The 60,948-nt window shown below is 47.0% G+C and overlaps 2 protein-coding genes and 1 pseudogene across 3 annotated transcripts; 1 reads left to right on the plus strand and 2 right to left on the minus strand.

Moving 5' to 3' along the window:
- Positions 1–21,305: 21,305 nt before the first annotated feature.
- Positions 21,306–24,260, plus strand: POM121L2 (POM121 transmembrane nucleoporin like 2; the record flags this gene model as incomplete). The annotated part of the gene is made up of 1 exon (XM_081296448.1): positions 21,306–24,260. One exon carries the CDS (start codon positions 21,306–21,308, stop codon positions 24,258–24,260), a length of 2,955 nt encoding a protein of 984 aa, XP_081152574.1.
- Positions 24,261–46,410: 22,150 nt separating this feature from the next.
- On the minus strand, positions 46,411–46,832 carry LOC308650222 (Golgi apparatus membrane protein TVP23 homolog B-like; annotated as a pseudogene). The gene has a single exon. The product of its transcript is annotated as a Golgi apparatus membrane protein TVP23 homolog B-like (transcript).
- A 5,925-nt stretch (positions 46,833–52,757) lies between these two features.
- PRSS16 (serine protease 16) lies at positions 52,758–60,466 on the minus strand (the record flags this gene model as incomplete). The annotated part of the gene is made up of 12 exons (XM_081296449.1): positions 52,758–52,826; positions 52,939–53,084; positions 53,163–53,342; positions 55,503–55,644; positions 56,330–56,617; positions 57,018–57,065; positions 57,159–57,236; positions 57,415–57,538; positions 59,015–59,144; positions 59,280–59,379; positions 60,167–60,327; positions 60,397–60,466. The coding sequence occupies 12 exons, from the start codon at positions 60,464–60,466 to the stop codon at positions 52,758–52,760; spliced, it is 1,536 nt and encodes a 511-aa protein (XP_081152575.1).
- Between the last annotated feature and the right edge of the window lie 482 nt (positions 60,467–60,948).

Consider the following 60,948-nt stretch of genomic DNA (forward strand, 5'->3'; position numbering starts at 1 on the left):
CTGGCTTCAAGGGTATGGTGGAGGAAAGCAACTCAGCACATGGTAACAAAGAAGCATAGAGCTCCACTTACCAGGGACAAAATATAAACTCCAGGGTCCCACCCCCAGTTACCCACCTTCTCCAGCCACATCCTACCTGCCCACAGTCACCACCCACTTAATCCATTCAAGTGGATTAATGCACAGATGAGGTTAAGACTTTCATAATGCAATCATTGCACTTCTATACTTTCTTGCATTGTATTACACATGAGCTTTGAAAGGACAGCTAATATCTAAATTGTAACAGAAAAGTTTCTGGATGTTAAACCACCATGCAAAGAAATGACCATCGACTCAAATTTAAATCCAGTTAAAGCAAGCTTGTAATTCTGGCCAGCCGGGCCTGTCTCTCCCCAAATCCATGGGAATAGAAGACAGCACTCCATCTTTCTAGGAGCACAGCTTTATAGCACAAAAAGTTGCAAAAGGGTCTTGAGAACTTACAGATAACAGGATTTTGACAAACATAATACAAAGGCAGGTAGTAGGTTAATGGTCTAAATGGTTCAGCACTTAGGGAGTAAATTTAGATTCCAACATTAGAATTTTTAAAGTGCCACTAAGGATTCAGAGAGAGTTGTTACCTGGTCAGGGAAAAACCAGAATTTATGAGGCGTCACTAGAGTTTCAGAGAGGGTTGCTATCTGGTCAGGGAAAGCCAGGCATGGGTGAGATCAAGGCACTGGCAGGCATTCCAAGCAAGTTTAGAAATCGCAGTAATTTATAGTAAAGCAGAAATTAACTTTTCATGCCTTTTGACAAGATGGCTATCTGGTCAGGGAAAGCCAGGCATGGGTGAGATCAAGGCACTGGCAGGCATTCCAAGCAAGTTTAGAAATCGCAGTAATTTATAGTAAAGCAGAAATTAACTTTTCATGCCTTTTGACAAGATGGCTACATAGAGGTGTCTTTGTGGCCTCACAGTAGAGACAAACAATTGAAAAGAAATCACTAACGGTTAAATTGGGCTACACTAAAATGAAGATGAGAAACTAATGTGACTCCATTTTTGAAAATAAATAAATAACAGCAGCTTCTACCTCAAGGCCTGTCCTAAGGAAGGGGGCATGACCCTTATCCTTGGAAAAACCCACTCCCAGGCACATACCCACCCTGCTGAGTTGTTTGTCTGTAAATAACAGGAGAGATCTGCTGCGCCAGGTGTCCCTGACTCAGGCTAGGTGAGGATCCATAGCAACCCCCCTAGCAACCACCAATCAGCATGAGACAGGGAAAATACCTGGGATGCCAGATGACCCCCCAGTAGTTTATGGTGTTGGGAAACCATGTAGTTCAGCACGTACTCTTCTCATGGCCTAAACCAATCAGTTCAAAGGAACCCCTTCTTGTACTAACCAATCACCCCTACCCAACTTGTTCCCGCCATTGAATGTGCTAATCAATGTTAAGAGTTGTTGTTCGACTTTCCCGCGGTGTGGAATGATTTGCTGTGTGATGTTGTGACGCATAGAGTATCCCCCCAAAACCTATAAAATCTCACTGGACAAAGGAGCAGGACTGGGCCCGTGTCGGAAACAGTTGTGAGTCCAGGCTGGAGCTTGCACAGTGCTTGTGCATAGTTGCTTTTCCTTTAGCATTTGTTTCCAGTCATTTCCAAAGTCTATTAAATCACCTTTATTCCTTAGCTGTGTCACCGATGTCATGCCATAGGTTTGTAATACAGGATGCTTCTTCTTTCACAGCCTATGTTTTATCCTAGGATAACCCCAATCTCCTGGCTGAGTTTCTAAAATTTGAGTTTATTAAGATTTAATTTTTCTTTCTAAAGTGGTTAATTTTGAAAACTGCACAGTGTTGACTGCCCTACCACAGTATGATACAGATGATTTCCTGCCGGGGTCCAGCCCTGGCAGGGGGAGTGAGGGTCCAGGGAGTCACGAAGGATGAGTGGCATCTGTGAAAGAAGATGACAGGTTGCAAGTTATGAGCAACCTCCAGAAGTCATCTCTCTGCCCCTGGAGAAACCTTTATTTTTATACCTTTTTCACAGGTGTTTTTTCAGGTAGTGAATGGATAGCTTCAAAGCCCGAAACCTTTTTGATTTACATAATTTTCAAGAATTACAATCTTTTCTGACATACATTGATTACCAAAGATATTGATTTCATTGTTCAAAATATTTTTCTGTAACCTTAGACAATCATGATTAAGCTTTTACATTTTCTTGCCAGTCACTAGGTGCTAGGAGACGCAACTAGACTACATGACTCCTGACCTATTACTCACTTCTAACTTTAAAGCATACCTATAATTATTTCATTAATCTTTAACTTTAAAGCATACTTATGATTATTGGTAAGCTTTCTTACTTCTAAACTAAAGTCTCAGTAAAACACACTTAAAGTAGTGAAAGTCTATTATTTAAAAGCCTGCTACTCTGAACTGCCTCTAAAACATATCTATGCTAATTTTACATAATTCTATTTTAATTTCCAAGGTAATTCCCTTTTTTCATATGACCTATTCAACTGCTTTCTTAAAGAACTTCCTTGATCCTTGGTCAAAGCACACCAATTCTTATGTCTTTGTAATCTTGAACTAAAGGGCAGGCTTTGCACCTCAACCCATTTGTCAAGGGATCTCTGTTGTGTGGATGTGCCATTTTCATCATAAGTTTCTGCATAAAGCAAAGGAGAGTCTTTTGGTTGGGGAATGCATTTTTTTAAAAATATTTATTACTTTTTAGTTCTCGGCGGACACAACATCTTTGTTGGTATGTGGTGCTGAGGCTCAAACCCGGGCCACACGCATGCCAGGTGAGCGCACTACCACTTGAGCCACATCCCCAGCCCGGGAATGTATTTTTATTAGCCTCTTGTCCTCGAGGGGATACCATAAGCTACAGACGGTGGTCCTTGTACTGTGGCACAGCAATTGTTTTTCTGTAGCTAGGCTATTGTACAGGTTGTGGCTTTAGTATGGGGTTGGGGGGGGGGGCTAGTATAAATTGTTAACCATGGAATAAATATTTCTTGTTTAAGCTTGAGGAATAACACCACTATTTGTATCCTGAGAGACATTGAAACGCACCTCATGGCATGTCTCATTCTGGAAGTTTCCAGCACTCTCAGGTGATCCGGACTTTTATTATTGATGACATAGGCCCTGTTATCCATATCATGAGTATCATAAGCAAAACAGTTAACAGTCCTCATGGCTCCAGTTTCCAGATGGTGCCACGCTGTGACCCTGTCAAACAGCGGGTGCAGGACCGCCTTCACCAATTTCCATCACCCTAAAAAATGCCCGTGCTTCTTCTATTATAAGCTCCCCTCACAAACTACTTTCAAGATTCCTAAAGCTTTGCCCTTTCAGTGTTTCATATAAATGGAATCTTGCAACAGGCTGCCTTTGGGGTCTGCTTCTTTCACTTAGCAAAACGTGTTTAAGATTCATCCATGGGGCTGGGGATGCGGCTCAAGCGGTAGCGCGCTCGCCTGGCACCTCAGCACCACATACAAACAAAGATGTTGTGTCGGCTGAGAACTAAAAAAAATAAATAAATATTAAAAAAATAAATATTTTAAAAAAAAGATTCATCCATGCTGCTGGGTGAGTCAGGGCTTTTTATTGTCAAGGGATCTCTGTTGTGTGGATGTGCCTATCCATTTACCTGCTGAAGGGTGTTGTGGCTGCTTGGAGTTTTGGACATTATGCTAAAGCACCAATAAACATTTGCACAGGATTTGGGGAATAAATCTCTCCTAGGTGCACACCTAGCAGGGTTCAGTATATTCACAGTGTTGGAGAGCAATCACTGCTGTCTAATTTCAGAACATTTTCTTCACCCCAAAGAGCCCCTATGCCCCGGAGCAGTCGCCCTGTTCTTCCCTTTCCCCACCTCAGGAAGCACTTATCTATTTTGTCTTCATGTATTGGCCTCTTCTGAACATCTCATTTAAATAAAGTCATACATGTGGCCTCTTGTGTTGGCTTCTTTCACTTAGCATGATGTTTTCAAGATTCACACACAATACAGCATTTATTCCCATTTGCGATTCAGTTATATTCTACATGTTGTTTATCCATTAATTCCCCTGACAGAGTTCTATGTGCTTACTAGCCATTTGCATTTTTTTTTTTTTTGGTGAGAAATGCCTCTTTAGGTTATTTGCATATTTTTAATTTTTGCTGTTGTTCCTGAGTTATAACAGTTCTTAATTTGGGATTTTTTTTTTTTTTAAGTGCAGGGGATTGAACCCAGGGCCTTGGGCATGCTAGTAGAGCATTCTACCTCTGAGCTGTATGCCCAGCCCCTTCTGGATAGATTTTCATCAGACATAGTATTTAAAAATATTTTCACACATTCTGTTGGTGGTTGTTAAACTTTTTTTTTTTTAAGTTTAAAACCAAACACATTTCCATTTAGTGCCAGGAATTCAAGTAGGGATCTGAAGTGGAACTGGCCAGTAATGAACAGAAAGCAGAGCAGTGATCTTGGCTTCAGATGTCGGGTTCAGTGTTCTGTTGGAATGTTATACACAAAATAAGCCATACTTCAAACAGTCGTTTTATGGCTGTGGCCACTGGCTGTGGCTTCTCGCCTAGTAGAACACACTGCAAATGGAGGAAGAGAGCACTGCTTCTCACCATGTTTTCCCTCCTGCTAACAGATTCCCTCTGCTCCCAGGAGTGCAGCAGGGACTAAGCCATCAACTGGTTCAAGACAGACCGTCAGGAAGGCGCCACCGCTGTTCAACTGCAGCCAGGCGCCCCTCCACAGCAGTACTTGGGTCCCCTCCACAGCAGTACTTGGGGCTTTAGCCTGGACTTGGGCAAAGGCATCCAGCCCTGGCCGGCAGCTGGGGAGGTACAAGGACCTCCTGCTGATTGAAGGAAGTGGGGTGAATGGATGGGTGGGCTTCAGGGCCACTCGGGATCAGGAGCAGTAAGGAAAGAACTCACTCAGGCAGCCGCCTCTGACCTGCAGCCGCGACACCTGCTTGCTGCATGAGGGGTAAGCCATCTCCCATGGAGGTCGGTGGGCAGGAGGCCATATTGTCTCTACTGAGTCGGCCAGGAGCTCCTGGCCGCTCACCGCTCACCTCCTTCCTCTCTTCATCCATCCTTGAGCTCCTCCTGGGCTGCTGCTGTGTGGCCTTTCTGCCTTGTGATGAGGGCCTCGCTCTCTGTGTCACTCAGGCTGAGCTGGCCTCAGATGACTTCCTGTCTCTTTTTCTTCTTTTCCTTCATTCCTTTTCAGGAAGAATTTCTCATGGTTGAAGCTTCTTAGATTCTGCGACTGTCCCTTCTTTCTTGTCTTCCTCATCGGGTATCAGAATGGTCCCACCTAGTGGCATGAAACAACCTTTTGCAAAGTGGCCTTTACAGCTGCACTCCTTGCAGGTAGTGTTCAGAGCAGCCTCGGGGGAATCTTCGCCCAGCATGATCCTGGGAGGACTGTCTCTGCACCTCTTCTTGCTTAGCGATAAGGTCGATAAGGTCGTTGGGATCAAGGTCTTTTCCAGGCCTTTGTTGACAACTTTCATGGAGGAGGATGTTTTCAGCATCTTCTGAACATTTCATTTAAATAAAATCGTATATGTGGCCTTTTGGCTCTAACATCTGCTGTCTCAGAGGGCTTATCCATCTGACAGGAGGATTGTGAGCTGGGTGAACTAGACCTCTCCTTGGAAAACAGTGTGAGAGCAGGCAAGTTTTTCATGGTCTCAGGTCTTCCTGAATTCATCCTTTTTTTTAAAGTTGATTTTATTTTTTTAATTAGTTATACATGACAGTAGAATGCATTTATGTACTTTGATATATCATACATAGATGGGATATAATTTCTCATTTTCTGAGTTGCATGTTGCAGAATCATATTGGTCATGCAGTCACGTATATACATGCAGTAATAATGTCTGTTTCATTCTACTGTCTTTCCTATCCCACATCCCCTCCCTCCCCTCCCCTCCCATCACTTCCCTCTACCTAATCTAAGGTAATGCTATTCTTCTTTAGTGTCACCCCCCCCACACTTATTGTGAATTAGCATCCACATATTAGAGAAAACATTTGGACTTTGTTTTTGTGGGATTGTCTTATTTCGCTTAGCACGATATTCTCCAATTCCAATCATTTACTGGCAAATGCCATAATTTCACTCTTCTTTAAAGCTGAGTAATATTCCATTGAGTATGTATACCACATTTTCTTTATCTATTCATCTATTGAGGGACACCTAGGTTGGTTCCATAGTCTAGCTATTGTGAATTGAGCTGCTATAAACATTGATGTGGCTGCATCACTGCTAGGAGCCACAAGCATATATACGATGTATGGCACCTTTGGTTGTAAAGTGACGCCAGCTAGCCACTGAGATGATTATGTTAAAATTTACATTCATATGCAAACTGGACTCCCGCTGTTCACCTTGGCCTGCTACCGGACTCAAGTTACGGGACTTTACGGGACTGCTGGAGAGTTCCCATTGGTTGGGGAAGGATAGTAGGAGGGAATTCCGGAGGAGGTCGGAGGAGAACAGCGGGAGTCCAGTTTGCATATGAATGTAAATTTTAACATAATCATCTCAGTGGCTAGCTGGCGTCACTTTACAACCAAAGGTGCCATACATCGTATATATGCTTGTGGCTCCTAGCATCTGCCCCCTTCTGTTTAATTAATTCTCCTCCGACCTCCTCCGGAATTCCCTCCTACTATCCTTCCCCAACCAATGGGAACTCTCCAGCAGTCCCGTAAAGTCCCGTAACTTGAGTCCGGTAGCAGGCCAAGGTGAACAGCGGGAGTCCAGTTTGCATATGAATGTAAATTTTAACATAATCATCTCAGTGGCTAGCTGGCGTCACTTTACAACCAAAGGTGCCATACATCGTATATATGCTTGTGGCTCCTAGCATCTGCCCCCTTCTGTTTAATTAAGCAACAAGCAATGTGGCTAGGGACCGTGCCTGGTAGGTTGTCCAATTTAACATATGGTTCTTACCCGTCATGGGAGAACTGACCTTTAGGCGTCAGCTTCCTGTCTTAGGTTGAATCCACTGTAATCAGAGCAACCCGTCGCTGACTACCGGTCCAGCATTCAGCCATGCTTGTGGATAGGCCTATGCACCAGTGGGGGGGTGAGGTTCTTGCCTCACCTCTGTTGGCCCCCAAATTTTAGACCATCACTAGTAGAAGGGAGGAGGATACAGAAATGCCACGACACCAAGCCAATTGATGGCTCCTTGGAAAAATTGCGTCACTGGTGACACCATCAGCAAAGATATGCCAGTATTACCACAATAAACATGGGGTGAGCTGGCAAGGAAATTGCATCACTGGTGACACCATCAGCAAAGATATGCCAGCAGTACCACAATTCGGTGCACCAGATGATATTTTACAATGTATGCAACTGATATATAGTCCAGGCAAGTTCTGCAAGCAGTTCAAATTGGAGGACATCACTATAGTATGCTGATTTTAAGTCCTCTGTGTATAAACCAAGGAGTGGAATAGCTGGGTCAAATGGCGGTTCCATTCCCAGTTTTCTGAGGAACCTCCACACTGCTTTCCATAGTGGTTGCACCAATTTGCAGTCCCACCAGCCATGTATAAGTGTGCCTTTTTCACTATATCTTCACCAACATGTATCGTTGCCTGTATTCTTGATGATTACCATTCTGACATGAGTGAGTTGAAATCTTAGAGTAGTTTTGATTTGCATTTCTCTAATTGCTAGAGATGTTGAACACTTTTTCATATATTTGTTGATCACTTGTATTTCTCTGAATTCATCCTTAATGTTCTATGGCTGCCGCAGTCTGGCTGGGCACAAATCACAAGCCACTGAAGCAGGAACAAACTTTATTTTTGAACTCCACCAGCAACTCCTCCTCAATGCCACGCGGCTCCTCCAGGAACCAGCCACTGGAAATATCTCCTCCGGAAATCCCTCCTCCTGCACTTCCCCAACCAATGGGAACTCTCAGGGAATCCCCAGGAATCCCCACCAGAACCGCAAAGTAGCGGCAGAGACGGATAGTAATGCCTCCCCTGTCAACCAATACTGTTGGCAAAATGCCCGGGGCCATACCAACTCGGCTGTGGCTCTCAGCATATAGCTCCTCCATTTCTCTCTGCTTGAGCTATTTGAGGGAGCCTCAGCTCCTGGTCTTGCAGCCTGAAATGCCAAACCCACTCAGAGTCTGTTGTCAGTCAGCTCTTGGTGGTAATCCTTTGATCCAATAAACTTTTTAATTTTGTTGAAATCCAATTTGTCTTTGTTGTTGTTGTTGTTGTTGTTATTTGTGCTTTGGTGCCATATTTATGATGCTGTTGCCTAATCCTTGATCCACAAAATTTATACTTAATTTCCTCATCAGAGTTTTATAGTTGTATCTCTTACATTTAAATCTTTGATCCACTTTGAGTTTTGTGGGTGGTGTGTGTAGGAGACCAAGTTCATTCTTTTTGCGTGTAGGCATCCAGTCACCATCATCATATCTTCCCCCTGAGTGGTCTTGCTGCCCTGTCCAAAGGCAGTCAACAGTGTACACGGGGGTTATTTCTAGATTTTTTTGTTCCCTTGTCCACCTGTGTGTCGTTACACTCATATCACACTGTTTTGATCTTTAGCTTTCTCGTAAGTTTCAAAATGGAAGAAATGTCTTACTTTGTTCATTTTCAAGATGGTTTTCACTACTTGGTGTTCCTTGCAATTCCTTATGAATTTAAGGACAGGTTGTGCATTCTATAAATAAAGGGAGCTAAGATTTTGATAGGGATGGCAGCAAATCTTTAGGTCGCTTTGGGGACTATTGCTGTTCTAACAATATTAAATATTCCAGTCCCTAAACACTGTCTTTCTACTTACTTGGCTCTCTTTAATTATTTTTATCAGGGTTTTGTAGCTTTCATTGTATAATTCTTGCACTTTCTTGGTTAAACAGTTGTTTTCATGATATCATTTTGGGTCATTCATTGGTTTATATAGAAATACAAGTGATTTTTTCATATTGAACTTGTATCCGATAATTTTGCTGAACCAACGTGATAGCTTAGAAAGCTTTTTGGGGGAGTGTATTCTTTGGTGTTTTCTAGATATAAAATGATTCTATCTGTGAAATGAGACAGTCTTACTTGTTCCTTCTGATATGGATGGCTTTTTTCTTTTTTCCTCTGAATTTCTTGGCTAGAGCTGCCATTACAGTGTTGAACAGAATTAGTGAGATGGATCTGGGTGTGGAGCCCAGTCTGTAATCCCAGGGAGGTTGAAGCAGGAGGATCACAAGCTGAAAGCCAGTCTCAGCAATTTAGCAAGACTCTCAGAAACTCAGGGAGACCCTGACTCAAAATAAAATATTAAAAAGGACTGGGGATGTGGTTCAGTGGTAAAGTATCCCTGGCTTGATCCCCAATACCAGATTTTTTTTTTAAGAAGTGGTTAAAATGGACATCCAGGGGAGAACACTTCTAGTTTCTGTGAAGTATAATGTTAGCTGTAGTTTTCTCCGTTGATGCCCTTCATCCGGCTGGTTTGTTGAGTGTGTATGTGTGTGTATTTACTTATTATGAAAGGGTGTTGGATTTTGCAAAATGCTCGATCTGTTGAGATGATTAGTGGGTTTTTTCCCCTTCATTGTTAATAAGGTACATTACATTGATTTTGTAATGCTGAATTTCTCCACATTCCTGGGATAAACCCCACTTGGCCATAGTGTATAAAAACATACACTTAAGGTACTGCTGCATTCAGTTGCCAGTGTTTGGCTAAAATCATTAACATCTGGGTATAGTAACATTCAGTGGTAGAGCACTTCCCAGCCTATGAGAGGCCCTGGATTCCTCTCTTGGCACCACAAAGAAAAACTAAAATCGATTCCCAAGGGATATTTCTAGATGGTTGTCATTTTTGTGGTATTTTTAATCTGGCTGTAGTATGAGGGGAATATCGACCTCATAAAATTACTTAGGAAGAGTTTACCTTTTTTTTTTTTTTTTTGAGTGATTCCTCCCTTAGGCCACTATACAGATGAAAGCCAGCCACAGCCCCTGGTGGACGAGGTGGTTCTGCCCTGGCAGAACTGGTACTTCTACCACCGATGGGGTATTATCTTCCACACCACTGAGAACTGGGAACCCAGGGTGGACCAGGAAGAGGGAAATGCCACAGAGTTGCTGTTCTTATGAAGATGCGGATAGCATTTCTGGATTAAACATTGACTGGTTGCTGGCAACTTTGGTTAACTTCCAGTTTAAAAAAAAAAAAAGGCAATTCTGACTGTTGTTGGCAGAATTGTTCGTTTGGCTTTTGCGGAGGGACAGTTTTGGAGTTCCGTACTCCACCACTGTAAGGAGGTAAGGAGGGAGGGAGGGAAGGGAAGGGAAGGAAGGGGGACCCAGGCAGGATAGATCTCCATCAGCCTTGCCCCTCTGTTGAACGTCTGAAGAGTGAATGCTCACGTCCTCTTCAAAGAACTCTTGAGTCATGTGTGCGATGGTGTTTCTCGCCACAGGTCCCCAGAGGGCAAGCCCAGCACGGGTTCCAGGGATGGAGGTCAGCCTCCAAGGAAGCCCTGCCCCTGGAGAGCCTGCAGCTTGCCCTCCACAGGGAAGCTTGAGCTCCCGTCCTCTTTCAGACCCTTCAACAGCTGTGAGGGACGCCAGCCTGGGATCAGCCAGCAGACAGGACTGCCCGAGGACTTCTGAGCATCTGTGTACGACATCAGAGAAGGGGTGGGATCTCGTGTGCTGAAGCCCTTTCAGATGTTCATGAACAGAGTCTAAAATCTGTCTATGTCTCTGGAGGATTTAACCCAAAAGAGCAGGGAGGCGACTGCAGGAGGAGTGCCTGATGGCCCAGGCTGAGAAGGAGAGAGCCCGGAGGCAAATGTAGGAGCACAGGTGTCCTTTGACTTTACTGACACAGGGTCCCTCCTGGTAATATTAATTCCCCGTATGACCCAACAAAGAAGCAGGGATGGGAAGGGCAGAAGTCAGCCAGTCTCAGTTCGGTGATACATTAAGAACATTTAAAGGTTTCTTCCTGTTCTTGCCTGGAGAAATCTTTCCCTCGGTTGAAACTGAGGTGTGTGCGTCACTGTTCAGCCATCCCGCCCTGAGCATCTGACTGCTGGCTGTGCGGTCCCCATGGTCCCTCAGGTCTAACTGCAGGTGTACAGTCAGTGTTCCTGGTCATCCTGCCCTGAGAATCTGATGTGCTGCCTCAACATGACCTGAGCGTCCTCTGTGCTGTTGCTGTGCACAACCCGTGAGGTGGCCTTTGTCAGCTGTGTCACCTCTCATGTGACATGGATGTCCTTTGTGTTTTTTCATACATGACTCTGGAGATTGAAAGCCTGGCTTTGTATCAGGTGAGGAAAAACCTCATTTCCAGAGAGTTCTGCCCAGGTGCACCTGAGTTCTGGGATCTTGCCTGTTTAAGGGTCACAAAAGCTCCCCGCTTTGGGGTGTCTTGAGTTTTGTCTTATCGACATTATTTTGGGCCTGCATTTCTTTGAGAAATGTGACATAGCCTGTCCACTTAAACCAGGTAGGGCAGCTGATAAATAGCTTTTTAAAAGTGAAAGCATGTGGGGGTCAGCACAGTGGGCCCAGTTCATAGAAGTAGCGCCTTGACCTTGTGTCCCCACCACTTGTGTGTTGTCTGTCCCTGTGAGGTCCACCTGTTGGATCACTTTTCACAACTGTAGGTGGATACAGAAGGGCTCTTGTGCTTACACCCTTGCATTGCTCCGACACGGGCCAAGCTGGTTTCTTAGACTTAATGCAAAGAGCAAGCGACAGCTCATCCGTGACTGCCAAGAGGTGCTCAATGAATTGTCCTGGGGAATTTCACCACCCCTGCGGCTATCTTTCCTGAGTCTAGGAATGCCTTTGCAGTACTAGAGAGCAATGTGCTGTCTGCTAAACCCCTTCTGGGTATGAGCGATCTCTTCTAGGCCTGTGTGAGCTGTTCTGTGAGCACCAGGCTGACGGCAAGATTCAGGGGTTCAGATTCCTGACCAGGCCTAGTGGTTTCTTTTCTCCCTTGTGGGACAAGCTTTAAGAGAGGGTTTTAGGGTCTCAAGCACACACAAACGTGATTTAAATGGCAACTTCTAGAGCTGTTAGGTCCTTTTTGCATGTGTGTTCTGCCTGTGTAAGAGACACAGATATGGGAGGCAGCCTCTGAAGTGGCCTCCAGCCACTGCTATCTCCTGATCCTGGTGCCCTGTGTGGTTCCCTAGCTCATCCATGAGGGCAGGGCTTTGGGGGATACCTGTGATGGATCCTCTGGGCAGCCAGCTGCTGTGTCATAAGCTGCCTGGCAGGGTGGCCCATCAGGAGGGAGTGAGCCCACCTGCCAACACCTAATGGGGAGTTTGGAGGGGACCCTTGACCCCGGTCAGGCCTTATGATGACCAGAGCCCTACCTGGCACCTTGACTGCACTGGAGCAAGACACTGAGCTAAAGCTACCAGTAAGGACTTGTGAGTTTCCAACCAACAGGCACTGTGAGGTTGGTTTGTTGTATTAAATCACCAATTTGGAGTTATTTGTTATGGCAATAGGAAAGTAATACAGATCCTGAACTAAGTGTGTGACTGAAGGCTCTAGGCACCTCCAGGACAGGTCCACTTGGGGCTTGGATGTGGCTGGGTGGGGATATTTCCACTTCCTTTACTCCACAGCTCAGAGGAACCAGGAGACTGTCCCTGCAGTTCACTGGGGTGATGGCTGCGGTTTCTCTGTGGCATTGCTCATCTGAAGGTACACTGTTGCAGACACGTGCTAATACAGAGTGATCCTCTGCTTCCCGCAGGTCCAGGGACTTCAGTCTGCTTCATTTTAAAAGCTGTCAAAACCTAAGCCCTCTGAAGCCCCCATGAGCGAGAGGAATCGCTCTAAAAGCAAAAGCAATCAGCATCATGGTGCTTGGTTTATTGTATTTTCATTTCCTTTTAGATTTTTTCCATGTCCCTGAGATTTCTCTAATGTTTTAATACTCTTTTGTTTTCTAAAATGACCTTTAAAGAACTCATTTAGGACACATTTTAATAAAAGCACGAAGTATGCGGATATAAAGAAGTGGATTTTCACACGGTAAACACCCTCCAGCTGGTTCCAGAGGTCAAACCTGGCCCCCCAGGCCCTCCCTGGGGCATCGCCCTCCCGCCCCCTGCGGCCTCCGCTTCGCTTGTTAGGCCTTAGGTCTTAAAGGCCTTTGAGTCGCAAAGAAGCTGCACAGAAGGGGCGACTCCGCTGGCTGCCCTTTCTGCCTGGCTGCCTTGGCTCTATAAATCCATCCCGACCAGTAAGTGCGGCCGCAGTCCTTCCTCTCACTGCGACGGGCTGCTCCCACGTTCACCGCAAGCTCAAGCTCGCCCCGTCGGTGGGCAGCGGTTCCTCCCACCTGGGGGCAGCAGGAACCTGACCTGGCGCCTGCGTTTTGGCTGGCCGTGTGCACAGAGGTGAAATGTTGGCTGATGACGTGCACAGGTCCTAACACGAGGAGGCCGAGGACTGCAGCCCCGTGTGGAGTTCTCTGAGTCCTAAGAAGCTGCTCGTGTTCTCGTGCTTATGGACCATTTGGGTTGGATTTTATGTTAAAAAAAAAAAAAAGACTCTAAAATCTCCTTGCTTTTCCTGTAGTGTGGTCTCTGCTTTGTTATGACTTGAGGTGCAATTCAATGTTATCAATCAGAGACTATCAGTTACATCTATTGGAAATATCCTTTCCCCTTCTTTGATTCAACTTTTAACTCTAATATCTTTTGTTAAATAGAGTTCTTAATTCCAAGGTAACTGCTGCTGTGAGCTGAGAGTACCTTTCCCCCATCACACCCTTCTCCTGTAATGTTCTGTCTCACTCAGGCCCAGGGCAATGGAGCCAGCTGACATTGGACTGAATTCCTAAGCCCAAAATAACTTTTCCTCCTCTAAATTGTTGTGCTAAACAAAACAAGACCAAAAAAAAAAAAAAAAAAAAAAAAAAGACAATAAAAAAGAAACAAAGAACAAAGCAAAATGTGCCAACTAAGAATTTCATATCCACCAAACTATCTTTCAAAAATGAAGAGAACTAAAGAGATTTACAAATAAAAAACTGAAGAAATTGCTCTCATTGAGAATGCATATGGTATCCTGCAGGTTGAGATGGCAGAACACAAAGCATTCACTCGAATACTGTGAAAAAATAAATAACTCTGGTAACAGTAACCACACTTGTGACTATAAACACCAGTATTGTTGTGTTTAGGGTTTGTACCACTTCTCTTTGTTTCCCATTTTTGAAGGACAAATTCATAAAATGTAATTGTAAGTATACATTAAAAGGTAATGTGTGCCAGTAATAACACAGAGGGATGCAGCTCTGCGGGAGCAGGTGGAGTTCACAGAAGTCTGTGGCATTTCTGCATCAGGCCATTGGAAAGCAGAAGGTGGAGAACAGAAGTCAGACCGCCAGGGGAAGGCTGCCCAATAGGGGGGCGGCAGAGACAGATTGACACCGGGTGTTTAAACTGCAGCCAAAGGCATTAAGTTTAGAGGAGAAAGAACGAAAGAATAAAAATACTAGGGAGATGGAATAAATGGATTTAGCTAAAGAGAAGTTATTAATACCAAAATAGCATATAATGGCACACAGCATAAAATTCCAATGGCAAAAGCCTTAAACCAAGCACAGGGGCCCTTGAATATTTTGGGCCCTGAGTAACTCCATGGGTTGCACACCTGAAAGCTGTCCCTAAGTAGAAAGAAGAAAAGCTTTCAGGAGCTTTAAGCCTCCCTCTGATTCTCAGAGCAGGTGGTTTTGAAGAATTCTTAGCAAAGGTGTGGGCTGGCAGGTACAGGAAGATGTGTGGAGGCCAAGACAGAGCCGGCTCACTGGCAATGTCAGCAGCCCACATCAGTCTGTACCTGGCTCTGCCAGTCCAGAGGGGCGGAAGATGACCTCCCAGATGCCAGAGTCCTGACGAGTTGAGTAGAATTATTAACTGGAAGTTCAAAGCCACCACCTGTACACAGGTTTTCCACCTCGCAATTCAGTGGCTCTAGTCAAGGTGGGGGACCACCTGGCCGAGTCTTGGCTCTGCTAAGGCCTTGCTGCAGCTTCCCAGAGAATGTTTGTTCCCATAAGATGCCCTGTGGGTTGTTTTTTTCACTTAAAGTGGGTTTATATTTATGAAGTTTCCTTCAAGAGCAATCAATGCTGTAAGTTTTGCTCAGTGAATTATTAAATGAATCTTCAGTACCTACATTATCAGAGTGATTAATCTAAGATTAAATTTTTTACTGTTTTTATTTTAATTTCTCAACAACATAAGTTTTGAATATTATCCAGTATATTATGCTGTGAAATTTTGAGTACGTAAAACAATGTGCAAACACAAATGCAATGTATGAAAGTAAAATGAATCCTTTTTTTGTGGCCACAAATTCACACAAAACTTGAGAAACAGCACCCTCTATTGCCAACAGCTTTGCAGCCCTGAGCTGCCCTCCCTGTCTCATCATCCTCTTTCCTTATAGATCTGCCACACTGCCAGGCATCAGGAGAGAATGTCTGTGTTTCTGGACTTCATATTGATGTCATATTGATGGTGCCAGCTTCTCCACACTCAATTCGGTGGAGCTGGGCTGGCCCTCTGCAAGCCTGGCTTGCCTTTTGGTTCTGCCAGAAGATATCCAAGGGAAAGCTGAGGAATTGGAAGGGCTGAGGGACACACCCTAGATTCTGCCGGTACCTCACTTCACTTCCTGGCAGCAGCATTACTTGAAGTAGCACATGGTCCTCGTTCCTGGGATGCTTTCTACACCCCAGACCCAGTTTCGGCAGATGCCTTAGAGATCACAGCCCCAGCCGGTCAATGACAGGCTCTTTCTCCAAATTCCCAGCTTCTCATAGCCCCACCTCTTCAGACGTAGTCTGGACTCCCAGGGTGGCAGCTGCTTCCATCAGTTTCTAGGTTCCTTTCTGCCCACAGCCTTCTATTGCTCATTGACCACACCTGTCCCATGCATCCAGGTAAAATAAGCAGTGTGAGGGGTTTCCTTCCTTGGTTCTGACACACCTAATGTACTTGGCTCTAGAGATGACTTTACTTTCAAGTTTGTGAATGTTAAACAATCTTTTCTCCAGGTCTACCTGCTTTCACTCAGCTCGAGGTTTGCAGTCCTCACTCCCATTGTTGCATGACCTGTAGATGATTGATTTCCATGTCTGTCCGTGAATGGACGTGTCACAATCAGTTCATCCACTTTCTGGTGTTCTTATTCTCTTGTAAGGAACACTAGTATGAACATTTCTGTGGGCCTCCCAGGACAAATCGATCCTCAGCACCACATAAAAATAAAATAAAGACATTATACCCACCTAAAACTAAAACATAAGTATTAAAAAAGTTTTAGTATTTAAAAATAAATATAAAGAAAGGAATTTTATCCACTACAACTAAAAAATAAATATTAAAAAAATATTGAGGGTTGGAAAGAATTATTGAGGATTTATGTGGGCCATAACTATCACTGTCTACTGTATTAACATTTTAAATTTAGGGGTTGGGGTTGTGGCTCAGTGGTACAGTGCTTGCCTAGCATGCATGAGGGACTGGGTTCGATCCTCAGCACCAAAAATAAATAAATAAATAAATAAAGATATTGTGTCCCCCTAAAACTAAAAAATAAATACTAAAAAAATTTAAATTTAGAAGTGAAAACAATATTCATTTGGATAAAAAACCCTATCATGTTAATATAAATAGCATGTTGCATAAAAACAACCTATTGTTAACATAAAATACATTCAAGGGAAAAGTTGCTGAGAGCCATAGCCAAGTAGGAATGATGCATGGCATTTTTGGTTGAAAGGTGACGCCAACAAGACATTGAGATGATATGATTATGTTAAGATCTGTATTCAAATGGATGTTAGACCCCTGCTGTCCTCCTCGGCCTGCTACTTTGGAGCTCTAGCGGGACTCCCGGAGAGTTCCCATTGATTGGGGAAGTGAGGTAGGAGGGATTTCCAGAGGAGGGATTTGTCTGTTGGTGTAGTATGGCCCGGGAGAACGCTGCATGTGTAGTTCGGCATATTTCCCTGGAGAGTGCTTGGCATTGGCTGGAGTTTCAGAAATAAAGTTTGTTCCTGCTTGAGTGGCTCGTGATCTTGTGCCCAGCCAAGACTGTGGCATGGCTGGGCACAAAATCACGAGCCACTCACAGCTTTATAGATTCAAACAGCAATTCTTTATTCCCGAACTCACACCGGCCTCTACATACACGTTCTGGGGAAATCCCAGTTCTGCCGCCCAATTCACTTACTCCACGAGGCTTTTTTCCAATATCCCATTTGAATCTCACGAGAACTCAACGGGAACAAGCAGCAGGAACACCCTAATCCTGGCAGCAATAATCTTCAACCTCCAACTTCCCTAAAACCCCTATTGTCTTAAACCGGGAACGCCCTAAACCCAAGGACCGGGATACTTCCTCAAACCTGATCAGCTCTAAACCCGGATCCGCCTTGGTCCTTGAGCAAGGTCACCTTACATGCAATGTCAACAGCGAAATTCTAAGGCAAGTCCATATAACATGGGGTACGCTGGCAAGGAAATTTCGATGCGTCATTCCTACTTGGCAATGGCCCTCAGCACAGCCAGACTGCGGCAAAAAGTGGCATTGATTTCTGAGTTTACAGGTCTCTTTAATATCCGAGTGCACAAAGCAAGGTGGACTGGCGTTATTGGAAGTAGAATACTGAGACCCGGGTCCATTTTGAGTCGCCAGGGCTCTCTCCATTTCTGGAAGTTTCTTCTTCCTCCTGTTGTCACGCTCCTAGATGAGATGTCAGTGACCCCCAGTTGCTTGACCTTGATGGACAGACCTTTCCAACCCTATTTTTTACAGTGACATTACTTGCTTCCAGGTCCACTTTTTCTATTAGGACAGCCATTACTGCTCTTCTGGATGCAGTTTGCATGACCTATCTTTCAGTTGTCTTGTATCTTGATATCGGAAGCATCTTCTTTTGTAGCATCCAGTTGAATATTGACTTCATCCCCTCCCCTGACAACCTCTGCCTTTTGACAGGATTCTTCATGGCTTCACATCTGACAGGATTGTTGATGTATTTGGATGTACACATTTTAGCTTCTGTTGTCTCATGTCTTCTTGGCTCTTTCATTCATGATGTATTCCTTTTTTGAATTAAGCAAACACTTTACAATGCAGCATTTAATTTCTGTGATCATTCTCCCGCCATTTATTTTGAGTTTTCTTTAGAAGTTGCTCTGGGATTTGTCATATATTTATGAGAACAGTCAGAAATTTGTACTACCTTAATTCCAATGAGATATAATAAAAATCTCACTCCTACATAGCTCCATTCCTCCCCCTCTGTCATATCATTGTTAGATGATGTTACATTTATAAATATTTAAAAACCTGACAAACATTGTTCTAATTAATACTTCATAGAGCTTAATGCATTTTATATATTTTTATCTTTCTTTTTTTTTTGGTGCCAGGGATGCTTAAACTACCGAGCCACATCCCCCACCCTTTTTATTCTTTTATCTTGAGACAGGGTCTCTCTGAGTTATGTAGGGCCTTGTTAACTTGCAATCCTCCTGCCTAAGCCTCCTGAGCCACTGGGATTACAGGCATAGGCTACTGCCCCTAGCAGCTTAATGTATTTTAAAGAAGCTTAGAGAAGAAAGGTAAGAGGTGTGTATTAACTTATTTGTATTCACCTTCTTGCTTATCCATTCTAGTTTTCGTGATTTGTTCTTGTGGGTTTCAGTTACCACCAGGAGTCCTTTCTTTTGCCCATGACAGCTTTCTTCTTGCCTACTCCTTTGTGCCACGGTTAGCACATATGTTACGTTTACATATGCTGTAGGTCCACATATAAAAACACACATTGTTTTGATGATCAATTTCTAAATCAGCTAAAAGAAGACATGTGTGTTTATGCTGTCTTTATCCTAATTACACAATTACTTCACAGATGCTCTTTTTTTTAAAAACATATGTGCAACTGAGACACCATACAGTGTCACTTCCAGTGTGGAGAACTCCTGCAGCCACTCTTGTTTGGCACATCTCTTGTGCAAGTGGCAAGTTCTTTCAGCTTGTGTTTATGTCATACTCTCTTTTTATCCCTTTCATTTTGAAGGATAGCTTTGCTAGATAGAGAATTCCTAGCTGAGGACATCTTTCTCCAAGCACCTCCAGATCTTCTCCCATTGCCTGCTGGTCTCTGCTACTTCCAATGAGAAATTGGCTGCTACTCTTCTTGGGGTCCCCCTGTAATTAAGAAGCTATCCTTCCTGCTGCCGTCAAGACGGTCTCTTTCTCTTTAGTTTTTTTTTTTTTTTTTTTTTGGCATACTTACTGTGCCACATCCATTTGTGGAACTCAGTATATTTCTACCTAGCATCCATGGGGCCTCCTGCATGTGCACATGAATGCTGTTCCTTAGAATGGAAATCTTCCACTACTGTCTCTGAAGATTTTAACTCCTTCTCTCTCTTCTCCTGGTGCTTCCATTTTATGTATGCTGTCCATGCTTAGTGGTGTCCTACACCTTTCCACTCACCCTCTCTAACCTCTTTTTACTGTCTTCATTGTGTTGCCTTTTCCAGATTGCATATATTTGTGTGTGTGTGTGTGTGTGTGTGTGTGTGTGTGTTTCTCAGACTGGTTCTGTTCACTTAGTAATATGGATTTAACGTTCCCTCCGTGCCTTTTTGTGGTTTGATAGCACATTTTTTTTAGTGATGAATAATATTCTATCATGGTTAGAGAATATACTTCATGTTATTTCTTTTTGAATTTATTTGGGTTTGTTTGATGGCCTAGCACAAAGTCTCTCCTAGGGAATGTTTCATATGTTCTTGAGAAGAATCTATATTCTGCTGCTGTTCAGCAAAGTGTCCTATAAATTGTTAGACTTAGTTGGTTTGCAGTGTTTCTTTTCTGTTTCCATGAAGTTTATCCATTCACCTGTGGAAGGTGTTGTTATCCGATGTTTGACAATTGTGACCGAGAGTTCTGCAAATATTCCTGTACTGGGGTCTTAAGCGATGTCAGTGTTCAGCTCATTGGGGTAAAACCTGGGATTGTGATTATTGGATTGTTTGGAAGAACTATGTTTAGTTCTGCAAGAATCTGCCACACTGTCCTCAGAGTGGCTGCACCGTGTTGCACTGCACCGCAATAAACCAGAGGGAGCCTCTGGTGCTCCACAGGCTCCTTGGCGTTTAACAGCATCAGTGGTTTAAATTCTAGCGGTGGCACTATGTGTGTGGCTGTAACTCTCGGGTGTTTTAGTTTGCATTTCTCTAATGACATACGTTGAGCATCTTTTCATACACTACTTTCCATCTATGTCTTTGTTGGTAGGTCGTTCAGATCTTTTGCTCATTTTTAAACTTATTGTAGGCTTTAACAGTCTATCTATATTTTTATACCAGTCCTTTATCAGATATGTTTCTTGCAATCATTTCCCTGGTCTGTGGCTATTCCTTTCATCCTTTCGCAGAACAGACAAGATCCCGACGTGGCCTATTTCGGCAGGGCCAAGGCAGGAGGCATGCGCTGTGCCGGCGGAGGGCGTTGAGTCTGCAGACGGGCCGCTTGCCTGGCGCACCTCGCGAGCCTGGTGGCCTCACACAGGGCAGCCGCTAACGGGTAGGCGACCCAGATTCCGCCACCAGGAGGCGCCGACGGAGCCCCGGGGTGGCTGCGACTGGGCGAGTTCTTTCCTCCAGTGACTGGCACCTGCTGGCGACCGCTAAAGGAGGGGCGCGCGGACGCCGGTGTGCAAATTCGACTGCTCGGGTGCCACCCGTGCAGGTCTGCAGTCGTGTTCCCGCGTTAATTGCGGGACTCGGAGAGCGCTCCCACCTGGGACCCCGGGAACTGCAGGCGACAGACCCGCGCCGACCCGCGCCGACCCGCGCCGACCCGGAGTCGACCCTCCAGGCGCCGCAGTCAGATCCCAGAAGCCCGGGCGCAGTTCCAGCTCCGCCTGCTCGGTAGGCCGGGCCCCGCGGTCCCCGGCCGGCGCCAGGCGTAGGTGCGGACATCCACGCAGCTTCCAGGGCCGTGGAACAGCGCGTCCCTCGTTCCCGCCATGCGCCCCGCGGAGCTCCGAGCCGCTCGCGCTTCCCTCGTGCCCAGGTCCCAACCGTCACCCGGACCTTGGACGCTCGGACTCGGGCCGATTCCGCGGCCGTCGCGAACATGGCCGGCTGAAGCTGTCCTCCAGGCCGTCGACCGCGCCCACCGCTCCCATGGGCAGCTTCCTGGGCAGGCCGGGTCCCTCGGCGGCCCCGGCGCGCGCGGATTCGCCAGAGAGGCCTCGGATCCGCGGGCCGGCTCCGCCGCTCTGCCACGTCCAGCGGGTCCAGTACATCCATCGCGCCCATCCCGCCCCACGGCGCAGGCCCTCGAAGAGGCCGCCGAACTGGGACCCTGCCCATCCTGCGAGGGTGGTCAACGAGGCGTGGAGGCGCTTTCCCATGAACAGGTTCCAGAATTCCGTCGTGGGGCCGCTGCCCTCAGATTGGTGGGAAAGCTACCTCAAGCGGACCATTTGGTCGCTGCGGCACCCGCGGGCGGTGTGGAGCCCCGTGACGGTCAGGATCACTTCTCCCGAGCAGAGGGCGCCCCCCTCCGTGGCCTCGGCAGGCGTGATTGCCTCCGCGGGACCCTCGGAGGAGCCGCCAGACCCGTGCGCCAAGGAGACGGTGCTGAGGGCGCTCCGGCAGTGCAGGCGAGGGGGCGCCAGGGTGCGAGAGCCGCCGCTCCCCGAGAGCTCCCACCCGGAGCGGACTCGCGAGAGCCGGCCCTCCGCCTTTAAGCCGCTGGCGAAACACCGAGCCGGCGCCGGTTTCGTGCCCAGGCCTGGGCCTCTGAAAAGGAGCTGCCACTCCTGGAGCTCCGGTCACAGCTTGAAGAGGTTCGAGAGCTCCTGTGCTGGAAAACGCACAGCAGGCCCCCTCTGCGCCAAAAGAAACGCCATAAGCAGTTCTTACAGTTCTTCCAGAGATTTCGTAGAGCCATGGAAGAGAAGTTTTTCCAGTACATCAATCCAGACACCAGAGTGGCCCTTGAAAAGGAAAGAGAGAGGTCCCCAGTCTCGGTCTCCAGTCCCAGCGGTGTCAGACACTGGATCCCCTGGAGCCCCTGACGGTTGTGGGCAGCACATTCTGAAGGTGCCAATGCTGCCATCTCACCCCGGGAACCTGCTGTCTACCAGCCCAGCTCCCCAGGTCCTCGTCACTGTCCCACGTGTGAGCTCTGCCTCTGGGGAGGCCCTGACCTTGGGGAAGAAAACTGAGCGGCCATGGAGTGACAAAACCAGAGAGAACACAGGCAAGGCCTGGGCTGGCATTCAGCCTCCCCTGCCTTTCACTGGGCCTCCTTCAGGCACAGCAGCTGCCACCAGCACAATTCCTCAGCTGGAAATCTTGAAGACGCAGAAGTCTCCAGGTCCACTGGCCTCCCCAGGGTCTACTGGAGAGGCAACCAGTGTGGTGCAGAGCTCTCAGAAGACACCTAACCTGCCGACCCCAGCTGAATACTCACACTCAGAGCCCCCAGCAGAGACCTCTTCAGAGGCAAAGCCTACAGCTACTCTCATCCAGCTGACCCCAGCCTCTCCCACATCACCAGCCACTGACACCGCTGGGCTTCCTTCAACCCCTCAGGCTGACAGGTCTGCCACGCCCCCAGGTCCTCTTGTGGTTACCGTCGCGGCACCCATCATGCAAAGCTCAAGATTTGGGGTGATGAGCATCTCAACTCCCCGCCCTTCCCCCACCCCTCCTGCTGTAGCTTCGGTTTGCCCCATATTAAGACCTACTCTGGGGCCCCTGCACAGTACTGAGATGGCAGGCTCCTTAAATCCCAGAATCCCAGTCACACCTGTAGCATCTGCAAGCTCTTCATTCCCCACCACTCCAGGTGTCTTCCCACCCACCTTCAAGCCCGTCTTTGGTAGCACAGGACCTCTTAAAACTATGCCAGTGCAGGCTCCTTCCCCCTGCAAGCAGCCCTCTCCTCCATGTGCTCCTGCTTCCTCTCCTCTGCTCCATGGCCTGGCCAGAGCCACCCCTGTGGTCAGGTCCACGCTGACCAGCACATCCAGAGACCCAGCCTTCAAGCCACCTTTGGATCTTGGCATCACAGGAGACACTTCCTGTAGCACTTTCATGCTTGGGGCAGCCCAGACCTTCAGGGCGAGTTTCTCCCCAGCCCCGGGCTTCATTCTTTCACCACACCAGCACCCTGCCATTCCCACTGTACATACAGTAACTGTCTTTAGCCACGTTTTCCCTAGTGTTATCCAGATATTCCCCTGCAGGGGCACTGATGGTCTTCGGGATGTGTCAGCCCCAGCCCTATTACCTGCAAACCAGGCTGCGTTGTCACCCAGCATCTCCAATCTGACCCCAGCATTCACAGTTCCCATGGGGTCAAGCTCGAGGCCACCCATCCCAGTATTCCCAGGAGTCACTCCCCAGCCTGCATCTGGGGCCATGGGTGGGCAGAAGCAAGGCTTCCCCCAGCCAGTGCTGGCCCCACTCTTGGGTAACTCATTACTTTTTGGGAACTCAGCAGTGGCATCCCCAACTCCAGTGCCAACTTCAGCTCAGACAGCCTTTGGGGGTGTGATGCCTGCAGCCCCCACCCTCCACACGCCTGCCAGCATGCAGCCAGGCCTGGGCAGCACCCGTGATGGCCTCCCCTGGGGTCCAGGCAATCCAGCTGGCTCTGGAGTTGCCACCCACAGCCATGTGAGTGGGGCTCGAGGCTCGGTGTTTGGCAGCACAGCACCTCGGCCTTTTGCCTTTGGGGGACTGGTGACCCCTATGGACTGTGGGGAGCCTGTGAGCTCTGCCTCTGGGACTTCCGATGCTGATGCAGGGTTTCGTGGGGTCACTAGCCCTGTGACGCCCTTTGGAGAAGGCTGGAGCCTTCCCCGCCAAAACACACCTTTGTTCTTGGGAAAGGCCAGCTTCTCTGCAAAAAAGATGTCTTTTGCTCACAGCACCCCTATTCCTGGGCCAGTTAAGGTAGGCAGCTGTCTTGGCCTTGGGCTGTCCCCTCCACATTTTCAGGACTCTGTAGGGAGAGATGCTTTTAAATCATCAGCTCCTACCTTTTCCATTGGTACAAAATCAAAAACCCCAAGGAATCGGGAGCAAGGGCATTCCCGAAGGCATCATGCCCACAAGAAATAGCTCACTTTCCTCTTACCTGTACCCTGGTTTAGACCTCAGTGTTTCCATGAAGAGCTCTGGTCTCTGCAAATTCACTAAGTCAGACATACCCCAGATCTAGAGTAAGCTTTGTATGCTCACCCCGGGGTCCTAAATATACATCTACCTGGAAGAAGGTAGAGGACCAGGCACCATCCAGTGGTGACAGCAGATGACAGAACTAGACCCCCTGGGCTTAGACAGAGCTTAACCCCTTTCCCCCCAACACCGCTCCCTGCCCTGCTCCTCTGTGTCAGGTGTGAGTTCCGTCAGAGCTGCCTCCTGCTGCTTCCCAGGAACAGCCAGGGCAGTAAGGCCACAGCTGCAGACTAGGTGCTCCTGCTTTGGGGAAGGAGGAATAGACTCTCCCTCATTCTGAGCCTTTGATTTGGCTCTGATAAATGGTTCCCCTCTTTGGCCCCTTAGGGATACAGATTTCTCATTTCTTGCTATTCTGTTCCTCAGTGGGTTCTTGGAGAAGCTTTCGGTGTAATTTGACCTTGAATCCAGCTTCTCCGTGAGGATCAGTGGTTGACCCTCAGGGAACTCTGTGTGCTGCTCCTGTTGTGCTACTTCCCCAACAAGCTGCCAGTCTTTTCCTGAGAGAGGCGATAGTCCAGCCCCATCCTCCTCCTGCCAATTGAATCTACAAAGTGAAGACTGTTGTGTGAGACCCCAGAGGTTACTCCTCACTCCAAGAAAAGGAGGCCTTTGGCCAGTGTCCTTCCAGGTTTGGACCCAGCAGGAGCGCCTTCCTGGATGCAGGTCTCCACTTGCCACCTTCCCCCCCCCCCCACCCTCCCGTGCATACACATGAGACCTACTCTCTTGTCCAATGCTGGTGTCTGCTGTGTGCTTCCGATTGCGTGTGGGGGAGGGGCGGCTCCTAGGAGTGGTGCCACTGGTGGGGTTTGGCTAAGGGATGGGCAGGCACACTTCTTCGTGCTACAAGAGCTGGTTCCTGAACGTACAACAGCACGTGACTCTAAGGGACAGCCTCTCGGGAAATCAGAGGGCCAGGAAAGAGGAACACTGGCCATTCCTCCAGCACCAGCCAGAAATGCACAACCAGGGGACAGAGCTTTTTTCTTTTTATTCATGCCTCATCACCTCCCTGTTCAGGGCCTGTGCGGGGAGGGCAGGTGGAGCAGAAAGCCCTGGGGCCTGACAACAGAGAGAAGGGGGAAAGGGCAGGTGCCTGAGGCCACCCCAGGGCAGCACCTGTGGGAGGGGGTGGGTGAGCACTTACCATCCTGAGAAGAGGCTAAAATGGCTTCCTGAGTATATGGGCCACCCATCTCCTGCTGATGGGGACTGTGAAGGAGGTCTCATTGGAAGAACAATATTAAGTTAGATGACAAAATAAAATAAATTGTTGAAATAAGTCTGTGATACAGGAATTTCTGTCCAACTGATTTGGATATGGTGGATATGGAGGCAGAGTGAGGTCTGGAAACCTACCTGACTCCGCCCAGTGAAGGCCAGTTTGGGGATTTAAACGCTGATGACAGGAGTGTGCTCATTCCTCCAGAGCAGATTACCGGAGTTAGAATTCTAAGCCAGGCCTGTCTGCTATGAACACCCACTTCCGCTGTCATTGCCCACCCAAACTTGCAACCTTACAGAGGGCCAGGGAGAACACATGGACACTGTGATTCGACGTGTCCTCAGCCCCATTTGCACTGACCTTTGGGAGCAACAGACAGCTCCTAGGTGGGAGGGTTACACCTTAGTGTGGGATCCTTGTGTAAGCCATAAGCCCATGATCCTGAAAAAAACAAGGAGTGCCCAGGGCAAGGGGAAGGACCCTGTCAGCTAAGACTCGAAGCTTGAGTTGTGTCTCACCAAGGGGACAGGTGAGGAAGGCAGGACGAATTGGGGCAACTTCTGGAAGCTGGCTGTAGCAGGGATGAGCAGGAGCAGGTCACAGGGAGCTTACAAACAGTGTGTGGAATGGATGTGTCCTGAGTCACCAGCATGGAAAGCCTGCAGGCCTGGAGTCGGGTGGGAGACTCTGAGGACCACAGCATTAACAGTGTGAGTTCTGCCGGCGACCAGCATGGCAGTGAGCCCGGTAGTCAGCGCTGGCACGTGGAGGAGCAGGAAGAGAACAGACTAAGGAGCAGGACTTGGGGAATCCTTGGGGATCTGACCTGGGTTTCTCCCGGGGCTTAGAACACGGCTGTTTCCGTCCCAGTTCCTGCTGTTCTGTGCCTTGCAGCCAGCACTGTGGGCAGTGCAGAGGACACTTCAATTAGCTATGTGTTTTTCCAGCTGTTTACTTGCCCTTCTCTCTTCCAACCTCTGGGCTGTTCTGGGTGCCTTTGCTTATCACAGGGACATAACCGTTAAAAGCAGAACTGTCTTTTCCTGGGTGTGCCTTCCAAGACCTGAAGACCCAGGGGTGGAAGGAAAGGATCGAGACAGAACCTTTAGGAACGTGTGAGTTTGGGGGCAAGGGACTTTTGGAAAGTCAGAGTCACCTGTAGTGCAGGGAGGAGAGATGGAGTCCAGTAGTGAGGAGATGGAGACCCCAGGAGTGTGGAAATTGGGGCTGAAGGGGCCCAAGGCAGTCTGGGAATCCTGGCAGTCAGTGCAGTAGGAAACAGGCGGATCCAGGTATCTTCAGGGAGCGGGGAAGGTTTGTCATGCAACATGGAACCCTGAAAGGACAGGTTTGGTTTCATGCAGATCATAAACCCAACCCCTGGGGAATTTTAATTTCCTTAACTTCTAAAAATAGAAATTGAATTGAAATCTTGAAAATGAAGTATTTCTTGTTAAATGAGGTGTTAGGCTATTTGACATTCAGGAAAAGGTGTCTGTTTGGAGGGTGGATCTGGATGTCAGAGGCATGAAAGCTCTCCCGAGTGGGGGGTGAGTCTCTTCTGCAGCTGACCCTGAAGCCCTGTGCCCACCTATTATCTTCCCACTGGAGGAGATACTGAGGTGCTGGGTGTCGCGAAATGACCCGGGAAAGAGTCACATAAAAGGCTGTGCCTCTTACCACTTCCACTGACAAACCCCTGAAGGAAAGAGGGGGTGTTCGCCCTGTCTGCACATGGACAGGTGAGCCCGACGTGTCTGCTCCTGTCAGCTCCCACGTTGTCCTGGCAACCTGTTCATGAGAGTGTCTGTGTTTCCCAGGAGAAAGACACTTCCCTCGTTGTCCTGTTTCCTCTTCTGCCCTTGCCAGACTACACTTACCGTCCACATTTCTGCCAACAATCATTCAGAGCAATCTAGGCTTTTTCTTGAGGTGCCCCAGGATTTTCCTACCTGCTGCCCCTTTCCCAGCTTCAAAGACTTTTCACACTTGGGTATTTGTTACAGCAGCCTCCACTCTAATCTCCAAAGCTGCATGAGTTCCCAGAGTTGCTGGGACAGACTTGGTGGCTTCAAACGAGAGTCTTGGCAGCTGGAGGTCTGGAACCGGCTTGGACAGAATCTGATTCCTTCTGAGGCTCTGGGGAGAGCCCACCCTCACCTTGGCCAGCCTGTAGTGTGGCCAGCAACTCTGGATGTATGTGCCTGTGCCTGCCCCTGCCTGGCTCTGAAACCACAGGCAATGCTTATACAGTCACCCAGTTCTCTTCCCTGTCTGCAAATTTCTGTCCTTACAGGGACCTAGACATGGGATGTGGAGCCCACCTGGGTCCAGTATGACCTGATCCTGATCACATCTGCCACAACCCTCTTTGCAAATAAGGTCATATCCACAGGTACCAGGGCCCAGATATCAACATGTCTTTTTGAGGGGTCATATTTCAACCTATACCAAGCCTCTTGCAGTTCCATATGAATTCTAAAAATTTCAAAGAAGTTTAGGTCTTTAACTTTCCAGCAATGGTTTGTAGTTTTCCATGAACAAGTCTTTTACCTCCTTGCTTAATTTTTTTCCTAGGTAGTTTATGCCTTTGGATTCTGTGGTAAATGGAATTGTTTCTGTCTTAATCTGTTCAGACTGCTGTATCAAGATACCATAGGCTGGCGGCATATAAACAACAGAAATTATTTCTCACCGTTCTGGAGAATGGGAAGTTCAGTGTCAACCTGTGGCAGAGATGGCACCTGTCAAGGGTGCCTTCCTGGTGTCTTCCTGGTCCTGGGATGCAGCTTCCCACTGCATCACCACAGACAGGGAAGGTGAGGGTCTGCCTGTGGCTCTTTCTGCAGGCCCTTAAACAAGGGTTCCTCTCTGTGGTCTAATCACCTCCCAGCACTATCACCTTCGGGAATGGAATTTCAGTGTAAACTGGGGGACACACACGCTCAGTCCACTTCAACTTTATTTTTGGATTGCTCATTCCAAGTGTCAAAACACAACTGTCTGTGTGTGTATGTGAATCCTGTTCCCTGCAACTTTGCTGAATTCACTTACAAGCCCAGCTATGTGTGTTCCTGGGGTTTCCTAGGTATAGGACCAGCCATCTGTGAGTAGGCGTGGTGCCTACTGGATACCTTCTGTTATTCCTTCTTACTCATTACTCTGGCTGGGGCTTCTAGTATGCTGAAGAGCCCTGGGGAGAGGGAGTCCTTGGTCCTGATATCAGGAGGAAGACTTCCATATTTCCACAGCTGACTGTGATGAATGGTAAGTCTGACTGTGGGTTTTCCATAAATGTCCTTATTCAGGTTGAGAAAGTTCCTTTCTATCCCTAGCATTCTAAGTGGTTTGTTTTTTATTCATGAAAGAGTGCTTGATTTTATAAAATGCTTTTCTGTGTCAATTTTCTGGGTTTTTCTTCTTTCTGTTAATGTGATTGGTTAAATTTTTCATGTTGAAGCACCTATATTCCTGAGTTAAATTTCGCTTGTCATGATAGACAATTTTTTTTGGTTCATTAATAGTTTCCTGTGGGTTTTTGCATCTTATATACATAAGGCATGTTTGTCTGAATCATTTCTAGCTTTGATTCCAGGGTACTATGATTCTCAGAAATGAGCCAGAGGCTGTTCCCTTCATGTCTACTCTTCAGAGGACTGTTTGTTTGTTTGTTTGTTTTAGTACTGGGGGTTGAACCCAGGGGTGCTTTGCCATTTAGCTATAGCCCCATCCCTTTTTATTTTTAGACAGGGTCTTGCTAAGTTACAGAGGCTGGTCTTAAACTTCCATATTCCTGCCTCAGCCTCCTGAGTGGTTGGGATTACAGGTATGCACCACTATACCCTAAGTACTGGTCTTAAATCTTCTTTTGAAATTTGGTAGGATTCACTGGTGAAGCCCTCTGGTCCTGGAATCTGTCAGGAGGCCTTGGCTCATTGATTCCATCTTTTTACTTGCTACAGATTTCTTCTGATTTTCTCTTTCTTGAGTCAGTTTCAGTAATTTGTGTGTTTCTAGAAATCAGTCCAGTTTATCTAGGTTATCTAATTTGTTGGCATACAATTTGTTCAATATTCTTTTACATTCCATTTTCTTTAGTAAGCCTAATAGTGATGTTCCAACTCTTATTTCTGAATCTTGTTATTTTCTTCTTTTTCTCCTTAATTGATCTAGTAAAGTCAAAGAACAAATTTTTGGTTTTCTCTATTCATTTGCTTTTCCATTCTCCATTTTACTTAGCTCAAACTTTTCTGTTTCCTTCCTTCTGCTGAGTTGGATTTTAGTTTGCTCCTCTCCAGGCTGGAACCTTTCTTCTTATCATTTGGATTTGAAGAAATAAGGGTGACACACTTGAATCTCCCTAGTGAATCCTGGACTGCTCTTCTCCGTGTAAGAGTTTCTGATCAATTTGTGTCACCTTTTAAGAATGCAGCTGGTAAATACAATTCAAAAAGCACCCTCCAGTCCAGATTGTCACAAACAGCGAGGTAACCGTTGGCAAAGTGCCACAGAGACCTCTGCCCCTGCAGGTCACACCTCAGCCTGAGCACTCTGTGTTCTTCAGAAGTCGAGGTCAAGCCCCCATGGGGTGTAAAGGAGCTTCTGCTCAAGAGGAATAACGGAGTCAGACGTGTCCGGCAGGTGTAAGGTCTGGTAGGCAGGAAGCAGGTCCCCAGCCAGGACCACCCTTTAGGGCTCGTTTTGCTACCTTCTTAAGGGAAGCATCTTACCTTGGCGAGGCTTCCCACTCTCAGGGTCAGGGCTAGGGACACCTCGGCGAGGAGCCGGAGGCTGTGGAGAGGACACTCCTCAGTGCCGTCTCCTGTCTCCTCGCCCCAGCTCGCCCCAGTGGACACACGACCCGACGCGGTGGGTCCGCGCGACCCGCTTCCGCACAGCAGCCCTGGCCGCGCGCCGGGCTCCGCCTCCACCCGCCGCTGGCCCTGTCCCCGCTGCCCACGCGACGTCGAGGTCGGGGCGCCCGCGCGGCAGGCAGGGCCGTGGCGCTTTTGCTCGACACGACGCCCTGGACTTTCGTGACTCTCGGAAGTTGGTTCTTCGTAGTTGAGGAGGAGTCCATCGTGAACAGGCCGCAGTGTGGGGGTGAGGAGGCACAGCTCGGCCGGCGGGAGCTCCCAGCCCCGCGCGGCGGGGCACCGACGGGGGGTCCCGCTAGGACAGAAGCTGGGAGAAGCCGGTGCCTCCACACTCGCCCTCTGCCAGACTGGTCGCCCCTGCCCTCCGGGGAAGAAGTAAACGTTGGTTTCCCCACCTTTTCTGGCAGTGCCCGCCCTTGTCACTCATGGCAAAAGACAGGCCATCGCTCCCTTCGCCCTGCGGAGGAGCTGGCGGGTTCACCTCTCGTCTCCAGCGAATCCCGCGAAGAGAATGCGCGCTGATCCTCAGTCGGTCGTAGTTTTGCGTTTTCTTCACATTCAAAAGAAAAACACTTTTTACTCCTGCGCAACGTCTGTGTTACATTTTTACTTGGTAAACGCCTCACTGCCACTCCTTTATTCAAGTCTATGCATTTGTGAAACTTGGATCAAATCAGTGGGACTGCCTGGTCAGCCGGTCTCCTCAGCACTGCTGGTTGCAAAAATCATGAAGACGCTGTTTTTATCTCCACGTAGGTGCACTACATCGGTGTGGACTTTATGGGGGAAAACGGAGGCAACAATTAAATATGAAGTGGTAGAAGACGGGAAGCATTAACCTTTTTAAAGTTTATTTGTCTGGATTCTAAGGGGAGACATAAAATGAGAGAAGAAAGGAAGGTGTAGTGAGATTTTTGTGAAACAAAAAGAAAAAATTAGTTAAAGCACTCTGCAGTGAGTCCTTAACAGTCAGAAGATATGAATTCTTCTAAACAACACGAACCCAGAATTTATAGGAAACCATACGCGCGGGCACGCACACGCACACACACACACACACACACACACACACAGAACTGAAATGGAAAGATGGAAATAAAGCCTTGAGGGGAAGGTGCTTTTTCCTTTCCTTGGCACCTTTGAAGACGCTCTTATTTGGAGGTATCCCAGACCAACAGCCGGTGGCCCCCTCAAGCACTGTGACTAGATGTGAATGTCCAGCTGTGGGAGGACCGTGGAGCAGAATGAACCAGGAAGGAAAGCTGTCTGTTAACAACATGCAGCAACATCCAGGGAACTGTTTCAAGGGAGTAAGCAAAGTACAACACAGCACATGTGGATCTCACCTTGTTGTGTACAAGAAAGGAGTGAAGCAGAAGATACTCATACCCAGGACTCATCAGAAAGAAACAAAGCCAGTCACCTACAAGGGCCATTTATGGGGAGATCAGGGAGCAAGAGATGGCTCTGATTATATCTATCTTGGTATGGGAAGGACAGAAACAAACCAACAAAACAAAACAACAACAACAACAACAACAACAGAACCCTTAAACTAGAGGCAAAGCAAAATAATTGGACTTCACTGGATTTCAAGGGAATAATAAATATCATACTGGAGGACAAAAAGAGCCAAACCAATCTGTATTATTTTTTAACACAGAATCTGGACCAGGGTGAAAATTACAAAGAAATCTTGAACTCTTTCAGTTGTTGTTTTTTCCCTGTTGTCATGCAGGTGAAACGATTTTGAAAGTACTTTAGGTGTTTCAGGTGTACCATCTGACAGTGAGCATGTTGATATCACTTGGTGTGTTCTCATTGTGGAGAAGGACACACCAAGGGGAGGGAGAAAGGACTTCTTGGGCATGAGTAGACCTGAAGCTGATATTGTGACTCGTGATTATCAAAATATTCATGTGTGTATACACTTGTCTGTACACACCTGTGTGCATGTGGTATGTGTGTCTGTACATACATGGATTTCGTAGAATTTTTTTTGCTAAAGGGTCCTAAAAGCAAGACATCTCAGAAGCAATAAACTAGCTGGGCCCTGGATATGGTGGCTCACTCAAAGTTTCCCTCTGGGGAACAAAGAGGGGCTTGTTATGCCACAAATTCAGAGCACCTAGAGATCACAGGGGCACAATGTGCCCGGGACATAGTCACAGACTGAGGGGCTCTGGCCAACCAACTCTGGAATTAATTTGAGTAATTAAAGACAACAATGAATTGCAGATCGCTGAAAAATAGGATTTCAAAAGCTCACACTAATAATAAACACACACATAGATGGAGGTTGGTAGAGGGCTCTTGCTTATAAGCGAATGCTGAAGAAGTCCAGACTGCTAAATGTGAAGGGAATGCTGGGTTGAAGAACCATGGGTTTGAAACCATCGTAGTAAATATGGTTCAGGTAGGACTTACAGATGCCAAGTCTGAAGGGAAATTTTCAAGGGAGCAAGCTGTTTGCATTGTCTTAGTGTGTCTCCCTTGCATTGCCTTAGTCACAATGGAAAAAACATCAGCCTGACTGCACAACCAGAATCACCCCAGTAACGAAGGGTGATGGACACAGAAGTCTCCAGTCTCCAGACAGTGTTCCAGGGACGCCTGCTGCTTACATGGTGTACTGCGTAGACGAGTCCGACAGGAGAAATGAGCAGTGCACAAGGGACTAGCAGTCCAACGCCTTAACCACTCGGCCACCTCCTGTCGTCTGTAGATTCTTCTTTCAGGCCTGCTTTTTGATCCCAGTGCTCTGCATATCGTTGCCTGAAAGACTCTTCATAAAAGTTCTTTTCTCTCTCCTCCCCAGGGCTTCTCATATTTCAATTTTGATTTTATTCTATTTTTTAAATGTGTCCTTCAAAAATGTCAGGGTCATAAAATACTCATTGGTATTTATGTGGACAGGTTAAAGGGCACTAAAAGGCTGTGGAGGTTACCTGGTCCTAACTCAATCCTGCACTAAAGTGGGGGTGCTGTAAAGCGCATTACAGATCAACTGATAGAAGTGGAATACAGGCAAAAAATTTTTAAAACTACCACACACACCATATTAACAGTGGTTGCATAAGAGTGTCTTTGCTTTCAGAAAATTCCCTCTTAAACATTTGAAGAGCAAAGGGCCGCAATACTTAAAACTTACACTTAAATGTTCTGGAAAATGGGGTTGGGGGAGTAGCTCAGTGGTAGAGCACTTGCAGAGCTGCCTGCAGACTGAGTTCCATCCCCAGCATCAAAATCAAACCACATTGCTTGTTTTTACCCATTTTCCATGTTTGAAAGTACTTTAAAAGAAAAAAAACACAAAGCATGGTATAATGAACACTCCAGTGGTCATCAAGGCATTGAGTGATACCTGATCCCTATGGTTCCCTCTATTGGTCTCCAAGGCCAACTAATATTTTGAATCACATTTGGACTGGAGACCTCAAAGCACTTCGCTGGGACAGTAAGAAGGGTGCAAATCTTGATACTTCAGAGGCATACTGGAACAGAAGAAAACTGCAGCCAGACCCGACGAGGGTGGGACTCGAACCCACGCGTGCAGAGCACAATGGATTAGCAGTCCATCGCCTTAACCACTCGGCCACCTCGTCCTGTTTAGCTTCCCTCTCTCTGGACTCTCTTTTCAGGCCTGCACTTTGATCCCAGTGCTCTGCATGCCGTAGCCTGAAAGACTCCTCCTAACAGGTTCTCTCCTCCCTCCTCCCCAGGGCTTCTCACATTTCAATGATGCCACCCTAGTGCCCAACTGTCATCGTTTCTCGATGCCCACAGTTGCTCTCCAGCGACAGCGAGCATCTTTTTGTTGTCTGCAAGATCCACGTTTTCCTTCTACCTCCGCCTGCAAGGTGCTGAAATCTCCCCTCCGCATCCCGTCGGTTGAGTTCCTCAGATCTTACCAGACCTGGCAGCCTTCTTACTGAGCTGTACACAGTTGAAAAATTTTGCAAGAATCCTTTCCCTCTTGGAAACGTATTTCCATTCTATATCTGCCACAGAATTTTATCCCAATATTATGTATTTTTACACGTCAAAGACCTTATCTGCCACACTGCTTCTATGAATAGAAATCTGATTTTTACTTATTTCCAGTGACCAAAAATCTCAGTTTTAAGCATTTTTCTAATGCCTTGAATTACTTTTACGTGTAATGTTAGCACACAGTAAAGGACACACAGAAAACATTTTAATAAATAATTTATTATATATGAAAAGTAGAATTGCGTAGGAAATGCATCTTTTAATGAAAGATGAAAATATTTCCCCCAACAATTCGTGTGTCTGGATGAAAATTTATTGCTGGAGTGAGATTTCAGTGGGAATTAACAGCAAAATAACTGATTTATGGTTCGGAGCTTGCAGAATATATTCTTATTAGTAAGGTAGAACCTCCAATGTTTTTAAGAGCATGCTTTTTACACATTTAACTACAAAGTCATTTTAATTAAAATATATAACTTTAATTAATAAATAACAGCCATAAACAAAAGTGATAGCAGATTTGCGACTACATACAGATTATAAAATAAGGATGTCCGTATTATTTGACAGAAGTCAAAGAATTTTCTTACGAGTCCGAATAAGCGTAAAGAAATTAGGACACTAGTTTTCTAATTCTCTATGTACGCATCCTTTTTTGAAAGTGAGACGGCTGTGTCAAGGGCCCGTGGCATTTCCCACTGTCCTTCTGTGTCACAGGAGGCGGTTGCATAAGTAGTGCGAATGGGTGCCGGGCAGCTGAGGGGGGCCCCCAGACCCCGGAGCCGGTGCCGACGGCTGGTAAATCTCCTGCGCCCGCCGAGCTGCAGGGCGCCGGGCGCGCTTCCCTCCCGGCCTCCTGGCCTTGGAGTCTCTCCTGTGGGCCTTCACCGCCTTTCTTGCCTCTCATCCCGCTTCTCTGCAAAGCTCGCGCGCAACATCCCTTTGCGGGAGACTGAGCTTTCCCACTTGGTCTAAGAGGGTCTGAGCTCGGGCTCTCTCCAGGAGCCGGCTGGGCCTGACCATATCCACAGGACAGTTTGGCTCCAGGGAACCAAGAACACCAAGAGCTAAGGAACCCAGGTGTCGCGTGGTCTGGCTCTTGCTGCTTCACATCTAGGTTCAGAGAGTGACCAGGGCCTTAGTCCTATTGGAGCATCCCGATACTGATGTTTTCTAAACAGAGGGCATAATAAACACTGAGTGGACATCAAGCAGCTTAAACAACGAGTGATCCCTGGTCCCTGATGTCCTAAGAGCATGCTTTTTACACCTTTAACTTCAAAGTCAGAATGCAATTGTAACGGGGTCCACTTCATGATTTGAACATGACCCTTGCTGCTCTGCCACCATGGCTTATTTAAAACCGACATCCTCCCGTCCCCTTCTCTCTCTCCCTCTTCCCCTCTCTATCCTTGGGGAAGCACGATTATGCGTCTTCCCATCCCAGGCCAGTCCTTTTCCTTGAGCACACATCACAGGAACGAAGTGATTCAGACTTCGGGGTGGCCTCAGAGGACCTAAGAAGGGGCTCTCTGGGAAAGCCACAAGTGAATTGTGACTCCTGACAGGACACAGCTGGAATGCAGCCTTTGGAACCACCTCTGTTACTCTTCACCACCAGAATCACAGCGTCTAGGACAGGAGTCCCTGCATTTCTCTTTTGCTAGTAAAGCAATAAAACTCCTTTTTCCTTTTTCTCAAAATCTTGTTCTCGTTATTGGATGGACATCCAGGACAATGACTGAGCTATCAGTAAAAAATGTTTTTGTACACTAAAATTCATGAGAGGAACCCGCCAGTGGCCTTTGAGCTTGTGGCCCTGTCTCCTGAGTGAGCCCGGGAGTTGCAGTGACCAAGCACACAAGCCGAGGTACTCACCAGAGCCAGTGCCAGCCCAGATTAGGGTCTGAAACCAGACATGCTGCTGGGAACCAGGCTTTGTGGGAGGTGGAGGGCTACGCTGTCTTGGGGTCAACCTTGAGGAATACAGATATTAGTAATTGCCAAATTTTCCTGGTAAAATAGTACAATAATCATACAACAGAAACCTCTAATACACATTTTAAAATAAAACTAACTTATAGTTTTTAGAAACTTATTCAGGAGCTCACAGTAAATAAGTCTAGTTGACAACTGCCCCTCAGACTGAGGGTTTGATGCTCCCCAACACCCCTGGGGGGGCTTTACATTTAGGGCCAATGGCCACTCTAGTTTTGCAAACAACAATGGTTGCAGTGTCTTCTCTGGATGCCTCTCACTCTCTGCCTTCCCTTTCTTCTGACACTGCATGTAGGCTGTGGCTCTGGGTTTGAGGACTGCTCCCCTGCTCAGGACTCAGGGACCATCGCTCTTGAAACCAACTCAAGCTGAGGGTGTCTCTGAGGCTGAGAGCAAAGGCTGCACCCCCAGACCTGAACAAGGCCAAGAAGTCCAGAGGCTACACGTGTAGTTCCTGCCTTTTGTCTCTTTGCTCCTCTTCTGTAAAAGCTGTACCTCAGCCTTCAGCCTGTGGACTCAAATCCTCACTCACTGATCTCTATTTATTTTAAATTTTATTTATTATTTTAAAATGCCAAATATCTTAATGGTTTATTAGAGGATATAATTTCTGTAGAAATATGAATTCCCCCCAAACACACTTCAATACTGCAAAGAGAATTTGGATGAAATCCTTTAACCCTTGCTGTAGGCCTACGGAAAATAACAATTGCCTACATGTCTATGACCGGTTTTTACATCAGCAAAGCCTCATGGCCCTAATGCGTGTTTTTAAAATAGGTGTCCTGTGCACATTTCAAACATCCGTACACAGCAGCCTGCCTTGTCTCGGTTACTTGATTCTAGGCTGTATCGTGCTGTTGTTAGATCCTCAATCGCTGGCTCTTCAGATGGTTTCTATTTTCTCTCTCATAAGGAAGTTTCCTAGGGATACACTCCAGCCCCAAACCCTGAGGTCTGCCCTCCCAAGCCAGCCCTTAAGTTCTTGTTCAGGTGCCCCCGCCTGAACTGGCCGGCCCTCTCGGACCGGAGCGCCTGCAGCTGGACCACTTGCCAGGACCGCTGCACCCTCATCCCTGTTGGTTTTGGAGGGAGACCCTTTGTACCCGTGGCCTGGGGAGCCCGGGAGCCTGGCTGGGGCGTCTCTGGCGCCGGTGCCTAGGACGCAGGGTGGCTGGAACTCCCGAGAGGCCGCAGGCGCAGAACCCTGCCCGCAGTCTTAGTCTGGATCTCTTTTAGATGCGGGTCCGCGAGAGGCTGGGCTGGTGGGTGGGAGCCGCGGAATGCAGCCCCCACCCCCTCCAGTAGTCAGTAGTCTCAGGTCGTCTGAACCCGTTCGGGCTCGCAGGTCTGCCACCGTCCGTCGTGGCCGTCGGTGAGGTCCGGAAGGGGAACGTTCAGGCTTGCACCTCTGCGACGGGCAGTCCTGGACATCGGTGAGATCCCGAAGGGGGTTCAGGCTTGCACCTCCGCGACCGATGGGCAGTCCTGGCCTTCGGTGAGATCCCAAAAGCGTTCAGGCTTGCACCTCCGCGACCGTCGGTGAGATCCCGAAGGGGGTTCAGGCTTGCAGCTCCGACACCAGCAGTCCGGGCCGTCGGTGAGATCCGAAGGGGGTACAGGCTTGCACCTCCGCGACCGACGGGCAGTCCTGGCCCTCTACAACACTGGGTTTTTCCTGGGCTCGGAAAGTATGCATGGTGGACTTGGAACTTCTGAGAAATGTGAACTATTTGTTGTTTCTTTCTTTTCAGTGGGAAAAGAAGGAGCTGGCCCGTACGGGGATCGAACCCGCGACCTTGGCGTTATTAGCACCACGCTCTAACCAACTGAGCTAACCGGCCGCTGTGACGAAAGGGGGGGGGGGGGACCTTTTCCTGATCCCCTAAGGTGTTCTCTGCAGTAACATTGTCGGACTGGGAAGAATGTCTTTTGATAAAAAGATGACAGAGTTTTCTCTAAAAGCAAAATAACAAACAAACAAACAAACAAACAAACAAAAAAAAAAAAAAACACTGCTTTTTAAAGCCATACTCCTAGACTTAAACTTTTCAAGCTTCTTTCAATGGCTCAAGAATACATGGAAATACCTGAGCTTTTGAGGGATACCTCACATCCAAACCATAGCAACAATCTAGATTGTTCCAAAGGGCATACGTGTATGTTGAAAGAGATTAATCTAAGATTGCCAGGATAGAATTTAATTGTGAATAAAATGGTAGAGCTTTGGCATGGTCATGATGGGTCATCATATTTTACAAATAAAGCCTGCATTTTGGATAAGAGTGAAAATCTTTTTCTTTTTTTCTTTCTTTTTTTTTTTTTTTTATGGTTTGCTAAGTAGTCATTAGCCTTAGATCCACCTGGACCCATTCCCCCTGTAAATCTCTTAGTTAAGGGCAGTTTTCCAACTTTACAATTAATTACTGTCAAGATTACTGGCCCTCAGCATATCATTCCTGTGACATCAGCTCAGAGTCCTTCAAAGTCTGTGGTGATTTTCCCTGATGGTTTTACTAGTAGTTGAATTTTTCCCTTCTCCCCATGAGCTTTCTTAGCTCATGCTTCAATTGTACCTGAACTCTTCTTCTCTTGGATTGGAATCAGTGTTTCCAGCCACGACTCCAAGACATCAGACATCCCAAACAAATGCAGAGACACCAACACAGTTCCCATTGTGGCCCAAGTGTGTTTGCGAACACACACACACACACATACACATCCATCTCTTCCCATGAAACATAGTGATTCTCTCAGCACTTTGTTTCCTAACCTACCGACTACAACTTTAAGTTCATCTTCCTGACGAAAGTTTGACCCAGTTATTCAGCCCTCATCCATATATCTTCTCACCACTCTTACATCCATAGCTTCCCCAGTCATTGTCACTCTGCCCTATGGTCAACCACCCTTCTTGAATCTAGCATTCCAGGTGAAATTTAGCCTTGGCAACCCACAGGCAACTGCAGTCCCTCCAGGTGTCTTTTTTTCAGTCACAATTAACTACTTGCAATTCCCTGACTATTCCAGATTCTGGGTATTACTATCTTTCCTAGAAATGTTCCTCCTCTATAGCTCCATTTCTAACTCTTCATCTAATGGTTTCCTCTAACGACTCATAATATAACTCAAATGTCTCTTCTATGTATCACATATCAGATTTTATAGAAATATTTTATATCTCACAATGCTTTATAATTATTTTTAATATCTAGTTACTAACAAACCTCTACCCTCCGTGGGGCAGGAGAGGTCCTATGGTGACATAATGCCAGCTATAAATAGGCACTTAATATATGTTTGTGGGATAAATGATTGAGCTTAATACAATTTGGGGCAAATCAAAGTTTCCAAATCAAGTTATCTACCTTTGTTATGTGAATGAAATATTACTTACATGAGAAAGAAAGAAACTTGTGCAATAAAATTTAATGAAGCCAACCATAGTAGGAAAACTTAGTTTACATTTTTTGTCCAGAAAATTGTCCTTGATTCAGTTCTTCCCAGGGTGCCACTAATGGAACAATTGTGGTGTTTATAGATTTAGTAAATAGATTACGTATTGAGCACCAAGGGTATTCTAGGCATTGTGAATATAAGAAATAAAATAGTAAGAGATACATAGTTACTGGCCACACAGGGGTCAGAGGAAAAGGGTGAACATGCACACAATTGTCTAAAATTAGAATGAAAATGATGAAACAGGATTGGAAAACACAGTCATTGTCACACACTTTGTTTCTGAAAAGAAAACAAATCTGCTGTCCTGCAAAGGCTAAATAATAGAAAAGAAAATATCTTTTTATTTTTTTCTCCCTGTTTATCCCACTCCGAAAGAGGATACAGACAACTAAAACATTGTACGTGAATCTGCTGCTGGATGGATTTTATTTTTTGACACAGGCAAGGTGATATTTCCTTTCCTTCCTCACCCCAGGGCACCACCCCTCTTTCTATATTGGCAAAGGGGGTGTGATTGATGCTCAGAAAACAACTGGCCAGAATGTGAAACAGGTCTTAAGTACATGCATTTAAAAAACAAAAAGTCTTAGTGTGTTCAAAATTTTTTCTAATAAAATGTTAATTAAAAATTAGGAAGAAAGAAGAGAAAATCCACCAAAGTACTAAGAATACAATAAGCTTCTTGCCCAGGAAGGAACGTTTATGAATGCAGCTAAACCTTCTCCCCCAAAGTACTCAGTTAATGTCTTCATTCCAGCTGTTAATGCTGAGTTACTTTGTGAGTAAATTTAGGTTTCCTAGAACTAAAATGGAATTTATTTCTGTCCTGTAAATCGTCTTAAAATCAACGTTACCAAAGTTTTCACATTTCTCTACATTTGTTTCCATTTCCAGATGAGCTCTTTGATCAGGAAAAAAAAAAGAATACATGGAAATATTTAGGATTAACGCTCTCCAAACGCCTGCTCATCAGCACGTGCGCCAGACGAATCAGACCTGTCAGCCACTGGCCTCCTAAAACCCGCCGCTAACCCAACGCAGTTGTTTGCCTGAAGGATCTTCTGATCCGTCAGGTTCTCCTGAGCCACACCTGGAAGCCTCCCCATCTACCTGCTGCCTCCTTTCCCTACCTAGGTCTGACTAGCTCCAGAACTGCGGCTCTAGAGGCACCCGGTCTCCTTCTCCCCAAAATGTCACCATTGTTGGTGCTGATTTGTTTCTCATTCCAGAGATTTTTAAATGAGCAACCAAAGTTCTACAGATATATTTTCTTTTTTTTTCTGTCACAGATAGTGGCAGTTTATTCACATTCCATCCTTTGCTTTTAATTTTTTTATTCGGAATGTAATTTTTCTATCTTCCCATATCTGAAACAGAAAAATGTTCTTCATTGTCTTGTAAATATGCCCCGCATTCAGTTACATGCTCTGTACCAGCGTTGGCACTGGAGTTTCCCTCCTGTTGTCACACACACTGTTTATAGCTGTGGGCGGTCACTGAATCTCATGTGTGCCACCATGACTTACACACATGTAGAAGAACCGCATCAAAAAACATGTTCACTGGCAATTTTGATAGTCCTCACCTCACTGCCCTCAAAGACCTGAGCCCTTTATCCTTTTTGTACACCTGGGTTTTGTTTATTTGTTTGTTTGTGTTCGCATTTGTTTTTCTTTTCTCCAGTACCGGGGATTGAACCCAGGGGGCTTTACCACTGATCTACATCCCCAGCCCTTTTGTTTTTTTAGACAGGGTCTCACTAAGGCGCTTAGGTCTGGCTAATTTGCTAAGGCTGTCTTTAAACTTGTGAGCCTCCTGTGTTAGCCTCTCAATAGCTTTTCTTAATTACACATATTTAGCACAATTACATAGGATCTTGGCCACATTCCAATTCCTCCCTCTTCCCTAATTTCCTACTTCTCTGAAACTAGATAATTGGTGAACATGTGGAGTTTATTCACATTAAGAACACGTTTGATTCTGCAATCTCACTTTCTCTGGGGGTAGGTGAGATTTGGGGTTCAGTTAATGATGTATGGCAAAGAGAGGTGTGGTAAAATCAGATGGGAAAAGGAAGGGGCTAAGTGGAGAGTTGGGGGAAGGAACAGTGTCTTTCTTTTGTACATCTCAGATAAAACTTGGCCATAAACACCTGGGTGGAGAGAAGCTAAGATAAGCCTGTGTGTCTGGGTATTCAGACTGAGCTTCTTGGGTGGAGTTGCTTTGCAAAGTAGAAGGAGATCAGGGCAGGGGAGAGCAGGTGCATGATTCAGGATCCCTTCTAGAGGAATACAATATCTAAATCAGAATAAATTTATGGTAAAGACAGTGGGGTACTGAAAGTAGTTAACTGGCATTAATTGATCTACATCAGGTCTCATTAAAAAAGCGTGATTCCTATTTTAGGCCAAGGTTAATATTTTTGAATGAGTCCTAACAATAATGGGAACCCATGGAAAGATTTGTATTTTAAAAATATCTCCTTAACTTCCTGCAATGGCCAGACAGTTCCATAGTTACTGGGCCCTTGCTGTGGCTTCCAGTCCTCCACTAGGCTCCTCCATTCATGGAACCAAATTGCCAGCTCCAGAGCTGAGACCCGCTGAGGACAAGGTCATTATGGTCTTTTAAGTTTAGCTCTTTTACGATAGTGGACGCTCCAGAGAGCTGAGCAGGTGGTGAAGGGTCTTGACTCTTGGCGGTGCTCACCTGTTGGCCCTGGTGCACAGACCTGCTGGGAGATGCTGGGGTCGCGGGTGCCAAAGACCTTGGCATTTCCCCCGACTGCCCAGTTCGGTAAGTCAAATTGATCTTCTTTTCTAGGAAACCATCAAGGTTATTGCGGCTTTCCACTCATCAATCATATGGAAGTCCATCAGTCTCACTGAGAAAATACTACATCCTGGGGGAAATTTCCCTTCCCAAAACAGTAGAGAATTTTAGGTCTCCCAGCAGAGTAGATCAAAAAGAAGCAGAAGGGGAAGGGTAAAGGGAAGAAGAAGAGGAGGAGGGGGAGGAGGAGGAGAAGGGGGAGGAGGAGGAGGAGGGGGAGGGGGAAGAGGAGGGGGAGGGGGAAGAGGAGGGGGAGGAGGAGGAGGGGAGAGGAGAAGGGGGGAGGAGGGGGGAGGGGGAGGAGGAGGAGGAAGAGAAAGAAGCAGCAGCCTGGATCTAGTCCTATGTGGGCTTATCTGACCACAGAAGGGGAGTGGACCTAGACTGCTGTGTGACCCTGGGACCAGAAGGACATCCTGGCGGTCACATGATCTACATTCGCTCACCATGTTATGGCAAACGGACAACAGAAGAGTGATATTTCTCTTACAAATACTCCCCATAGTATGCAAAGATTGTTCTGCCTGAAACAGTTTCGCATTGTCTTTGCGAAATATTGTTTTATAAACTGTTTTTAAATGTCAGTTTGCTATGGTTCAGCTTCTCATATTTCCACATGAATTTTGTTTTCTTTACCATTTACATTGGAGATGAGTGATGTGAGTGGATCAGTATTGAATATCAATATAATTTTAAATTTTACCTAAGAAAAATAACCTGAGTAAAACAGAACACATTTTTTATTATTCTTAAAAAAATTTTTGTTATAAACAACAGTAGAGTCTATTTTGACATAGTTATACAAACATGGAATTTATTTTATTACTAGAATACATTTTTAAGCAGACCATAATATCTTTCACCCTGTCAAAAAAAGGGGCAAAATCCTTTCTAAGTGGTAGATGAAAATTATGCCACAGATAAAGGAAAACACCAAAAAAGGTAAAATAGAAATGTACACATTTTAAAAGTCATATTTGGTCAAGAAACTTAAAAACTATATATTAAAAATTATAAAATAATGTAAATTATAAAATAAAAACTGAGGCTTTGACAACTTGACTTGAAAAAACTGTAAAAATCCTCCTTTCTGAAGACTGGAAAGACAGGCTGGGCATGCAGCTTCGAGATAGAATACTTCTCTAGTCATACCCAAGGCCCCAAGTTCACTTCCCAGCACTCAAAACTAAAGAAAGATTGAGAGGCAAATAGAATGTCATCTGACTGCCCCAACTCTGAAGTCAGACATCATTGATATGTTGTATTGGCTTTGTTTTTTTATTTGCTTTGTGGCTTTAAGCAAATTATTTAGCTTCTTCATGTTTTTGATTCCCTACTTGTAAGAAACCTTTGAATAGTGCTTGCATACGATATGCATTATCCCAGACAGGCCCTACTCATCTTTAAAGAGTCTTAGTAATGCTATGATCACATGCATGGAGCAAGTCTACTGCATTCTGTAGAGTGATTGCCTTGAGGGAAATCATTTGAGTATTTGCATGGTGAGCTGAACTAGCTTTGATGGGATGTCATTTTCACTTGAGAGAATGCCCAACATTCACACTTGGGTGCTTATCAAAGTGACAGTAATGAGAGCCAATGTTAAAACTCAAGTTATCAAGCAAAAATCAGAATTTTGGAAACCTATGTTCCAGAAGGATGAGTTTGGCAACTTCCCATTTGAAATACATATTGACCATCTCATGGGTACAAAATCAATAAAACCTAGTTAAATATAATGGTTTAGATTTTATGTCCACTTTTTTTTATTTCACCAGAATAACAGAATGACAGAATAAAATGTCTGATGTCATCTAGACTCAGCATAGAGTCTAGACACATAGATTATCAAGCATCACCCCCCCCCCCCCGCATCCTCCTCTGACAGTCAATTGGACAAAACCCACCCATAACACTCTGCTCCACCACCTGCAAGCTGTGCCCCTTATGAGAGTTCTGAGTGGTCTCCAGGACTCAGGAAGAGAGATGGAAGCCAAAGTCACAACAAATTATTGAAGGTTTTTGAAATCAAATCCCATGGGAGCCTGAAAATACCCTGTCTGGCATTTGGGAAGCAATTTGGACTCTCTTTGTGAGTCATGGAACTTCTATTAATTTTAACAAATAGAAAGTATGAAGGAAGGAAGTGTCCCATGGATGAAGAATACTAAAAGAAAAAACAAAAATTATTAGGTTTGAGGGTACCCAAAGAGTCACCCTTCCCTTCTGGTGTGGACTGGAGAACCCTGCAGGAAGTTTCCATAGTGTAGTAATTAGCTCGGATTTACCCAAGGTCCTTGGATTGGAAACCTAGCCCAGACAACAGCTTTTCCAACATTTTTTACTTCATCAAGAAATGTAAAAGTTTTGAGCTGGGGATATAGCTCAGTTGGTAGAGTGCTTACCTTGCATAAACAAGGCCTTGAGTTCAAACCGCCCCACCAAGAAAAAAATCCCAGTTTCTTTTTTCTTTTTTTGCTTTGTAAACAATAGTTTTATACAAATATAAAGTTGTGCACCTTCCAAGCTATCACTGCAACACACATTTATTCAACTAACATCTTTAAAATATTTTAACAATGTACAAATACATTCACAACATAATCTGCTGATTAAAAGACTCCAACAAAGTTTCTAGTACCTACAAAAGAATTTACAACTGTCTACAATACTTTTTTAGATTGGTTTAGTTTACAGTTAAATATATTGCCTTGTTTAAGAAATATTATTAATACAATTGTATGATTTACAATATCCCCATTATAGCAAGAAAAAATAGATTCATAAAATGTCTTTAGGCATTTATTATGCCAAGTATTTAAATGATTATTCTTACTATGATATAAGAATAATATTCATTTAGTGCTAAAAGATTTTTTTTAGTCCAGAGACCATTTCAGAGTTTCCAGGAAGTTCCAAAATAAAATCTGACTATCCTTTCCATGAAATAAATAGAACAACAGCAATCCCTGGGTATCGCTTAAACATAAACTATAAAGATTCCATTTATTATTTAGGCCTTAAGTATAAAAATAAAAGAAAATTTTAGACACTAGTTAACACTACCAGCCTGAATTTGTTTTTCACTTGTGCATGTCTAAGGTAAGCAATTTCAACATGAAGTATATATTTAAAATCAACAATTTTTTTCTAACATTTTAACTCATACACAAGCCAAGTGTTTACTCTTAATCATGGAATCAACTTATTTCCGAAAATAACCTACAGAAATAGTATGTAAACACATACCTTTGAGATCGACTAAGAACATCCCTTATTCTATGGATCAAAATGAAAATATCTCTGTAACATATGTAAACTAGCACATTAATTTGGGACATACGGATACATTACTATATGCATACATATGTACACCATAAAATAAATTCTGACAATGTTCTTAATGATATCATACTTCCCAGCCTCAACTACTAGAAAAAGAAAATAAAAACTTTGTTTTAAAAAAAAGAAAACAGTTTTCATGGTAACTTTGTAAGTGAAAACAAAACAACAACAACAACAACAACAACAACAAAAAACTCCAATGCTCCTCTTTGCAACTGGACTGAGCTCTAAATAGTTCATAATCAAGTATCTCTTAGGCCATTCCCCAATATCACAGAAAACATAATTTTCTCTCTATTCAAGAAGTCTGTTCATTTCCGGTGTTTTGTTTTAAATACTGCTTTCCAAGATACAGGTAGCCATGCTGGTTAAATTCTTCCCACTGCCCACTTTGCACCTGATGTACCCCTACAGGTTGGCACCCTGTAGCACCACACCCATGATAACCACAGGCAACCATTTTACTCTGAGGGAGAAGAGAGCACTAAAGGCAAATACCACCCACAGCACTGGACAGGCAATTAGTCCTAACCAAAAGATTCTCGATTCAGCTTCTGAAACAGTTTTATTCTCCTGAGGAGATGCCTTCCTGGACTCAAACACCCAATGACTCTTTCCATCCTCATCAATATGATTCTACCACAGAAGGCCTACCATCAGTCTACCTGTGACATTCTTCACTGCCCCAAAGTCATGTGACAACAAGATAATTGTCACCATACAAGCAATAAAGCTCTGCTGAGCAATTCACAGAGAAGATAGACTATAATGGCACTGACTCGGAAGAACAAACGGAAAAATGATGCCACTGGATGTCGGATTTTGGATTTTCTTGGTCTATTAGTTGTCTCTTCTTCTGCATCAAACAATGAAACATCTTCAGTGTCATCATTGCTGTCCGTCAAGGTTATTGTGGTAACAGCTACCTGAAAGCAAGGCTCTGCCAGTGTCTCCTATCCTACAGGATCTCAGGGCACGCACCCCTACAGGGCAGGCCACAAGGGAGCTGAAGAGGTGCCCGGAGGCCACTCTCCTATCACCTCCTAGCGTGCACCACAGTCCGAGGGAAAAAAGCCCAATTTCTTAATGACAAAGTCTTTGTGCTTTCTCTGGGGTTCCAAAATTGAAAATGAAAGCTTTATTCCAAGTCATCCTGATTGGAGCAGTGCTGAAGCCTAGCATTTAGCCAGTCTTGAAACAATGGAACTGTAAGTTCTGCAGAGGACTTCCAAGAACAAAGAAGACTCCCTCCCTGATTTGGCCATGGCCATTTGGGCAAAAGGTAGCCAAGGATAAGGAGCTTTGCATTCTGGCTTCTAGGTTCGTGTTGTTAAGGATGTTACTATTCTCTGTCTCAGAACCATTTTCTTAAAAGCAGTTACATATTTTGAAGTGTCTATTTTGTTAATTTTGAAAACTAAAATAAAGGAGCAATTTATCTAAAGATAACATCTGTTTTCGTTTTTTTTGGTTAATAAATCAGTTTCTAACATTTGATGCGAAACACGATTTCTAGAGTGCGTGTTTCCTATTGAACTTTGCCTCCTTTTGCTTGCAGATTATTTTGCGTGCTTTTATCTGCTGCAAGATGTATCATACAATTTTGCCTTGCATCTGTCCTGTAATGAGTTATTCCTTTATTAGCAATAAAAAGGTGTAATTCTTATAACTAAATGTATTCCACGTACCTTATTTTTATAACATTTAATTAGAAATAATACTGAGTACTCATTAGTAATCCAAGCACATGTCACTGGTACTCATTATAAGTATATATGAGAATAAATATAGTAAACGTGGAATTGTGGCAAATTAACAGATAAAAATTTAGTGATGAGGTCACAAGTACATCAAGAGAAACAAGCGCACACAGGAAAAAAAAGACAATTCCTTCTATTCAACTGTGATGCTCTAAAGGTTAAATTCATTCTTTTAGGAATTTAAAACAAAGGAATAAATCGGATATCGTTCATATCTGAATAGACTCACCAGGATCCAAATTTTGCGGTGAGTCTCATCAGGGTGCCCGCACGAATGACGTGGAAATGGTATTTTATCACCTATCATATGAGGGAGCCCCACAAGAGCGGGCCAGTGGCGCAATGGATAACGCGTCTGACTACGGATCAGAAGATTCTAGGTTCGACTCCTGGCTGGCTCGGGGCTCTCGTTTTCTTCCGGCCGAAAGGTCAACTCAAATCTTGCTCAAGTTTTACGGATACAGAAGCGAATTCTGCAAGATGTCAGATGGCACTTACTGTAAAGTGGCCTTCTGTTTGTCTAGTGCCAATTTTGCATTACGATTTTAGCGGTTGCCTAACTCGGAACGAGGCCGGTGACACGAAAAGAACACCCTGATCTCAGACTTCGTTCTTGGACTTCTTCCAGCTACCGACCGATGGGGGAAAGGGTCGTGGAAAGACGTGCAGTTTTCCATGGAGGGTGCTTTAAGGAGAAGCAAACAAAAACTAAGAAGGCGTCTACCAGCCTTCACCCCAACCTTCTGCAGGGCAAGACCCGCGGTTCCACCGCAAACAGAAGGGCGCCTCCTGGGGGAGCGTCGGTCCCGAGGAGCCGCGGGGCAGAGCCGCGAATCCCGCGCTCGGTTCCGCGAATCCAGGCCTCCGCCTTCGCCCGGACTCGCTTCCCTGCGCAGCACCGGGAGCTGGACCTGGAAGGAGCAGGACCCGGGAGCAGCGCGGCCCCCAAGGAACAGGAGTTCCGAGGAGCAGGACGCGGGAGGGGCACGGTCCCCGGAGCAGAACCCCGAGAAGCGAGATTCTATGAAAGTCGAGCCCCGTCTTCCAGCCTGCCGGAGACCTGGCTGTCTGTAACTTGAAGCCCCGGTTCACGAGTGGCCGGTTAGCTCAGCTGGTTAGAGCGTGGTGCTAATAACGCCGAGGTCGCGGGTTCGGTCCCCATACGGTTCAGGTTTTGCCTGGCTTTCTTCCGGAGCAGCCCCGTAATTACCCTCGGAGACAGTGGGTTCAACATCTCCTCCAAGGATCACCTCGTCTACATCGGCCCCGCTCGGTTCTTACACCCCCTCATCCCGCCGAACCTGCTCTGTCCTCCTGGAGCTCTACAACTTGTGGCGTGGCCGTGTTTTCTTTCCCAAATGAGTCCGGAATCCAACCTCCTTTCCCTAGTTTTCAAGAGATACGATGGAAGGAGAATCCCTCCCTAGAAATTCGTTTTCTGAAGACCTTTTCAGGTTTAACGGACAACTGAGATGGCTTTCGTGGGGTAGGTATTCCTTTGAACGAGGAACGGTCCCTTTTTTGCGGGGGGGGGGGGAGGGGGGAGGATAAACTAGGCAGGAGTCAAGTCCGCACCTTCCAGTCTGGCCTTGTGGCTCTAGCTGTAGCGCGCTCGCCTGGTATGCGCGGGGCCCCGGGTTCGATCCTCCGCGCCCCATAAAAATAGAGTGGAAAGCTGTGAGCTCTCCTGTATAACCGCTCCTCCACTGCAAGTTGTGTTAGCTCTGAGCTTTTTGGGTCGGTCCATCAGTTTTCCCCGGACTCTGCTGGTACCTCTCTAAGAGTTATCTGGAAAAGCTGCTATTTTATACAAAAACACAAAATCGAAATAATTCAGCTGATGGAAATTCCTCCCAAGACGAAAAGTAAAAGAAAACTTTGACTCTGAATTGAATGAAATATTCATAAACAAGCATGTGTAGATATGAAAACCAAGCATGTCAACAACTTCAACCAGAAGTCAAACTCAAACAGAAATGAACAAAAATGAGATGAGATGAAGTAAAAGTTTTGAGTTTAGTTAAAAAAAAAAATCAAGAAAAATAAAAAAATCACATACACTCAAGGGAGACTACATTAAGACGTTTGATAATAAGAAAGAAAGAGAAAGGTCCATTTTTACTTCTTTACCACCTTTTCATTCCCCAGAGGAGGCAAAGATATAAAAATCAGCCATAGAAAAATGACTGAAGTAAAGGGTAGGTAAAGAGATCCAATACATATATAATTGGATTCCCTGAAAGAATCAGCAGAGTAAAAATAGCAATTAAAACCATTATCCAAGAAAAGTTTATGAACAGAAGCCAAGCATTGGGCTTTCAAAGAACAAAATTAAAAATTAGACACAGCATTAAACATAGAAATAAAAGTATGAGCCAAGAAATATATAACTAGCCAAACTAATATATGAGAAGCAAGATTATTAGAAAGTTTTAAATATGCAAATACAAGCCACTTTTGCAGAGTTCCTCACATTCTCCTCCTCACACACCTTCCCTCCTTCAATGATGCAACCGATGATAGCAAGAATTTATACAGATATGCTTGCGTAAAGAAAATCACAAACATCTATGAGTACAGTTTACTTCTGAAGTTGAAAATTATTTAGGATGGGCAAGGGGTGAGGAGGAGACTTTTCACACTCTTTTATTTTTATTGTTCTTTAACTTTGAAATGCATATTTCTTACCTCCAAATTAAACTTTAATCAAATGTTTTAAAAAAAAGAAATTTTACTTTTGAAATCAGTCTTCAGAATGTTTACAAAGAAGCTCTTGGCTTCTTTCCTACTGTGTGGATGTTCATGAAAATTGTTCACACCTGACATTTTAAGACTCTGGTTTTCTGTTTCACTGAACTGGCAAATACCCAGGTGCAGAAGTGTAGGAAGTGCAGATGGTTTTCATTTCTTGTCAGAAACCATCAAAATAGGTTCACCTTTTGGGCATGAATATTTCCCAAAGGCAAAAGGTATTGCCCCAGGGCCTTCAGCTTTCCCTGGCTGGGAGCTCTGTACCTTTGCTCTGGAGACACTGGCGGCAGGGCCCAGACCACAGGGAGGTGGCCGCCTAGACGTCTGTTAGGTGACTTCTGCTTCTGTTGCTCGGCAACAGAGACCTGGGAGTGGGCCTGAGGTCAGAGTGGTACCTTATTTGTGTAGAAAAAGAATAAAATGGCCTTCAGCTTGAGTGGAAGAGCACATGTGGTGTCATGAACACCCTGCTCCAGCCAAATGCCATAACCAAACACAGCAGGTGGCACGTCCCTTCAGTTTTAAAGGTCATTGTTTTAAGTGTTTTTTTTTCTAAAATAAAATAGGAAGTTGTTTGACTCTATCTTAACCTGATCCTCCCTCCCTCCCTCCCTCCCTCCCTTCCGTCCTTCCTTCCTTCCTTCCTTCCTTCCTTCCTTCCATCTCTTGCAGGTTACTTTTAAATTAACAAAATCGTGCACTGACCATTCCATCAAGAGCGCTGTCTGGATGACGGTGCTCTGGACGGTGGTGGTGATTTATTCCGTTGTTGGAGACACATAAGAAGAAAGTCCACACAGGAGACGACAGGTGTTAAGTACTAGTAAAAAACCCCTATATTGCCCCACATGGACCTCAAACCAGCAACCCAGGCACTATTACCACCACAATGTAACCTAGTGAGCTAGCGGGTCAGCACATTAACTCTTCTACAAGGAATATATGACCATAAACCACACCGATGGATCTCGATTCTTCAAAAATTTCTCTGGGAGAAAAAAAAAATCCCAATCTGGAAACACTTTGGACAGGCCTGAGTTCCTTCTGAGTTCCACCTCCCCACTGCGGACAGTGAAAACGAAATAGAAAAGATCAGCTTGTGCCCAAAGCAGCCCTCCCTCTCCCAGGTAAAGTCAGTCTCTTTCAAACTAAGAAATACAGGTCAATGTCCCCAAACGAGGCTTCACCTGAGGAGGCCTGCAAACCTGCAAACCTGCAAACCCGAAATGCCCCAAGCCCTCGGCTGTGTTCTGTGCTACACTTTGGCAGGCTGCTCCTTAGGGCAACTTGCTGAGGCTGGCCCTGAATTTGTAATCCTCCTGTCTCAGCCTCTGGGATTACAGGCGTGTGTCATCTAGGTGGATGTCAATTTTTGATGGAGGATTCTTGATCTGGACACCCCCACACAGGCATACACTCCCCACCACAATCCTAGTACTAAAACAAATACTTTGTGTGTAAATTGAGACCCCTGGGTTTATGTATGAGCGTTATTGCCTTTGCTTCTGTGAGATGCTCAATCACCTCTTGGGAACCTGCTCTCACCTGCAATCCTCACAATGAAAATATAACTTGTGCATTATTTTTGAGTGTCTGCTTTGTGCTAGCTACTATTTTAGAAACTGAGGATATAGAATTATAAGTGAACAAAATTCTCTCTTTATGAAGCCTACCATTGCACAGAAAATGAAATAATCATGCAAATTACATAATAAAGTAAATGATGAAAAATAGTACAGAGAAAAAGTTGGAAATGGGAAGGGGTGTTGGGAGTGCAGGAGTTTGGGTCTTCAGCAAGTTCTCTTCCTCCAGCAATAAAAGACTTGAATTGTTGTTCAGTATTACGGCAGAACACTCCTCCCAAACCGCAGAGCAGAAAAAGCTGCATCTCTCTGACATTTAACATGCAAAACACCAACATGCACAATGAGAAAGATCATCCACTATATTTGTATGTCCTTTCCTGTACCAAACACTTGTGGTCTGGGAGTGAGGGTGTTTACAGACAATTATATGCAGAACAGGTACAGAATCCCAATCCCTGGGGATCTTCTAAACAAGAGGCCTTCTTTTGTCCAGTGAATGAGTATGTCCAGGAGGAAGGTGGCCAGGCAGGAGCTGTGGGGTGCAAGGCTCAGACCCCTCTCTGAAGCTGGCTCTGCTTTGCTTGCCTGAGCCAGGTCTGCAGTTGCTGGAATATGCTCTGTGGAGAGGCAGGAAGAGCTCTGAAGGCCAGACCCCAGCACTAGTAGAAAGAAGGGACATGGGATAAACATGCCAGTGAGAGCACGTGGTATCCAGCGCCTTTTTCTCACCTGGCGTCCTAAGCGGAGGCTGGGAGAGTCTGAGGGTCTCTCGGGTGCCATGTCCAAGCAGTGGGAGGCAGTAGGGATGAGAAGCGCTGGCTCTGAGGGTCCCAAGGTCTGTGTTACACTTAGCACATGCCAGGGGTCTGTGTCCCCTGGGAAGAAAGAAGAGGGTGGTGTGTTGAGCTGGCCCTGGGGGAAGCTTACCAACCAGGTTCTAATGTCAGGCTCACCATTCACGAACAGCACTTGGGTGGCACCGGGGCTCTGGCCACCGTAGTAGGCATTTGTCTGGGCCACGGCCTGGGCTACAGAGGAAGCGGAGAGTCCAAACACTTGCTCACATAGATCCAACTGGGAGGGCAGGGCTGGGAGCTGGGAGAAAGGACATCCAGGACCCTTGCAGGTGACGTCTGTGAAGGGAGATACCTGAGTGTGAGAAATAGACAGAGCCAGTCCCCCGCTCTCCTCCATCACTTACAGGGTTCTCCTCGGCGAGCTTGCAGTATTTTCAGAGACTGCACACCCCATGGTGACAACCCAGAGGGACAGGGCTATGATGATGAGAACAGCTCAGGAGGTGGGGGTGCCAGAGGAAGCATAACGGGCTCAAGGACATCCCGTAAGGCATAAGGCCTTATGGAATCCGAGTGAGCCAGAGAACAGAAAGCACTGCCAACAGCGGAGACAGAACGGGGCAAAGATCTGGAGGTGAGAGGTCTCTGGAGCGACCAATGCTCAGATTGGATCATGTCTCCTCTGCTTGAAACCCAGAGCTCACTGTGCTGCAGGGAAAATCTAACTTCTGTAACCCCCACACCAACTCATTCCTCCTTTGCCATATATTGAGCACCTACCATGTGCTCAGAAGTTGGACTATTGGGCACATAGTGGCAAACAAACAGGTTTGGATCCTGCTGCTGCAGGACTTAATGGCAAGAAGAAATGCCTGGAGGACAACTGGACCATTTAAAGAGGACACAGAGCTACCAAAGTGGGCATGGGAAGGCTGGCGTATCTTGAGGGAGGACACAAGGCTTCCTGAGGGGGCATCTTGTGTGCAGACTCGAGGATGAGGAAACTGTGAGAAGCAGGAAATGTGCAACACCAGCAGCGTGAACAACACCTGCAAGTCTTCTGAAGTTAGAAAGATGGACATGTTGAGGATCAAAACATCAAACACCTCCTAACAACAGGAGCAAACACTTGCAGAATACTTACTGTCTTATCACCAGCTAGCCGGGCTGGCGACCTGGTCTGGGTTCACAAGAGCTGGCTGCATCAATAACTTAAGAAAATGGCTAAAGAAGCATGCGACACACAGAAATACCTTTTGCTTGCAGGAATCAGGGACAGCTCTCCATCTTAAGGGTCCATTGGAAAGAGAGAGAGAGCATGCCTGAGACCCTTTTTATTGAGAAAGACACTCAGGAAAGTTCCACCCAGATGAGGCAAGGGATTGCATTTCAGGGAGGTGTAGCCCAGTCTCACTGGGTGACACCCACTCCCAGAGCTTCATTCCCTTGCCTAGCAGAGGTGAGATCCACCTGTTTCTATCATCAGAACCAGTGTCACACCTGCATGGCTCAAGGCTAGGAGTCCGTGCTCACTCCTATGTGGCAGCTCCCCACACGGTACACCAGCATTACTCTTAGCATATTATGTACATTACCTCCTTTGATCCTTGAAACAACCCTATGAGAGAAGTACCCTTATTATTTTCATTTTAGGGCTGTAGAAACTAAGGCATAGACAGGCAAGTCACTTGCCTATATTTGCCCAAGATCACATAAGTAGGAAATGGAACTGGAATTTGAATATTTTACTTTAAACCACTATCCTCACTATCTTCCAAAGACACAGTGAGGATTTTGAACTGAAATCTGGGTTAGAAGGGCCAGATTTAACAATACAGAATATCTAGTTAAATTTGAATTTCAATAAACAAAAACTCCACTTTTTAGTATGCCGTATTTGGGACACACATATGAAGTTTTTTTGTTTATCTGAAATTCAAATTTAACTGGGTAACCTATATTTTGTCTGGCAACTCCACCTGAGGTCACTAAGAAGCCAGGGGAAGGTTTTGAGCAGAGGAGCAACAAAGACCTTCCCGGATGCAGTGTGGCGGGTGGTACAGGTGAGATGAAAAATCTGGAAACCTGGGTCAGGGCTGGTCAGGGGTCTAGGCAGGAGAGGATGGTCCTCTTCAGGACAGCAGAGGGGAAGAGAGAGCAGAGGGACCAGAAGGGGTCCAAGAGTGGTGGTACTCAGTGATTAACAGGTCATCTGAATACTGCCCTCAGGATTCAGGTCTGGTGGCTGGGGAGAGCGTGGAGACCTCCCTGGGACAGGAGCACAGGAAGACAGGTGGAAGGCCTGAGTGGGGGCATGAAGAGGCCTATGAGGTTCAAGCTCACCCACACCAGGATGGCTTCCTACCCTCTGCAGCCCAGCATACAAGGTCAGGTTCGCTGTCTTATGGAAATCCAAATCAGCCCACATCACCTGTGTGGTGGCCACTGGCAGGCACAGCATGTATATTTGGGTCAGTGGTCATGCCGGTCACTCACAGAAGCCGAACTCCGTGCAAGTCTGGTACCACCACTGCCGGTCACCCAGGCCAGACCCTTGGGGCTCAGTGGCACTCAGCTGGGTCACTGTCTCTGCTCGAGAAAGGCTTACACACCTCTGGCCCAGGCTGTGCATGACAATCTAGGAAACAGTAGGAACACACACATAAATTCCTTCTCCTCCCAGCAAGCTAGGGCCTGTCAGACCCATAGGAGGGTCAGCTCCTGGGAGTCAATAGTCAGAGCAGGTGAATGTTTGGGTCCCTGTACACTTATGATCGGGAGCTTATCACCTATGAATTTTTAGGCAAGTGAAAATCTTTTGGATTTCGGTTTCCTCTTCTGTAAGTGGGCATTGTGCTAGGGCCTATCTCCTAAGAATTCAACGAATGACATATGTGAGGCATGTCTTATAGCACCCAGTCCAGATAGCACCAGAAAAGTGGGTTGGAATTGTGGATTCAGAGGTGTGGGCCCCGTCCCTATGAGAGTTCTGTTTCCAGGGCTATGCTTTTTCATCAAATACTAATTGAGCACTTGCTCCGTGCAGGACACTGCTGCACGCCCAGAAAAGAGAACAGAACAAGAGGCAAAACAGATAATAGCCACAGTCTCTATCATTCGTCTCCTGTGTTCTAAGCTCCCAGCTAACCGCTTTACAGGTCTCCCGTTTCACCTTCTGAGTTTCAGCCCCGTGAGGTAACACCCCCACTTGACAGATGAGAAAACTAAGGCCCAGAGAGGGCTCTCGCCTAAGCCACACAGAACGGGTGGAGCAGGAGCCCTGGTCCGCTAGAGCCATGCCAGAGTGGGTCTGGGCACCTCACCTGCACTGCGCGCCGAAGTCCACCGTAGGGCGCGGGGTGGCTGCGGTTGCCGTCGCCCGCGAGGAGTCCGCAGAGCTGCCGCACGCTCAGCGGCACCCCCGCCTGCCCGTCGTACTGCACCGCGCCGCCCACCAGGGCCTGCAGCGTGCCCAGGAGCTCTGCCTGGTCTTCAGCTCGGCGCAGAGACCCGCAGGCTCCCAGCTCGGCCCGAAGCGCTGCTCGGGCGGCCCCGCCCGCGCGCAGCCGCCGCTCGACCTCCGCGAAGGCCGCGGACACCGCAGCCCGACACTGCGGGAGCGAGGGGCGGTGGGGACCGGGACCCAGGCCCGCCCGGCCGCACCACCCCACAGTCCGCAGTCCCAGCCTCCCGCCCTCGGGCCCCGCCCACCGTGGCCCCGCCCACACCCAGGCCTGGCTCCTCCCACTCCCCCGTCCCCGGGGTGGGTGCGCCTCCGCTCTCGACGCCCCGCCCACCCGAGCTCACCCTGCCGATAGGCTCCGCTCTACAAAGCGCCGCCCACCCCGCGGGGTGCGCCTCTGCCCCTGCCGCCCCGCCCACCCAGCTCCCCCCGGCTTCGCCGACCCGGCGCTTCCCCCGCTCCAGCACCCAGCCGGGTCGCCCTCCGCTGGCCCGGCTTCCGAGGGCTGGCCTCTCCCCCTCTCCCCCTCGCCTGACCCCACCTCCTACCTGCAGCGACCCACCAATCGCCGCGTTCGCTAGGCTTCTGGACACCACCTGAAGTCGCACGCGGGAAGGATACTCAAGGAGGTGTCCAGGGCTCCGCCCGCTGGGACCTCCTCTTCCCTCCCCGGTCGCCCACATTCTTACGTCGTTGTACTCGGAGAAGTCCAGCGTCGCCCGCACCGGGGCAGAGGAGGCGACCGAGGCGAAAATGAGATGCGGGAACTGAGAAAGGAGGGGCGTCAGCGGGCACCGGCGTGCCGCGTCCTCCGCCTGGGGTCATCGGCCCCGCGAGCCCTGGGGAGACGGCTGTGCACGCGGAGCGTCGTGGGGGAGGGCTCCTATCACCGCGCTGGACCCCGCATTTGGTTCCCTCCCCGGCCCATCGCAGGGGTCCCAGGACCTTGAGTCGGGTCCAGGCAGCCAAGGAGCCGGCGTAGGAACCTCCGAAGCAAATCCAGGGGCTGGTGGAGGAGACGTTGAAGAGGCGGGAAAGAGCCAGGCGGGCAGAGACCACGTCGGCCAGCCTGGGGACAGGGGCAACTCGGTCAGCCCACCGCGGTGTGAATTCCTGCAGATCCAACCCGCGGGCAGCCCACCGAGGGACTTGGATGGCAGAGCCAGGCCCGAGGCCAGGCTCAGTTCTCAAGTATTTCTGAGGGACCTTTAGATCTCGTGCATTTCCGAAAACACCTGTGTCTAAGTCGGGGGAGATCCTGTCTTCCGCCTGTTAGGAAGCCTTTACCCCCCCCCCCCCCACTGTTTTTAGGTGGAAGAGGAAAACTTTCCAAGTCACTTTGTTTTTCTTCTTTTTTTGGTACTGGGATTTGAGCCCAGGGATGCGTTACCACTGAGCCTCGTTCCCAACCTTTTTAAAGACAGGCTCTTACTAAGTCATTTAGGGCCCCGCTAAGCGCCTGAAACGGACCTTAAACTTGTGATCCTCCTGCCTCAGCCTCCCCCACCTGGGATTACAAGTGTGCACCACCATGCCGGGCTCCAAGGCACTGTATATTAAAACTTGACAAATATGGGGAGGAGTTGAAGGCGATGGAAGACAGCTACTCAGAGGAGGAGGAGGGGTCCTGGGCTGGATGGGTTAAAAGGTGTGGGAGAAGGTGAGACACCGAGAAAAGCAGAGAAATACTGGGATATTTCTAACGTCCTCTTTTTCCTCCTAAGGGCTTTCTGTCTTCACTTAGTGCCATACTGTGCAGTTAGAGACCAGTTTAGATTGTAGAAAAAACCTGAGACTTAGAGACACACAAAGAGAAACAGATATGGGCACAGAGCAGTGGAGACAAGAATGAGACAGATGGCAAAGATGCTGCTACAGAGACAGACACTGGGGAGGAGAGGGGAATAGGCCCTGGAGAATCATAGAGCTTCGGGGACATTGTGGGGCTGGTAACAGTGGGGCACAGAGGAGGTGGGGAGGGGCCCTGCAGATGTCTGCAGGAAGCCACTCCTGCAGAGGGAAGTCTTAAGAGGCCCAAGATAGAAATGTACCTGGAGAATAGCAAGGACCTCAGGCATCTGGAGCCTAGTGAGTCGGAGAGTCAGGGGTCAGAATTAACTGAGGCTAGAGCCCTGTCAACTAGGAGGCCTGGTGGCCCTGGTAAATACGTGGGCTTCACTCTGAACAATGTAAGGGACATGTGAGGGACTGGAGCCAGACAGGATCATGATCTGGTGTGTGTTCTAACAGGATCATTCTGGTTTGCACCTGCAAGTCAAGGGCAGAACCAGGGAGCCTGGTGAAGGTGCTGGTGATCTGGACCAATGGGCCACAGTGAGATGGAGACAGACAAGAATGGAGGGTAAGAGAAAGGCAGGGAGAGTCAGAGCCCCAGAGAAAGAAAGAGTAAGACACTGTGAAAGAGAAGGAACAGGGAACCCGAGATTCCCAGGTGGGCACTGGCAGTGGAGAGGCACAGATGGAGAGGGGCCAAGGCAGACAATACTAGTCCCGAAAGCCAAGCACGTTCCCTACCCCCACTCACGCGTGGCGGCTGGACAAGTAGCGAAGCTGGGCCATGCCCAGGCCTCCAGGAGGTACACTCAGGCCATAAAATCTGTGCTCCAGGCTTATCACCAGGGCCCCGAAGGCAGGGGCCAGGGCTGCGGGGTGTCCTGTGAGGAGCGTGGGGTGGGGAGGGAGATGCAAGCTGGGCCCTTGCCCCCTCAGGCCTCACAGTGCCACCACTGCAGTTCCCCCTCCTGTCCCCACCAGCTTCCAACCAGGCCTCTTTCCCCCCTGCCTCTTACCTGCCATCACTGAGCCAGGTCCGAGGCTGCCCTCTCCCCCAAGATGCAGGAATACAGGTCCCTCCTGGCCAGCCCTATGCTGGTCATTCACCCAATACCTCTGAGAGGGGGAAGAGGGAGAAGAAAGGCGGCATGAGAGGGAATGGGACTTTCCTTGGATACCCAGCAGCAGAATGTCTATTTGTGGGGTTATTTCTCTCCTTTCTCCTCCTCCAGGGTGCAAGAGCCACCTGTGCAGGTATTTTTGTCTGCTCATGTCCCCAGGACTGAGGAGGTGGCTGGTGCATGGCAAGCACTTCCTGTTGTTTGAAGTACTAATCGTAGGATATGTGATGAGTTTGGGTGAATTCGGGAGTAGGGACCAAGTGGGATAAAGCTTGGGAGACTGTATATAAAGGAGGCACTGAAAAACATAAATGTGTTTACTCATTTAAAAGGGATTTGTGAGTGTCGGTTGAGAGTCAGGTCTGATTACCAAGCTAGTTCACATTTCTGCTACATACTGCTGGAAGGCTCCGTGTGCAATCTGCAGGTCAGGGAGAGGGGACACTGAGGGGCAATGAGAGGGTAAGAGGGACAGAGAAGGAAAGAGTGAGGGACAACACATGAGGGACCAAGATGTGGGCCACTGAGGAGAGAGATGAGAGTAAAGGTAAAGCTGAGACGTGGGTGGGGGTGGCTATACTAAGTGGACCTGAGACCTGGGGCAGTGGAGCTGCATGAGAGGACTGTAAGGGGACACTGAGGCAGTACAGTATGAGACTCAGAGCAGGGGCAGAGGTGTGGACAGAGGTGTGGACTGAAGGAATAAACTGTACAATGAGAGGTAGGAAGTCAGAGGTCTCACTGAGAGCACGTCAGGGTGGGCAGTGAACTTCTGGTCTCACCTGCAGGAAGGACCTTCCGTCAGAGGCATTGAAGGGGTCCAGCGGCTGCTCCAGCCACCCTGCTCTTGGGAGGGTGGCAGTGCCTGGGCCCAGGCGCAGGTGCAGGCCAGAGTTCTCCTGGAGCCGCTGCATGTGCTCCCCCAGGCGTCTAAGGAACAAGGCTGCAAGACACAGAGGGGAGGAAGTCAGGTGGCCCCTGGCCCCCTCTTGGCCCTCCATCTTCCACTTACCTGGAGCTGAGAGCCCCCAGAGGGAGACCAGGAGCAGAGGGCCCAGCCACTGGGCGAGCCCAATGGCCATGCTGTACAGAGCCTGAGAGAGGACTCTGGTGTCCTGCTCCCCACTCACCGAGGACCTTTTATCATGTCTCTAAAGGCTGGCTCAGGTTTCTTCCCTGACGCCTCTCATGACAGGTCAAGCGTCTGTAGGAACCGCTAAAGCGGGGCAGGGACGCCAGAACCTGTGAGTGGCCTGCTGGTGCTGCACTTGAATTCTCTCCTCCAGCCCCCAGGCCACCTTCCCTCTGCGCCTCCCTCTCCTCCGCTCCATCTTCTGCCTTCCCCTGTTGACCTTGGGCTGCCCTGTCTCTGCCATCCTGTCCTGCACCTTTCTGCCTCTGTGCCTCCTCTTGAACCCTCAGCTGCCTCCTTGCTTTCCGTCTTTGCTCTCTGCCCCACCATATCTCCAGCCCTCTTCAGTGGTCCCAATGACCAGTCTTAGCTCTTGCCCTTCAGTCCTGCCCCTCACCACTTTTCATCTTCAATCACAGTTTCTCTTGTCCC

The sequence above is a fragment of the Spermophilus citellus genome, assembly GCF_964194105.1.
Source record: "Spermophilus citellus genome assembly, chromosome: 5".
Lineage (NCBI taxonomy): Eukaryota > Metazoa > Chordata > Mammalia > Rodentia > Sciuridae > Spermophilus > Spermophilus citellus.